Raw genomic sequence first — 61,611 nt, forward strand, 5'->3', positions numbered from 1 at the left:
CAGAACGCAAACCTCCTGAATGATTCCCATAAGGATTCATTTAAGAGGCTTTATTATATGGAAAGGGTATAAAAGCAACCCAAGACCTAAAATGGCTGCTCGGCATCATGTTGTTCGGTGGCTGCCGGCGTGATTTACAGCTGCCCGTTTTCTGCTCTTCTTTCTTTAGCTTCATGCTGAATTATAAATGAACGACTGGATCCTGGGGTTCTTCTCCTACCTCGAAAATAAAATTAACCTGATTGAGGGACAGTTTTCTAACACAGGGAGTCAATGAATTCTTTATAAGGAAATACATTATTTGGAGAAAAAGACCCACAACCCCCCAAAACCTTCCAGTTTTCCTCTGAAATGAAGAGTAAAGAAAGCTAGATACAAAACCAGACCAGACAATTAAATGTAAGCTAATTTGAGGCAGTTGTGTGGATAAGCAATTCACAATGCTTTGGGTGAACAAATATTTAAGCAGCTAAAAGGTGACTCGTAGGCTTTGGCTGGGTTTGAACGTTCACATGCAGTGAATATTTCTGCTGATGGAGGTATTGGACAACACGTGCAATCTGCAAAATCACCTTCACTCTTCCTGACAGCATGGATCCTTCCTGTCTGCTTAGCGGTTGTGGTCCATATCTGTTATTAAATAATGTACGCAAATGCTGCAATCCCATCCCGCAAACGAATCGTAAATAATTACTGAGCTTGGTTTTTTTAACAGATGACGCAAGCCCCTGCCTTAGGGGCATGCAGCCTACCTCAACAACAGGCTAAAAAGATGGAAAATAATACACAACACCAGAAATCTGGGGGGGGGGTCTGGCCCCATTCAGTACTAAAGGCTTGAGAGAAGACATTCACAGGAAGAAAGAGGAGACAGAACCATGAAGTTCAAAGTCAAGAGGACATTTAACACTCAAAGGCCATCTAAGTTTTACTTTCATGCTGGATGCGGCCCCCAGACCTGCTGGAGGGAGAATCACTTCCATGGGGCAGTCCCAGGAGCAAGGACAGACCCAGGGGAGGCATCTCTACAGGCCCTTTGCACCCTCTGACCACAGCCACCAACACAGCTCTTGGGGCCGTCAACCGCGAAGGTTACTCAGCTCTCTCCTTGGATTATAGGCCAGGGTTAGGCTGATTTAGCCTTATTTCTTTTCTGTAAATAAGGCACCAGGATCTGCCAGCAACATTCCTCTCATTTTATCTGATCTCATAAGAATTATTTTTAGTAAGAGCTGGTTTGCCCTGAAAGAAAGCTATTCTCTAAAAAAAGCTTTGTACACTTAAGACATATGGGACAGAAGGAAGCCTGCATCTAGCCTTACTGTTTTTTTTCCAGTCACCAGAAAAACCTCGAAATTGCCCTTTTTAGCAAACAGAAAAGATAAATGGGTTGGTTCTGAATTGAAAATAATAGATATGTCTTGTGCCATTCTTGACAATCTTTTCTGAAGTCTCATTAGCTCACAGAACATGTGCATGACTCCTACCTCTTTTTATAAGTTACACAGGTATAATTCCACCAAAATCACAGCTGAATAGCTGTAGTAGAATGGGAGCTATTTCTGTTGCTTCTCTCACAAAAATTAATTGAAATAAATACTTTACAGCAGCAGCAACATCAGCCAGCCCCCCTTTCTGCCAAGCTTACAAGCCCTGGAGACGTTGCTGAGGGTCATCATGCTCTGTATTTTGGTACACAGACTTAGTGAATGGCACGCATGATATGCTTACTAAGCTACTTTGGATAAACATGGAAAAAATCTAGTGGTGTAGTTGTCACAGACCAGAACGGTTTCATGCGCTGTGTGATTTGAAGGGAGATGCCTTTGCCATGTGTCGTTTACCTTTTATACATTGCTGCTGCTCAGGATTTCATAACCATTAATTCTTTGGATGCCCCCACTGAGATCGTTATATACATATATGCATAAAGAAAATTAGAACTGTGCATTCTTACGTGATGTCACATTATAGTCCACCGACAGCTTTATTGCTCTTTACCATGTTTGGGAACAAAGGGAAAGGGATGCCAATGACGTATGTCTCACGTTAGAACAATTTCCTTTTCACACTTGGAAAGCAGAGCTCCTCTCTTTTACATACGCTTTATGTACACACACAAAGCCTTGGGACGTCAGGATCCTGATGAAAAAAATCTCACCTTCTCTTATGTTTCCTATGTAAATCAGTGACAGCCATGATCATGTGCTAAATGGTAAATGAGCTGGTGAGGTGAAGTCAGCAAAAACTGTCACGAGTTAATTTTTAACTTCATTTCTTAAGCCACAATCCTGCAAGTCATAAGGATCCTGGAGTAGGTTGGGCTTTGTCAGGCGTGGATTAATTGTTGGCGTAACTGATACAACAGCAAACAGCATCCTAGACTATCCAAAGACTGTCTTTGGGAGAAGAACGGCATGTGTCTGTCCAGCGTATTACAGAAGAAGACCTCGCTGATGACCACCTTTCCTGGCACACCTGTAACACACCCACTACACCTCAGTTGCTGCTAATTTGATAAATCAGCTGACACCACAGGGAGAGAACGATGATATTTAATGTATGACGGGAATTCAGTTCCTCCCTCCTGTCCCCCCTGTGGTACTCCGAAATCACCACCAATCCTTCTGTGCCTCCATTCCTGGTTGCGTGGTAATTATTTCCCCCTCCTTGGAAGTCTGAGAGACTGTACACGTGTTTAAGCTGAACTGAGGTCTTTGGTTGGAATTTGCAAAGCCAAACTGGCTATTTCATACAGTACATTGTGACATTATAGCTAATGAAGACAAGGCTTCCTGTAGCTGAGGTTTTTACAATCTCCATTTATTCACTGTTTTCAGCTACTTACAATATTAGGAAGTACAAACTACAATGGCTGAAAATTACCACGTTGGGTATCCACCTCACCTGAATACTTTTGGATAATTCGAGCAAAAGTAACCCAGGCAAGAGAGAAGGATATAATTTTGCCTTAAAAACGTACATATCCTTTTTCTTTTTCGAAATCCTAGCCCATCCTCATTCTAAAGGAGGAAAGGATCACGAATGCAGTTATCAAGGAGGCACCTTTTGCTGTTATGGAATCATACAATGGTTTAGGTTGGAAGGGACCTTAAAGACCATTGAGTTCCAACCCCCCTGCCATGGGCAGGGACACCTCCCACTAGACCAGGTTGCTCAAAGCCCCATCCAGCCTGGCCTTGAACACCTCCAGGGATGGGGCAGGCACAGCTTCTCTGGGCAACCTGTTCCAGTGTCTCACCACCCTCACAGGAAAGAATTTCTTCCTAACTTTAACCTTTTATTATTAGCATTGGTAAGTATTCATAGGGTGGTAGTCCTTTGGTCGGTGCATGTTGGGTAAGCACAGGAGAAAAGCCTGTCTCTTCACAGACAACTCTGCAATCTGAAGAATCTGACCTGTAATTCAATAGCTGGAACTTTTCACTGTAGCGTTCAAATTGAATTCAACCGACCCCCATCTTATCTTGCTAGTCTTCCTTCTCTTCCTCCTTTTACTTCTTCTTCACCCCTTAGGCTTCTATTTCTTCTTTGTTTGTTTGTTTCATGCTTTTTCAATAAAAATGAGACCATTCTGCATTTCTCCGTCCCTGTTTTCCTTTCCATCTCCTCTGTTTCTGTGCTTTTTTTCCCACAATTAGCTCACTTTTTTTACTTCTTCATTTTTATTTCCCTCTTCTGTCACAAGAAATGAAACGTCAGCCTGATCTTGCGTTATCTTTGTCATTATTCGAACCTGTATTACGTCTTCAGACCACCTCTATAGCCACAAGAGCTAAAACTTTATTATTATTATTATTATTATTATTATTTTAATTTTTTTCTGGAATAAAAACTCCTTCTGGGCACCCTCCCAACTATGATATCAGTCTTATGACATTTTCCTGAGTTTGCTGACATCCTGAAAGAATGATCTCAGGTGGTGTATTCTCCTGGCTGCGAGGGCCAGCAACGGCACATCACAGTCAGTAATTAGCCTGCCCACAGCTATTATTTTGGGGATTGGAATGGTGCAAGGGGAGAGAATGAAGTCCGCCCCGAGAGGCAAGATCTGGAAACGGCTGAAATATGGATGTGCGGGGGGGGATGATGGATAAGCAGAAGAAAATCTGAGGAGGAAAAGGAGGAACTGAAGAGCCCAGAGGCAGAAGCAGCAGTAGCCCAGAGGAGAGATTTTCTTAGTGTGATGAAGAAGAGGAAAATAAGCAGTGATTAAATTTTAGTTACAGCATATTTTTAATCTGTGAACAAACCTCCTGGTGATATCAGCATGAGATCCACTGATAACTGGAGAGATTATAACAAAACAGGAGAGCCTGCCTTATTTTCTCCTCTGCTCGGCTCTATTATCTTCCTTATCCATCCCCATTTTCCCTGCCTGGGCCTGCCCAGCTCCTATAGAATTTAGCGGGAGCTTTGCCATGGGCTCCAGGAGGAGCTCAGCTGGGTCCTGTTTGCAGATGACTGGCCACTGAGGCCAGCCCTGGCAACAAGCTCACAGAAGGGCCAGTTCCACCTCAGGAGGCAGGAGATGTCTCACCAACAGCGTTAACAAACTTCGGAACAATAAAACTACTGGGTTCTGGCATATTATGGAGCAACATGACAAAAATTGCAGAATCCACAATATTATCCTACCCGCAGTTTTCCATCGACCCTAATTATAGTTCTGTTGCTAAAAGCCATATAATTTGATTTTCAACAGCGCACCAAAAAGGCGGGAGCTCAGCAGTTCCCAGAACGATTGCACACAGTTTGCTGGACAAATGCATTTTGCTTGTAGTCAGAGTTAAGGTGAATAATGAATTAAGAAATTAGGTGTCTAAACATTGGATCTCCAGTTAGACTAAAGGAGGAGAACCAATATCAGTTAGTTAGGACTGGCCTGCCTGTGTCTTCAAACTCCAAACTTTGAAGCTGGTGATCGCTTTTTACTCTAATGGCAGGTGGTGGATCCAGTGGAGGCCACAGTGTCCTTCCACTTTTATTGTGAGTGTAATTCTCGTGTCTTTAGAGATAACGACAGGCCGAAGCACCACTGGGGTTGTGGCACTTGGGAGTAACATGGAGTAACGCTCTTGGCATGAGCGGGAATTGGGCATCCTCTGACTAAAGTGAAAAGTGGCAAGGGACATGATTTCAGATTGCGACTGATTTTGTTTTGCTTTCAAAGGCAGCATGATTAAAATTTGGATTCTAATTATCTGCCTTTTTTTAAAAGTAGCAGTGCCTAACTAATTCCCATCAGTGCTTTCCCTAAGATCAGAAGCAAAGCTGTCTCTAAAATAATTTTTTTTTCAATTCCAAGCCGGTCATATAAGAACAGTGACCAAGATGAATCAGTTCTATGATGCTCTCATTCCGCGTTTAATAATAAAATAAAACCGAAAAATACTAATGGAATGCCAAATCCTGCAGGGTGCTGAAAATTGCAGACTGTTGTCTGAGCTTGCACTTTGACCCCGGCTCACATTTGTCTGCTAAAGCACAGTAAGCACACAGGATATTACAGAAACAAATAAAACACAATTAAACCAATACATTCAGGCAGATAAAACCAACAGAAGTTTTACCACCTCTCAGAAATAATGTGCTCAGTAGAAGAAAATCTCTTAAGTGTGGTATGTGTTACCATAATACATTTCCATGCTTAGATTTTCAAAACTGCAAAATACAGACGTTTATAGGTACGTGTTTCAAATTTAAAATAATCTCTTCGGAAGGAGCAGATGATTTCTTTTTCTGACATGCTGAAGGGGAATAATGTTCATTGTTTATGCATTTGCTCAAGCAGTGGAATTTTACATGGCTAAACTTCACTTCATCAGATGTATATCAGTTTAAATTAGCTCAAAATCCATCCCAACATTCATTTTTAGATCAGAGTCTTCAGAGGAACTGATTTATCAGGATGCCTAAATTCAGATGCACTACAAATAAGCCAGGAGAGACAAATAAGCCTCTTGGCATAAACCAAATGAGCTGGGGGAAAAGGAATGTGAAAAAAAAGAAAGAGCTAAGGGAAAGTAAGAGAAAACCTGTCAGTGGGAAGAATGCAGTTTCAAATCCCGGATGCTACCCTACTTGGATTTCCTCACGTTCCACCTCTCTTCCAGTCCCTCCTTCTTTTATTTTTTTCTTTTTTTATTTTTTTAGAATCACCTTCTGGACCACCTCCTCTGCCCTCACCATCAGCTCTCCGCTTTTTCATTTGCATTCCTTTTTAAACCACTTCTCTTTGACAAACCTTATAAAACCATTTAGAGTGCCTGCATGAGAGCAGTTGGGAAGCACTGAAAAGCTTTGTGCATGGTCTGATCTACAGTCGCTGCCTGAGAATGCTTTTAGCTCCCAGCAAATACAAAGAAAAACAGACTAGGACCTTAAAATGAAAAGTAGTCGATAGCAGGCCCCTTATTATCCTTCCATTGGGTATATCGGTTTGCTGATTTTGGAGTCGTGAAGACTTTGTAAAAGAGTATGAGTGAAGGGAAATTGAAATGCTTGTTTGACACTACTGCTGGCAAGAAACAGCAGCCAAGTGCTAAAATATCTACCCTTTAAAGGAATTCGGGATTAAAGGTAAAATCCTTCCAGGCTGAGACCAGGTCTCCTTAGCCAGAGAGCAGCCCAACAGAGAGAAATCCTTCTTCCTGCACAAGCTTTCCTTTTACGGAGGCTAATTAACCTGCTGTTACGTTAAAGATTTACCACATTTATCAGGTCTGACTCAGTTCTTATTCATCTCTATCTAAGCACAACAGAGAGAACTTGTCTTATTTTCATCCTTGTTCATGTAGTTTATCTCGGGTAGAGGGTTAAATGAACTCAGAGAAGTTACTTCTCTTAGATCATGTACAAGACACAGTTTTACCAGGTAGCACCAACTGAGTATAAGACAGTCGGTGCCCCATATATTACCATTATATTCCTCTGGTCTTGATTTTGCTCCTTTTGTTTCCTATCAGACTCCCTAGAGGCCTTAGTTTGTCTTCATTCACTCTCTCAAACGTCTTCCCAGATGCTCAAATCCCACTTCTGTTATTGCAGTTCCTTTTAAATTTGTCTGGATCCCTTGTGCAGAGTCAGGACTTTACCGTTCCTGAGCTCAGCATTCTCCTGGCCGGACTCCAGCTCAGGTAATTATATCCAGGGCTCTCTCCAACTTCTCTCTCTCTGGCTGCATTTGGAGAAGTTATTCTGCCCTTTCTTTTCCCAACTGCTTTATAACGTTGCGTTGCGGATTCTAAGAACTGATGGGATGCGTATTTTGGAGAGGCCGTGCATTATGCATTAGGAGTGAACCAATACCTTCCGCGGGGGGACTCAAAGTCCCATCACAGCTTCCTTTCTTGCTATTTTAAGTGGACAGTTGTCACACAAAGCAGAAGCTGAAGGACAAAAATTTGGCCCAGATTAATCTGTTGTTGCTATTTGACTGCGGAGACTTCTCCCCCTAATTTACTATTCTGAATTTAGCCTAGATTTGTTCAATAGCTGCTCAGTGGCTTATGTCGCTTGAGCCGGTTGTCACAAGATGCTCACAAAAATAGATTTCTCACTTATTGGGAGAAATATCAATACAGAGGCTAAAGAGAGGATGAGCATCACTAGAGGTAATGCCGCTATATCAACCGTGCAGCAAACTACGAAGCAAAAGCGATAGAAAACTTAATTTTGCAATGCTCATGTTCAATCTGCTCGTTAACCAGCAGTTTTCTGATTCTGGTACTTAACTGGTGCTAGGCCAAGGCTCAGAGTATCCTTTCCAAGGAAAAAGGATTCAAACATCGTCAAAATCACAATTTGTAATTCAAACAGAATCACAAGGACTCTGAAACATTTAAGAGAGAGAAAAAATATTTTCCTCCTGAACTAAGAAGTATGAACCATAAATTCAGGTAAATTACAGAAAGAAAAAAAAAATATATATAGTAAAAACCAAGATAGAGAACAGCAATTAATCCACTTACTAGATGCTGCTCATTTCCCACAGGATATGGGCATGAGAACTGGCTGCAAGTATTTACGCAAGCTCATCTAACAGCTCACTGCAGTGCAGCTCTTCCCAGGCAAAGAAATGGTTCTTCACACTTCAAACGAGTAAATGATAATCAATTCTCACTCCCTCACCTTGGAGGAATTTGAGCTGTTGCTATCAGTCAGCAGAAGGTAGCTGTTCCCCACTCTGGGCAGAAGTGCTGCACCCAGGAAAATTTCAGGAAGGCAAATGATTCAGCAGAGTTCTACGCTCACAAAAAGTTTAAGAAATGCTTTTCTAATCTAAAATTGAAGGCTTTGCTTTTGCCATAGATCATCTATCAGAGGAGGATTATCAGGGACCAGTCTCATCCACTTGGCCCTGCTTGGAACAGAGGTTGGACCAAATTACCTCCGGAGGTCCATTTGAGCCTAAAATATTCTATGGTTATTCTCCAGCCCCAATGATGACGGCCTGTAATATCTGGAAAGAAGGCGGTGGTGCCTGCTGTGCACCCACAGGGGAATCCATCAGGCCAGAGAAACTCCTACTAAGGAAAAACAATAAAAGAAACATCTACCTGATGCAAAAGTAATACAGACTATATTCAATATTTTTTGGTTTTTTTTTTCCCCTCAAATCTTCAGGTTTTAAAAGCTGCCAGGTCCAGCTCGGCTTTCATGTTAAAAAAAATAATTTATACCCAGTTAGGCCATGACTGAAGTTGGATCACTTGCTGAATTAGGTTCTCCAGAGCAGTCACAACCCTCACAGACTTCACCTGATGATGTCCACCTGGCTGAGATGGTTTCTGCACTTGTCCCAGAAGGGACTCCGGGGAAAAAAGCAAAGAGAGAGGAAAGGAAGGACCAGGGGTGTGTGGAAATGTACATCTGGAAGCTTGAGTTAACCTTGCCCTGCTGGAGAGTCAAGTTAGCGCAGCCCCCGCGCAGGTTTGATGACAGGACTTGGCCGGTGCAAAAATAGCTGGCACCAGGTTCAGCTTCTTCCCCTTCTGCTAAACAGCCCTTTCAGGCAAAAAAGAAATCGACCCCACTGTACTCGGTAACATTTTTATCCTCCCTCCCCTGCAGTTCAGTGGTACGTTAGCAGTAATAAATCCGTATTTAAAGTGCTGTTGACTGCTTTAGAACTTCAGCAGCAAAGGAAATAAAGCAAGCACAGAAGCATGTAGCCCTTGCACAGTTAAACATGGGTATAACTAAAAGCACAGTTGACTAAGGAACTAAATAAAACCGTAACGTGCTGCTGTATGGTTTTTATCACGTGGATTTTTTTGTAATCTATGTAAGTGGAAACCAGGAACGGGTGCGCATGTTTGCACAAGACAAACGACAGGAACCAACTTATTTTAGGATTCTTACTGCAACAAAGCACCGGGGACAAGGAGAGAGTCAAAGTGTACAAACATGCCTGAGAGTTGGAATTTCTATGAAGAAAATTTTTATGATATCCATGTAGAATGGATGCAGTTGGCTTACATTATACCAGCAGAGATGAGTGTGATGATGATGATGATGCTACGGCATAAATAGCTTATAAGAAATGTAACTTGTATTATTTCATGCTTGCATATTTTCATAAGAGGTGATACAATGAAGCCAATTCTACAGCTTCATAATCTTTAGCATGTTTCTTTTCTCTGTGTGGAAACTTCAAACTTCAAACAGGTTTGGAGGCCAGCCAGCAGGCAAGTAAAAATTGCTTTATCAGATCCAACTCAGGATTTTCATAATTATTATGGTTAAAGGTGTCTAATGTAAGAATAGCAACAGTCTAAACTTCCACAGTACCCATCACCCAAATATTTCAAGTACTTTACACATATTACTAGGTGAATTTGCATTGCACAGTGTTATGCATCTTACTAAAGAGAAGCAAAGGCACTGCTATTACGGATCACATTTTTGACAGCGTTGGTTGCCAGTATTATTCTCTGCAGCGTCTTTGCACGTGGGGCAAGCTCACCATGGTACAATCCTTACCTTACTTTCGTCACTTGGTAAAAGAGCCTCAGACTGCTCACAGACATTTCTGCAAATGCTGTAACAACATCCTGTTCTCAAAATACATCAAGACAGCTACCTATTTTCTTTTTTAAAATGTTGTCAGAGAAACAAAGTGAATGATTGAACTGCTGCTTTACCAGGAAGCCCCTTCTGGCTGCATGATTGTGAACGTTTGTAGATGAGCGAAAATCTTTCCAGTCAAACTTTAAAAAGACTGTGGAAATAACCATTAGCAAGCCAGAGGTGTCTGTGAAGATCATAGAGGATATAGAGAGGGTTATTAAGAGAGTGCTGCGATTCAGCTGGGAGAGATCAAAGAGAGCCAGATAACAGCCAGGGGACATCAGAGTACCATGAAAGTTGCTGAGGATGTAGGAAAAGCCTGTGTGGTGCTGTGGGACATAAGGGAAGCTGAATAAGATATGTGTGTCAAAAAAGGTCCCAGGGTGATACAGAAAACTTGAGGAGACATCATCCTGACAGAGCTGTCTGAGAAAGCCTCAGGATGACAATGAAAACCAGAGAAGGCCAAGAATTTCTGGGGACACAAAAGACAGGCAGCTAACACAAGGGAATGTTACTGAATGCGATCGCATCAAGAAGGGCTACAGCTGCTAGGTAGAGCTGCAATGATGTTTGAAATAATAAAGTCACAGAGTGTCCAGATTATGGAGAATAACACATGCTGCTGGAGGTCAGGGACCGATAAAAAGTAAATGAAGAAGCAACTAGAAATATGCCACAGAAAGCCAGATATTATCACAAAATAGAAAAGAAAGGCATTGCTACAAAGCATGAGGGGGAATATGAAAAATGTTTTCACAAAAAAACTCCGCAGCCTTAGGAACCTTCTTGGAGCAGCTGCTGAGGCTGAAGAAGGCTACAGCATGCTAGGGAATGAGAGAGCAATCATGAGATGCCAGAAGCAGTGAAGCAGATTGTGAGCTGAATGACAAATGTGTAAACTGCTGGTTGCTATAAAGGGCCACGGTGTCAGGAAAAGTTGGAGCCTGCTGTTCTGGCTTCTGGAGGCATCCAGGAAGAATGCAAGTTGAAAGAACACCGCATAGGTTGAGCAGCGTCAAGAAACATTGGAGAAGGCCATGAATACCTTCAAGCCTGTTCAGTGGAGGGATCCAGAGGAAGGCAGTGAATTACTGGAGCAGTTATCTATGCAGCCACATAGAAACCAAGGCGAGGCTGCGATCTCCCAAGGGCCTGAGATACCAGGAGAAAGCTAGAGAAAGAATGCAGATTGCCAGGGGGACTAAAGAATCCTGCATATAAACTAGGGACAACTGAAAAGCTGCGAGATCTGTCAGGAAGCACAGGGTAAGGTCACAGACTGAAACAACTCAGATGTCTGGTTTCACCATTTGACTAACAGAAGAAGGATGTGACCCAAGATAATCCTGCCTGATTCTCTTTTGGAGCGCAGAACAGAATCCCTTTCAGTACTGTCTTAAAGGAATGAATGCTTCCTGCCCAACGACCAATGCCATGTATGGAAAATAGCTATCTATCCTATGTCATTGTATGTGTTTAAACTGGGCCTTGGAAACCACATGAGACTAGGAGAGGAAAATAATCTCTTTGGGACGAGGGAAACTTTTTAAGGGCTGAGTTACGCTCAGCTCTGTCTGCTGGCACATAGAGCCCTGTCGCCCCTCACAGCACAGTTACACAGCAGGCAGGTATCACTGAGCTCCCATCCTGAGCTTATAAAAATACTGATAGAGAAAAACAGTATGGAAAATATGTTTTATTCATGCAACATCTATCTCCAGAGCACCGGTCCTAAATAGAGTAACACAGCCAATGTATTTATAATTCATGGTGCCGACTGGCTCTGGAGCGATGCCTTGCTGGAGCCTGGGCAAAGCGAGGACCTCAGCCCCCATCTGGCAGCCTGGTTTTGCTGAAGAGACACTTACCCTATTTGAAACGTGCTCCTTGCTGCGTGTCTTCCCAGGGGAATGACGATCGGCACTGGCACCAGCACTTCAGCAGCACATCTCCTCCCTCCCTCTAGCACAGCTCAGCCTCAGGAGAGCCATTCTGCAGCCTGCATTTGGATGGGGGGGGGGGGGGAGGAAAGAAGACAAAGAGTTATTTTTTGTAAGATTTGCTGCAGAAGGCAGCAAACAAGGTTTCCAGCCTCTTCCCTTTGTTTGCCTTAGGTCTCTCAATTTCTATATCAGGCTGTGGTACAGCTTCCATTAGCGCTTCCTCATCAACATGGTTAACAATGGTTTCCTCACTGAGGGTATCACTAGGATTATACTCACTGCCAGAATCCTCTGGCACAAAATCACTGTCTGAGTCAGAGCAGAGAAATAATTAACCCTCATGATACTTCTCTGAGGAACGAACAGAATACCTAATAAGATTTATGGGGCATCAAATTGATCCTGCTCCTAAGGAGAAAAGCATCCACAGGCTGAAGTTGACATCGCCACCAAGAAATGAGGAGGTTCCTGTGTCAACACAGGAGACATCTTCACCTCACCTGTAAGCGGCCTGCATTACCTTAATTGCGTTAGTTACCTTGCATGTCTAAACAGCAAACCACTTGTTTACTGCTCTGGCCCTGGATTAGATCATGGTTTCACCACCCAAAAAAACTATCAGTGTCAACGGATTCTCACCTTCTGTGAAACTGGAGTCAGGCAGGGTAAGACTATCTTACTCTAAATTACCAGCATCTGGTTAGCAAACAGCCTTCAATCACTCCTGATCGTATTCTCGATCTATAAGATTTTATCTACAGATTTATGATTCAAGCTACAACTCCAGAAACTGAAAGAGAACTACTGGAAAATTTGCCCCACGTATGGAGAAGAGCGTTGCCCCACAGAAGAGAAATAACCATCAAGATTTAAAAAAATTTGCATGTTCTTGCTGTTTTCAACTCTAGAGACAAGATTCGTTCCTTCCCTCCAAAAAGCAATCAGTCACTTCAGTGGCAGACATTCACAAGCAAAGCTAATTAACTTTCTAGGTCCAGAAGGATCCCCTCCCAAAAGCTGATAATATGTCTCAGTGGGATTGGAGAAGGATAGTGCAGTCCTAGCTGGCTGGGAAGGACCTCTGGAGAAGTATACATCATGCAGATTTCTGTCTGCAAAAAAAACCCAGTAGTCTGCTCAGATCTGGAAGCTTCAAAATCCTTTCACTTCTGCTGGGAATTTAGTTCAAAGCAGCTGCATGTAAATTTTTCATAGCAAATGCTACACTGGCAAATCTTTCTCATGATTCTTGTTTTTAAATCAACAAGAGTAAACTATATAGAAGAGGAGCTAGCTTTAGGGCAGCCAGATTTACCCTAACTGCTTTAAAATAAAAGTGAAAACAACCAATCCTAAGGAAAAAAAAAAAGGGATCTGAAATATGTATGAGCAGCCACTGCCCTGCCTCATCTCTTTGTGCTGCGTAAGGGGGACACAGATTGGCTGAATCCTTATAAACAGAAATCTGGTACAGAGATTCCTCAGAAAACAAGCATCCACAGTTCCCAGTTCCTCTCACTCCAGCCAGGAGCAGGCAAGAGGCAGGGAGACATGGAAGGAGGGTCAGAGCATCAGGCTGGGAATCGCCTGAGGGCTCCTCATCTTTTTCCAGGCTCCAAAACGATGAGAGGTGAATATTTCCTCCTTCGTTCCCATCCCTTGCGTATGTGTTTCTGCTATCTGTGTGACCTCAAAACTTCTCCCTCATCTGAAAGAAGGCAGAACTTTGTCATTTATTCCCGAGTTGCCAAGATCACTTCAACCTTTGACTTACTTCATATGCATTAAAAAAAAATAAATAATGAGATCGGTAAAAGTTGCTAATGGAGAGAGAAAACCACCTCAGCAAGAATGCAATTGTTAGGACACATTTCAAATCTTGTTAGTAGGTATTCCTTTAACATACAGTCACAGCCCTGGCATGTAATGTATATAGATATTCCCCCTGCCCCCACTCCTACACACTACCCACACCTCCTTTCATATTTTTAATGTACTCCGAATCTTATGAAAACGCTGAGCTTACAGATTTGAGGTCAAAATTTCCCTGCAGACTCAAGCCGACCAAAGGGCTGGGTAAATTCTTTGCAACCCCAGTGACAAGTATGGTAAGGGAGTAAGGAAGCCCTTCCCAGCACAGATCCCAGCTCTTACGTCTGCGTTACGTGGGCCTGTGAGCCCCATAGCCACCCAAGCTCTACATCAGGCATCTTTTATATAAAGCTGCTGTACTGTAGACATCAAAGGAACGTATGCGCTTGCAGTTGTTTCAGGAATTGGCCACGCAAATGCCAAGAATCCACTTTGACACTGATTTGACCATAATTTGGGCCTTCTCGGCCCGACAGCTGCTCTGCACAAAGTTTTTCTACTGTTGTAACTACAGGAAAACAGCTGCACCACTGTGGTTTCCCATGTTCTGCCTGCCCAAGGCCGGTGTGTGTGTGTCTGCAGCAGCCGGTGTCCTCCTCTGCCTGCTGAGGAGGGGATGGGAGAAGTTTGCTGATTCAGATCCTCTCCCCCTCTGCCCAGCCCCTCCTGCTTCTTCTTGTGGAAATCGTCACCTCTTCGGATCTGCCTGTGGAGCAGCTTGTGTGGACACCCCGTAACCTACTTTGGCCAACCTGAGCCAGACTTAAGCTTAAATGGATTAAGCGGGAGGTTTTTTGCTAACCTGGTTTGATTGAAGTGGGTTAAGGGGCACTCACACAAGCATCTCTGCAAACACATCATGAGAGGGCATTAATTGGGGGCTACAGGAGAGTTGGGGAGGGACTCGTTATCAGGGACTGGAGTGATAGGATGAGGGGCAATCATTTTAGAATGAAAGAGGGGAGATTTAGATGAGATCTCAGGAAGAAATTCTTTCCTGTGAGGGTGGTGAGACACTGGAACAGGTTGCCCAGAGAAGCTGTGGATGCCCCATCCCTGGAGATGTTCAAGGCCAGGCTGGATGGGGCTTTGAGCAACCTGGTTTGGTGGGAGGTGTCCCTGCCCAGGGTAGGGGGGTGGAATTGGATGATCTTTAAGGTCCCTTCCAACTCAAACCATTCCATGATTCTATGATTCTATGAAGTTACTTTGCAAACAGCAGAAGTTACTGTTTCCCACCAGCTGCACGTTGCTGCTCTCACAGCACCACTGGGAGCAGGGGTTGGGGGGGAAGCACATTTCTCTCTTATTTGAGCAAGAAGTTGGCAAGGTTCACCTGCCAGGAAGGTTCAAGCTTTAGCATTGCAGCAGACTAGGAACTGCTCGTGTCTTCCTTTCTGGAGGCTGAACTGAGGAGGTAAATTTCCATCCAATCTGGGCTGAGACACGTAGTTTAGAATTAGAAGTCAACTTAGTTACAAGTACCCAAAGCCCTTCTGTCGCAGATGCGGTTACTCTGCTCCAGAGGACCTGGGAAGGTATCACCATAAGCATCTAATCTCACTTGCCCATTCTGGTGGCTTTTACTCTGCATTTATGTCAGCCATGGCAGCACGAATAGCACAGGTAAACCAGCCTTAGGTCATGCCCATCAAATAAAAAGCTCTTCTATTTAAAGTTTAATGTAAGAAATCAATGTGCTTCCAGTGTGTGCCAGCAGATGATCTAACCCCGTCTTAAGCATGCTCAGAAACTCCACGTCATGGTGATACAAAATCTATCAGCAGTTAATGCTAAGAGTGTCTGGCTGTCTGCTCCCAGAGCACTTCAAATGCCGGTTCCTGAGCTGGCTACCAGATGTGGTCTTCTTTTCCCTGAAGGCCATCACAAGGGCTGCTATTTCATTCTCAAATCTCAGCAGTCAACACTGTGACAGCACCGAGTTCTGCTCTCTAACATATGTCTCTTGCATGACAGCACATTAATTTGAGTACGTTATTGTGCTGAAGGGGCTAAACTGACCACTTAATGGGAAGGGATGCATCTTTCCAGCTATCAAAAGCAAGCAGCTTAAGAAGAACACTGTCAGAACACCATTAAAAAATGAAAGGACAGTTTCTATTAAGGCCAGGCTGGCAACACGGCCATAGGTAGGGACAGCTCTCTGGCTAGTGGAATGGCTACTGACATGCGCATATATAAACCCCTGAACATAAAGTAAGATCAGATGAGACCGTATTAAATGATAAGGGTTTTTTTCTAATGGTTAAAGCAAACTAGGGAACAACGCTGCCTGGGGGAAGGTTTTACGGCTGAAACATATAGCAAGCATGCATCACGGTGAGCCCACGGCCACAGGCTCCCCGGTGGCCCTGACCAGGGATGTGTTTGGAGAGTATTTCCTTTCACAGGAGCAAGGGCGCTGGCGAGAAGGAATGGGGACAGTGACAGGCACCCAGGTCTCATCCTGACTTCAAGTTGTGACTTGGCTGGGACAGGTCACCAGGACAGGTCCCCAGAATCCTGCTGTCCACATGCAGCCTTAATTAGTAATAAAATACAGTCATGAACTGTATTTTAACAACCAAGTCACACCAATATTTAATTACCCTTTTAGGACAGTATGAGTCCGAGTCACTCGGTAAGATGCTTGTGTGCAAAAGAAATAGAAAATTAGCACTGATGTAATCAACTACGTATGGCTCAACCTGGCAAAATCATTAGCCAAGCTGTTTAAAACATAAAGCTCACAGCAAGGAGCAGCCTGTTTTGTGCTCCTTCATGAGCTATGGAGTGAAAACCTGTGGCTTGGTTTGGCAAGTTATAACCCATCCAGGAGCAGGAACTGCTTCTGACTGCAGACTCGGTTCTCATGGGTCCTGAGACCAAGAAGGCAGTGAGATGTCAGAGACCTTAAATCCTACTGTACTCAAGATCTAGCTGCATCCTCATGTGCCCAAATACCCTTTGAAAGAAAAATGTAACCCCATGTGATTGAAGTTTGCATCTGTACAAATCACAAGCTGGTTTAGACCATACACACACAAGAATGGAATGTATCATCACCGTGCCCATGCCTTCTTCTCTTCACTGAGGGCTGGGTTGAAGGTATTTTGAAAGAAGTGACTGTATCTCCCTCATTAAGCATTAAGCATTCCTGGCAGTAATAACTGCCTTGTAACTAACTCCTCATTAGCACTCTCTTAGACCTGTGTAACCGCACTGACTTTATGTTGCTCCTGGTCCAAGAACAGGATTATCATCTCAGCACCAAAGCCTGCTCTTAATTAAACTGTTACAGATACCAAAAAAAAGAATCCACTGAAATAAATGGAATGACTCTGGATTTACAACAGCATAACTGAGATCAGAGTTTGTCCTATTGTTCCCCATAAAATCCATAACTTAGCATGATAATGCACAATGTTCTACCCAAAGCTTCTTTTAGCTGGGAAGACCAGCTTGTTTTACCCACCAGTAGTATGTCATGGTGACAGATAACAATTTTAATGAATTCAATACTCTTATCTGAATTCCTTATCCATGAAAGAAAAATACATTTGCAAATAAGAATATGGCACCTGCTTTAGATTGAATAAAAGCATTAATGTGAAGAACAGGAAACCAAATATCTAACCCTGAGTGATGCTGAGCAGCTGCAACTTCCATGAGCTTTGCAGGAGTTGCAAGAAGCCAAGATCTCCGTGGATGATATTTTAAGATAGAATGCAAGGACTTTTTGTACTGTTCTCATTCAGTTTGTCGTTTATGCAAAGGGAGACACTAGATAAAAAACTAAAGAAATGAACATGTGGAATCCAGATGCCTGAACACAACTATACAAAGCAGAACTTGCAGTGGCGATGCATGTAGAAGCTTGATCAAAGAGAGATCATTAATCATGTACATACAGGTTGGATGAGGGGGAAAAGCCTGAGGAAAAACCGCACAAAAAAAGTCTTCATCACACAAGTACTTACACTATTGCTTCATAGCTTTTTACAGCCTTAAATCCAAGCGAAAAAAGACATTATCTAAGGGGGTCTAGGGGATATAGCAAGGATATACAAGGAGAGATTGAGGAAAGGGTAAATGAGGTTTTATAGCATTCCAGATTTCACTTATGAGTGATGGAATGGCCGTTAAGACCACTGGAATGATTTCTTGCATGGAAGAAAGCAAGATAAGTATGTATGTTTTAGCAGAATTCTTACCAACTACTAAATTATTATTGGCTGCATACCAAACGCTCCACACAGTGATAAACAACTGCTCATTTTATTTCACTAAACAAAAAGCCCATTGAAAGATTTCTACTATTACTGCATTCACTGGAAACTCACTTGAAAAATATAGTTTTGGACGTACATCAAATACAACTTACAGCTGAATAACTGCAGTGGTCTAAGTTACTTTTCAAACATGTCAAGAAAATGTTCTGTTCTCCGAGCAAGAGGAGAACAACAGAACGAAGCAGCACACTAACTATAGGTATCAGACATTCCCTGAGGCTCAGAAATAGCTTCTCTTTTTAATTGCCAAGATTTCAGCAACTGGCCTTGCTTTCAGGGGAGTTGGGGGGAGGTGGTTTTACATACAGGCCCCCATTTTTGGTGGCAAGCCAGCAAAAACAGTAGGAATTCCCATATCCTGTCTTGCCACCAAAAAAAAAGGTACATTTTCAACAGCTGTGTCAGCACAACAGTACCTAAGGCCGCACAGTAAACTGGAAAAACGAATGGATCCTGTTTGAAAAAAATGTGTTACTAAAAACGGTGCTGCTTTTAATCCAGCACAGGTTTACAAACAGCTGTGGCAGCACAACCATGGGGCCATAAGTAGTGGTCATAGCAGGGAAGGTGAAATCCTCAAGATCTGCAGCCAGGAACAGGTTCTGCAGAACTATGCATCAGGCTATATGGAGCTGTCATGGTGACATAACACATTTTCTTCAGAGGTAAGGCCAATTATGAAATCCCTCTCTCTGTTCTTTGCCCTGGCTGCTGCAGTTTGTCACCTCCACAGTTGTGCATATATAATATTTTCAGAAGCTGCTTCCTAAACTGGATCACAGAAATCATCTGGGTTAAGGAAAAAGAAATCCCACAATGGGTTTGTTTTCTAATCTTGCTGTGTCGCATTAGCTCAACTGCAGAAACTGTGAATTACAGGGCTGACTAGCCACTGACAAGCTCCTAAGACAGCTCTTGTGTCAAAAAACACATAAAAGATCCTGAACATTTGAGTCAAAATTAAAATCCTCTGAAAAGCAACCCTAAGGTGCTTCTGACTGGACAGCCCAAAACTGGGACTCCTTCAGAAAGAAAATACCTGTGTCCCACTTGAAAACCTGAATCCAAATTTGGTGAGCAATGGTTCTGTGAAATGTCATGCGTGTTACAGGGTCTGCGCTCCCCACACCTTTTCATGTATTTACATCCCCTGTGTGCCTGTAAAACGCTACCAAAAGCAATCCCTACTCTGCAGTTACAAACAGCTACCCAAAACCTGAGAAGCCCTCCCTCCAGGTTAGGTTCTGTGTTTGGGGTAAGTGCTCTGTCAAAACATCTATCACCTTTAATCAGAGCTGTTGATTATCAGCCTCTCTGAAAGACAACTCTTACATTTCTGAAGCTGGATTCTCAGACACGGCAGCATCTAAACTCTGTGAGCAGTTCTGGAAAGAAAAAGTAAAAAATATCTTCAGTCTTTCCACTATTCATACCCTCCACTCATTGGTGCAAAGCCCTTTAACAGAATTGTTTAGACCACATAACACCCACAAGTTGCAATTTATTAAAGTTTGGCAGACTAATCACTTCAGACTCTCTCAGAGTTGATCCCCACAGTAGCAATTATTTTCTGCTTTACTGACTCAGGGAAACTCATTCTAGTTTTTCTCCCCTTACCTCCCATCCACCCGTTTATTTCTATGCCGTGTTTCTTCATTCTCCCTTGCACCTATTGTGCCTTTTGTGGTCAAAAAAACCCTAGAGCTAGTTATTTCCCCATGTTTCTAGTGGAGACTGGAAGAGCCTCCATAATTTGTCCCCTTACATGCAGATCTGCCCTAAACTTTCCAGTTTATTTGTTTGGCCACAATGTTGAGGTTTGCTCAGTTCAGTAAAACGAGCTTAAAGTCGTGAGTCATTACCAGGAGCTTCTGGCTTTTCAGCGCGTCCCCACGAAACAGAGAACGGAGGACTGCAATTTTTATGTATTTATTGTAATCACAGCAGTTACACAAGCCGTGTGGCACAGTCAGAGTTTAGCACTGTGGATGGCTACACGCTTTGTGCAATTAAGGAACAAAAATCACAGGTCACTACAGGAAATGGGATTTTTAAATGTAACTGGAGAAATTGTGGATTATTTTTTTCCTCTCTCATTTCTCTTTTGAAATGAATTCTAGTCAGTTTTATGCAAATGCTTCACACACACATAGATAGATAGAGAGATAGATAGATAGATAGATAGATAGATAGATAGATAGATAGATGTATTTGAGATGCAGGGTTCCCCAAGATCTTTATAATTTCCTAACTTTCACTCTCTTCCTGCAACCAGCAGCTTCACTGCCAGCGCCAGGCCCAGGGCGGCCAGGCCCAGCGAAGCCAACCAGCTGCTCCTGAACATCCCTTTTGTTCAGCACGGAGCCACCCTCCAGCTTAACAAAGGACCTTCCAGCCAGGGAAAACCTGGACTAGATTCAGCTGTAAAAGCCAGCCGAGCTAACACCACACTCGCCACTTACTCGCCCGCCTGGCCGGGCCTGGCCCAGGGCCCAGGCCTCACTTCTCCCCGGGCCCTCCTGGCCTGGCCAGGCAAGGCCAGGACGGGCCCCTCGCCCCCACCCTGGCCCACCCGCACCCTCAAACCCCCTCCGTGGGCCTCAGATCGGGACACTGAGGCGGAGACGGCCCGCACCTGGCCTGGCGGAGCGCCGCTGCTGCCGCCCCCGCGGAGCGCCCAGCCGCAGGCGGGCCGGCCACCTGCCCCCCCCTCCGCTGGTGGCGGGGCTCGAACCCGCGACACCCGCCCGGCGCCGGCCAGCCCGCGCCGCTCCGATGCGGCGGCGCGGCCACCAATGGGAGCCCTCCCCTCCGCCGTGGGCGGGGCCCTGCCTGCCGGCATCCCGCCGCGCCGGGCGGGGTCGCTGTGGCAACGGCGCCACCAGCGTGGTTGGGATCTCCGAGTCATCTTCTTCGCGATTGGCCAACGGTTTCCCGCCGGCCAATGGGAGGTGCCGGCTTGCGGTGACGGGGAGTCCGCCTTCGGCGCCATCTTGCTGCCGGCGGTGGGAGCGGAGGGGAGCGGAGCGGAGGACCGGGCAGGCCTGGCTCCGCCATGCCGCACTACCAGGCCTGGGAGGAGTTCACGCGTGCCGCCGAGAAGCTCTACCTCGCAGACCCCATGAAGGTGAGGGGGGGGGCGGGCCGAGAGGCCTCGCGAGCTGGAGGGATGGACGGCCGGATGGACCGGCTGCGGTAGGCCCCGGGGAGGTGCGGCTCTGGGGTGAGGCGGTGGGCGCCGCCGGGGGCGGCTTGGTGGCTCTGTTGCTTTAGCATTGGTTTATTTTATGAGCTTGCAACCTCTAAGACCGTACTACTTGAACTAATCTTCCTGAAAAATTAAAATAGAGCATTGGTTAGCTCTTACGTTGCGTTGTTGCCTGCAGTGTCGCTTCGGACTGGAAAGTAATAGCTTCCTAAAGAGTAACTGCTTTAGGAGTTAACTCCTTTGTATATGACTGTGTTTTGTTTCTGGTAAATTTTTCAGGAGTGTAGTTTGTGGAAACCTTAAAAGCTATTTCAGTCTTCAGAATCAGGGTTGTATTTTAGCTGAAAAGTGGCACAAAAGGTAACGTTAGGACTTGTATGCCTGAGAAGACTTCTGTAAGAAAGGCCTAGTTTTCCTCGCCCAAAATAGAGGATGCAGAGAAACCTTCAGAAGCTGCATTTGATGTCTGTCTTTAACTAGCATGGTTGACCACTTTCTGTGCAATTGCCACCTGTCTACTGATAATAAATTGTTCTGGTTTACTTTCTTATGGTCTGTAATATCCAATTAAATTAAAGAGTTTGGGAGGGATGTCACTGCAGCTGGGAGTTGCTCTTCCCCTTTTCTTAAGGGGCCTCCAAAGGCAATCTCTTCCCATCAGTGACAATACATTTTCTGTTTATGAAAGAGTTTATATAGGCCCCAGGGTCACAACACGAGTACCCTCCTTTTATTTGCCAGAGAACTAGTCTGAGAATCTTCTGTCAGGGAATTTGGGCTTGTCGGGAAACTGAAGGAAGAAGAGTTGTGGGATGTTAAAGGAGATGGGTCTGCGCTCTTTGTGGGCTGGTAAGGCCAGGCAGTGAGTGGTCTGGCCTTTTGTGTGAGCAAGTTGGCTACCAAGTCCATGCCCGCTGCCTGTGGCAGCCTCTCTGTGCTTCTGGGCCTGCTCGGTTGAGAAATGTACTGCTCCGCAGCTGTTCTTGTTTGAAGGCAACAGTTTCTTAAACAAGATAGATAAAACTGTGGTGAGATCCATCTCTGAGCAGGAATTTCAAAATATGTTTTGTAGTCAAGAAGGTTTTTCACCATTAGCAGGGGTCACTGTGTAAAACAGAGACCTGTTTATAGTGTGAGTTCAGAATGTTCTCAAAAGGACACTTTGTTTCCAGTTACTGATGCTGGCTGAAGCTGGAAACAATAGATAAAATGTCTCCGTGGCCACCTCCCCATTCAGGTGGAAGCATTTAATGCTCAGTCAGTTGTTTTTTTGTCACTGTGGTTTTGAGAACTTTGGTCTGGGAATCCAGAAGGACTGTGGACGAGTTAAAACTCAGGTCAGAACAGTATTAACTGTTCTACTGAGAGGTTGAATGTTTGCTTTCAGACTTCAAACTTTATCCTTACTGAGTCTTGAAAGTAATTTTCATTTGCAGGAGGTCTCTTCAGTCTTCTGATTGTAGCTACTTTTAAAGTGTTATTCTTGTACAGTCCCTTTCTCCTTGCAAAACATCAGAACACTTGAAAATTTGTCTGGAGGCTTCAGTGCAGCTATTGAATTAACTGTAGCGACTGGAAATACAACTTTTTAAGATAACAGCTTAAGTACCACAGAAGAAAAAGCAGTAATGTTGAGCTTACCCCAATCAGTTAATCCCTTTCAAGTCTTCATGTAGAACTTTTTTAAAGTGTTTCAAGTCTATAAACACAAGTTTCCATTTAGTTTTCCCGAAGTGTGATATATGGCGAGGGATTGTCTAATATTGACGTGGCTCTTGTAGTTTATCTTACTTGTTACTGAGGTCCCTGCGACTGTCATGGGGCACGTTCAAACCCACTGTAACTACAGCAATGTTAAGCTTCCTGATGCTATTGTAATAGCAGTTCAGTCTGCTAGGCAGGGAACTGTGATGATTCAACTTCCAAACCATCCTGGCTGTAGGATATGAGGCCAGCAGAGCTGAAGACCACCACAGAGGTGGCAAAAATGTGAAGCAGTACAGAATTATAACAAAATGTAGTCTGAATTTGGGCAGATTTTCTTCAGGTAGGTTCTGAGAATTGTTAGTAGATGTTAATTCTTAAAATGTTTGTCATTTCAGGTGCGGGTTGTTCTCAAGTATCGACACTGTGATGGGAACCTCTGTATCAAGGTGACGGACGATGTAGCTGTAAGTACGGAACATGTTTCCCTTTCAGGGCTTATTGTACCTCACAGGGACTTGCTGCCAGTCAGCTTGTGAGCTCTTAGCCATTGCCTTGAGAGTGTCTGACAGTTTCCTAAAAACTTCTTGTGCTCAGCCTTCCCTGGTTGCTGTGTCTGTGACTGACGCTGACCCATGGTTTGACTCTGCACGGTCCAGGAAAAGTTCTAACACTTTGGTGGTTTTTGTGGGTCTCAACATAATTATTTTAGGATTCTATGAAAACAAGCACTGCTAAAATCTTGGATCTTCTCTCTGTCTGATAGGATAATAGGGCTCAGAGTGCGTGAGATGTTGAGTATGGAGCACTAATAAAAGAGGGAAGAGAAGGACAATTAAATTGGAATCTTCTGTAGGGGAAGGCTGGAGTCAGGTGATTCATGAACTTAGACTGTTCTCAGCTACAGGCCTCCTTACCTGCTTCCAGCCATGGAAAGCTGTTATGCCAGTCGGGGGGCAGGGGTTGGTTTGTTTTTCTATTTCTATGGGTTTTTTTCTGAAGGTGGAAAGGGAAGTTTCTCTTTGCTGCTAACTCTGTAGAGCTAACATAGCCAAAGGGAAAAATAAACTGGTTTTCTACTGTTTGTCTCTGAATTAAAATAGGAATTTAATGCTGTCAAAAAGTTGCTGTGTTGACAGCACTGAAGAATGGAGCATTCTGGGGTTTTTCTATTGTTAACTCAGCCTGGGCAGTCGTACTCTTGCTGTACAGGTGTAAGGAATTGCTTAGTCTGCAAAAAACCTAAGCGGTCTTTCTGCGATAGATCAGTGGTGTATTACTCGTGTTCCTTTTGCATTTACAGGCTTGTCACATGAAGGAGTTCCTTTTGATCTTAATCAGATGTTATGTTCCTTATTTAGGGCTGTCTTAGAAACAGATTTTGCTTGGGGGAGGGGATCTTCTTCAGTGGGAAACACGGAACTGATTTCATGTCACTGGCAGTGTAACTTTAAGGACTGTGAAAGGCAAAATAAACTTGCTTTCAGAATATAGAGAATAGAGAAGTAATTTCAGGTTTAAAATCTGCTTCTATTTTTAGACAGCACAAACAAAGGTGTCTTTTAAAGGCAGCTTTAAAAGCCAAGTTTTACAACCTCTTTTGAGAGAGAAGAAACAATCATGAGCTTCCCTACTTTGAAAATGGAAGGTATGAGCCTTTCAGAGAAACTTAAGTGTATTAACACAGATGTGTGTGTATTTTAAACCAGGGTAGATGTGTGTTGGTGCTGCCTCATGGTAACAACACGCCACAAATGAACATTTAAGTACTTACCTTGTTTTGTGTGTTCCAAGAACAAATTTGTTGCAACTACCAAGAGAATAAAATTGTGAAAACTGATATTAAGCAACTTTCTCTTCCAGTGTTTGCTGTATAGAACAGACCAGGCGCAAGACGTAAAGAAGATCGAGAAATTCCACAGTCAGCTAATGCGACTCATGGTGGCTAAGGAATCCCGCAGTGCTGCCATGGAAACGGACTGAAGTGCTGAAAATAAAATGAGTGCTCCGGTCATATTTCACTGGAAGAAAATTATCTCTTGGATTTGAATGAATACTGGGAGAGGAGATGCTTTTATGTACCGAAGTGAACTGATGACAAAGGTGAAGCATTTCCCCCCCCTCCCCCCCGCAAGACTCTGCTTTGGAAAACTAGGGAAATAAATGCTTTCAATTGAAAGCTTATATTTATTTTTGGGAATCAAACAAGAAACTATTCTTATGCATTAGGTATAGTAAGAAGACAAATATTTTAAATTTACAGTACTTTAGTCTGAATTTGATGGGCTGCAAGCATATTTCTGGCAAGTTACTATAAAATTTCATGTAGATTTCTTTGTGTTCATGCCTTATGCTGGTGTATTCTCCCATGAGAAGGGTTATTAACCTGACTAACACTGTAGCGTGATGACTGGATCGAAGAACTATTTATGTAAGTGATAGCCATCAGTAGGGTTTAGAAGAACGGATGTTTTCTGAACTGAAATGTTAAAATTGCCAATTTGTATTAGCACTGTCATTAGCAAGACTTTAGCTTTTGGTATTGATCTTTTCGGTATTAAGCTGTGCAACACTATCGGATGCAGTTTGTAGAACTGTTCTGCTGGCTAAATAATCAAACTTCTGTATTTTAGAACTTCAAGTAAAACTTTGCTTGAATATTGCTGCAGATCAGTGAGAAACGGGGAGTTTCTTTTCTGCTTATGCAAATACTGTTATTAAAAAATAGCCAGTGGCTTTTTTCCAGTACTTGAACTATTTTATACTAGCAGGGAGGGAATTTTTCCTCTCCTTGCTCCAGGCAGAGTTGAAGTGTATCAGCAAGACAAATTCTAGAAGCTGTTGCCTATTATGTTAATAGAAAAAATGCAAGCAAACACTATCCAGATTCCTTATTTTAGCAGCTTGCTAACTGTGCGTTTTCAAATGTTACATGTGGCAGATGGATGTCAGCCAACTAAATAAATGGATGAAAACCAGCTTAATAAATACTTAAATACCACTGTCAAAAATAGCCCAATGCTCCTGTGGCTTAGACTCGTTTCTCGTTGTTACCTCTGGTAAGGTGATGGAAGCCTTAATTGTCTTTTGCAAAGGCTTTTTGCTTCAGAGCTGCAATTGATACTTGCTTTGACTAGACCTTGCATACTTAGAACCAGATAAGTATTTTAATGTAATTATGCTATTGGTATAGCTAGGCTTTTCCAGCACTAATGTTTTCTGTTAAAACCAAGCCACAGAAGTAAAGCAGAGCCATACAAAGACTTGTCTGTAGTGGCATTTATGTATAACAAAACAATCTACTTCAATAGCTACCTGCTGTCACTTACATAAAAATAATTGAGCTCTTCGGAAGCAGTGGAGTTCCCACATTTGCCAAGAGCTCAGAAAAAAAATCCCAGGCTTGAATATTGCATTAGAGCACCCTTTCAGCTGAGCATAGAATGTTGCGTGTTGTTGGAAGATACTGCAGTGCTGAATTCCCAGTGGCTACTCAAATTCTAGTCTGCAGGAGTGACCGGTACACATGGAACATTTTTCTTTTTGTATTGCCTTTTGAAATACAAATAAATCCAGAGAGAAGGCTAACCTTTATTCATAGTTAATCTTAAATAAGATACTGTAATGCTGAAAATTTTTCTTGATGCTCCAAATCATTATCTTAATATTTACAGTATAGTATATTAAGTATTTAAACCATTTTTGTCTAAAACACTGTTCTGCAGTATGGACGGTTGCTAAACTAAGTCATGCAAGCAAAGATTTAAGCTGTTAAATTGGCAGGTGAAAAGGCGGCAGCTACTTTAGTGTAATTTTTGGCCATCTCGTATATTGGTTTGGCATGGAGAGGTCTTCTGTGAGCTGAGGTACAGAAAGGCTGGAGGGGCAGGAAGGATAAAAGGAGAGAGAGAGAAGACTTTAGTGAACCAAGTGGCTGAAAGGCTTAAGCTATGGACTTGAGCAGGTTTTGGAGGGGGGCAATTACAGCACCACCTGTATATTAGAGTAGCAGTTGTCAAGCAAAAGAGATGGGGAAATGGATTTCTAGTTTTCTAACTTCAGAAATTATTTCTCTAAAACTATATGGAAATATTAATGCTACTTTTGTAAGATCATGTGTTGTTCAGCTTGTTCTTCCTACGCTCACAATAAAAACAGGGCAGTTCTGTGCAGACATAATACACAAGAATACTGATAAAGCTACTGCTTAAAAAAAAAAACCCACAAAAGCTTTTGGAAACTTCTTTAGAAAAAGACGGGTGCTTCTTGACTTTCTCCTGGAATTTTCAGCAGCTTCAATCCTGTGTTCATGGGGTGGCAGGAAAGCTGTGAACCCAAAGCTCTGCTTTTTTGTGCTTCTACTCTTGTTGAGAGTTTGCGTGTGTGCGTATGTACACCGAGCGCTTCCCAAATAAACTTCCAATGAGTTAGTCCATCATATTGCCGACTACTTGAATGCATCCCCTGGCATGTGACGAAAAAAAAAAATCGGCTTACTGTGGCTGCTGCACCAAAGGGGTGGTTGAATGCGTGGCATGAGAAACACTGAATTTGGCAGCCCAGCGCGTCGGCAAATGCTTCTCATCACCAGCTGGGAGTTGGTGCCAATTACAGGCAGCAGTGGAGCAGATGGGCAGCCTGTCCAGCTATAGACAGGCGGCCTTCTTTGCAGAAGATTGCAGATTAAAAAAAATAAAAGGATATTTTCCATTGCTATAGCTAATTTTGTCAGCGCATGTGACTTATCTTCAGTAATTGTTCTGTTTTGTGAGAATGGTTTAATAAAGAGTATGGTTCTTGTTAGTGCACAAGGAGATTGGATTAGTTTACCCATGGAATTTATTCTGGTTTTCTGATGTTTTCACTTCTTGGATTCTTGGAGTGTCTCCATTTCAGTTCTGCCGTTGAGCAGAGCACTTCAGCTGACTTTGTGTCTGAGCTCTTACGCGCAACTACATCACTTCTGTTTTCCTTCAGGGGTTTTAACCTTGAGCTTCTCCGTGTGTAGTCCTTTCTGTAAGTGGATTCTGGATTACAGGAAGATCCTGAAATTATCTGTACAAGTGAGGCTTTTGGTCACAGGTCTCTGTTTTAGAGATCCTTATGAAAGAGGCCTTTGTTTCCACTGAAGTCCTGACCTAACACTCTTAAAAGGGACGGATTTATTCTGGAAAATGGGATGCTTTGGTGCCTGGGGCTGTCAAAATGAGAAATGGAACTGAAACCAAGCAGGTGCTTTTCAAAATGTTTTAACTTGTCAAAATAATCATATTTCATCTCAGTAAGTTCCTTCCTGCAGTATAAAAGCGGGTAATACTCAATGTTTTGCTGTAATAAATGAGAAGAAACCCTGGTTTCTGCCCGATGCAGTCAGTAAGCCATAGATGATCACTTATTACCTACCATAGATTGATTTTTAAAGGATGCTGTCGTCTGGCAGGTGTGTCAGTCCTCTTGCGAGAGCTGGAACAAATCCTCTCACTTCATTCATCGTAAGCAAGGATGTTAACACCCTGCTGTCCCCCTGGGCTCTTTTCGCTTCTCTCCCTGGCTTCTTAGGGGGACATGAAATTCTAACACAGAAATGATACTGTAACCACATCTAAAATTAAGTTTGAGATCTAAAGTGGAAAAATAAATATATAGCAAGTAGGTGTGGGGTTTTTGTAAAGCTTATTCTCATCTAGGCTGCAGATTTCGCACAGGTCCAGTTCCCTTCAAGAATCTGTGAGCGTTAGTGGGGGACTTCAGGGAGCAGGAGTGGAGCTGAAAACAGTGTTGTTCTTTGTACAATGCTCTGGGCTGGTGTAACTTAAACCTAATTGACTGAAACAAAACTGGTTTGGTCAAGCATATCTAAGGAGTCATCTTGTGAAGATCCTTTAAAAAAGGTACCTGCTAACTCTGGTTTTGTTGTGTGGTGTTTTTTTTAAAGTAAACATCTATGAAGAACTACGTCTAGTTTTTGCTTAAGTTAATAATTTGCTTTTCAAGGCACAGGGGTGTCTGGTCTGAAAAGCTGGTAGATGCGTGACTCAAGATAACACAACTGTTTGTTTATAAAGATGTTATCTCTTACAAAGGCGTTGAGAGTTCAAGGACTGGTATTTAAATACAGGCAAGAGTTGAATTGTTTTTGTTGCTGGGGTTGACATAAAAACATGGCTTTAATCTCTTGCTGCTTTTACAGTAAGTAGACTCTAGACTGACGTCCAGATAAACCTAGGTCCTGTAACTGTTCTAACAGACTGAATGCTCTCAGGAGAATGTGGGCTGAACCTGGACCACATAAAGCTGAAGTCTGTGGGAACTGGGCCACTAAAACCATGGTCAAGGTGCAATGGCAGAGTTAACGGCCCTCGTGCAAGTACAGGCCCCATTGTTGAACGGAGTCTTTGTTTCTGGTGAAGGTGCCTGCTTATTTTCTTACACTTTGCCAAAGTTAGTTACAGGTGTGTGTTCTCCGAGTCCTGTAATGGGAACATCTGAAGTCATGAGTGACGGTGATGGGTCGACCCTGGCTGAACGTCTGGTGCCCACCAAAGCTGTTTTATCAGCCCCCCTCCTCAGCTGGACAGGAGAGAGAAAATACAACGAAGGGCTCGTGGGTTGAGATAAGGACAGGGAGATCACTTGGCAATTACCATCACAGTGAAAATCGACTTGACTCGGGGAAAATTAATTTCTTGCCAATCAAATCAGAGTAGGGTAATGAGAAAATAAAACCAAATCATAAAACACCTTCCTCCCACCCCTGCATTCTTTCCAGGCTCAACTTCACTCCCAATTTTCTCTGCTTCCTCCCTCTGAGCGGTGCGGGAGAATGGGGAATGGGCATTGTGGTCAGTTCATCACGTGTTGTCTCTGCCGCTCCTTCCTCCTCAGGGGGAGGACTCCTCACACTCTTCCTCTGCTTCAGCGGGGGGTCCCTTCCGTGGCAGACAGCCCTCCATGAATCTCTTCGATGTGAGTCCTTCCCTCAGGCTGGCTGTCTTGGAGCTGGCTGGCATTGGCTCTATTGGACATGGGGGGAAGCTTCTGGCTGTTTCTTGCAGAGGGCACCCCTGTAGCCCCCTCTCCCCCCCCCCCGCTACCAAAACCTTGCCAGGCAAACCCAATGCAGTGCCATCTCTGAGCGCTGTTGAAAACGCCCTGTCTTCTAGCAAGAACCAGTGCTCAACCCACGAGTACTCCCCACACAGTTCCTAGGTGTCATGAATGTTGATAGTCTAATATTAAGGGTACAGTGTCTCTCTTAAACTGTAATGTTGGAGTTTATGAAACTGTTTTCTATTTAAATCAAGACCAGCTCTGAGGATATTTTTCTTTGTTATTGTAGCAAGTTTTGATTTTGTGCTCACATTTTTCTATCCCCTTTTTTGTGGTGATTCTTAGTCATTTTGTTAGAACTTAAAGCATCAGTCATACTGAGAGGTCTGGGAAAAATTGGGGTTTTTTTTATTTCCTTTGAAGTTGTGTTTTCATGTTGGGTTCGTTTTTTGTCTAGAAGTGGTATCTGTTCATAAAAGGACTAATCTGCGTTGTTCAGCTTATATGGAGCAGAATCTTCCTGAGTATAGGCACATGTTTACAGCAAGATTTCAAAGACTGGGTTCTTGGAGAGGGGGTTGAGTTTTCCGGACACCTACTGAACGGCTTTGCTGGCTGGTAGTGAGCAAATGAGAATTTGCTGCTCACATTGGCTAGCAAAAATATATATATTTAACTGGATTGCTCATGCATGTAAATGCAGCCATCTATAATAGAGTTCTGCTGGCATTATGTGGCTAAAAGATGAAAGGCTCGCCTCGGGGCACTGACAAATGAGCTCTGGCAAACTGTGTGTGTGGCTTAAAGATGTTACCTCCCAAAGGCATCCGATCCTCTAAGGAGCTGGCAGGAGGATGAACTAATGCCTCAGACCCATCCGTGTGACAGTCAATGTCGGTCTTTAAATTGCCATGAAAGATACCTTTTAAATGTGGGGGCATTAAATGCTCTCTGAGGTACATGCCGTACGATGCCATACAACAAAAAAACCTAGCTATGTCTGAATTTGTGTCTGTATTGTTCTAGTTCGTATGGACGGAACAGAAAGCGTGGAACCGAAGATGGTAGATGATACTCTCTCTAAAGGCCTCTAAAACACTGGTAGTGGGAGATTCTGCTTTGTCACACTTGCAAAGAGTACATATGTAGGTGTCACAGCACCATCAATAACAAACTGTGTGACCAACTTCCTTATCCAATAATAGGATAAGAAAGCATTTTTTCTCGATATCAAAAAGAGCACTTAGGCTTTAGCAAACGAGAAGATCCTTCAGCTCAGACTCTGTGTTGAAGGACCTACCTGGATTGTAGCAACTAATTTACTTTCCTGTACTGCAAATTGCGTACTATTTGACATTGTTTTACCTGGCTGAGGACTGCCTACCAGTCTACAACTTGTAATCATTACATATCAGCAAGTCTCCATAATAATTTGTAATCAATATCTGTCTTTTAAAAAATCATTCCTTATATTGTAACATAAAAACTGTTTTCCAACCCCATCTGTTGTTCTCAGTTTCTCTGTGCTGATAAGAATCTCTGTCAGAGTTCTCTGCAGTTCCCCTTGCACCAGTAGTCCCATCAGTTTCTATGGTGGCCATCTCCCTTAATTTCTGTTTGCTTAATGAACTCCAGCGGCTTTAAAGGTGGAGATAATGCTATGTCATGTTCAAGACTCTAAAGCAAAACTAACTTCAAGGAATGCCAGACCATGGAGTCACTCATGTTTTCCATTTCTCTTACTTAGAACCATAGAATTTCTCAAGTTGGAAGGGACTCGTAAGGATCATCAAGTCCAACTCCCGCCTCCTCACAGGACTATCTAAACTAACTCATATGACTAAAAGCATCATCCAGATTCTCCTTAAACTCTGACAGGCTTGGGGCTGGGACCACTTCCATGGGGAGCCTGTTCCAGTGCACACTCTTGGTGAAGAATCTTTTCCTGATGTCCAATCTGAACTTCCCCTGAGGCAGCTTCATTCTATTTCTTCGTGTCCTGTCGCTGGTCACCGGAGAGGAGATCAGCTGTCCCCTTTTGCTGTCCCCTGTGAGTAAGCTGTGATCTGTGATGCGGTCACCCTTCAGCCTTCCCTTCTCCAAGCTGAACAAACCAAGTGACCTCAGCTGCTTTTCTTATCTCTTGCCCTTGAGACCTTTTAACCATCTTGGTTACCTTCCTCTGGACACACTAATATTTGATCTCCTTATATTGAGGTGCCCAAAAGCCATGGGGCCTAAGAGACCTGCTCATCAACCAGAAGCATCGTATGCCAAGTACTGTCAGAACACAGAGAAAAACTAGTTAATGAATTGGCAATTTAAGAGAGTTAACAACCACAGGAAGTCGTATACGTAAGAGTGATATCTCCACAGTAGGAACTTTGAACTACCCTGTCAGCTTCGTGAAAGGGAGAAGTGGAAGGCATTAAGGAGGTAACAGGGTGCCTTCCTGGATGACTGAAGACACCTGATTTGGAGCATGGGACAGCCTGGATAAAGTATGAAACTACATCTTTAACAAGTTATAGAGGCTGAAGTTACTGGCTAAGTAGAGATTGGAGCTTGTTATTTTTATAACAAATAGGGGACAGAAGAAATTAAATTTTTCATTAAAATAGTCAAATATAGTATCTGTACGGTAGCTGTAATAAAGTGTTATGACGGTGGGACATAATACAGTTGCATTTTTATCTACCATCCTATAAAAGTTGTTACGTTTTACTATGAAATTCAACACTGTCTTACTTGCATGCTTGTGAAACGCCTGTTGTCTCGCAGAAGAAAGATGGGTTGCTACTAATTCTTTTGGCATCTCAAGAAAAGTAGTGTGGAGCTGTTGGTGAAGACAGATGCCCCACAAGGAGCGGAACTCTCTGCCAGCATGTTTGCTGTGGAAGAAGAAAACGACAAAAAAAGACAAGCCTTACTTATAGAATAGTTTAAGCACCCGTTGCTTCAGAACAGATCACTTTTTTTAATTGAACCGCTATTGCTGCTCAGCAAAAGAGCAGGAGAACTGCACCAAATACTCCTCGGGCAAAGGAGTGCCCCAGCAGACTGGGGTGGCTGGGTAGAAGAGAGTGAGAGACGTGAAGGGAATTGTTATCTGCGACCACAAGTCTGTTTGTTAAGGCTTCTCTTCAACAATCAAAACAAGAGAATGGAGATGGTGGGGAGGTGACAACGCAATATTGGAACCTGCGAGTGAAGTGATAGATGAAAACCGAGACTGAATGGGAAAAACCTCGAAGAGCCAATAAAGAATTCAAGTTGCTTGTTATGTTCTTACCGATGGGATTAGTTGTTACAGCTTGACCTTCTGAGGCTCGCTCTGCTCTCTCCGACCAAGTTTGGAAGACAGGCTTTGGAGAAGAGGGGTTTGGGGGAAAAGCACCCCTGTTACCTGCGTTCTCGGTGTGTTTTTTTCTGTGAGGCACGTTTTTGTGCTGTACAGGACAGTGCTGTACAGGACCTGCTCCACAGGGCAGGTGGAGCAGCCTGAATGTGTTTCTCTTGGAGAAAGGGCGAGTGCTGGTGAGGTTGGCTGAGAAGCCACTTAGGAGGATCACACCTGGTGCCACCCGTTCGTTAGTTGCTGCCTGGCCGTGCCCCAGTTCTGGCCTTACAGCAGGGAATTAGTTTGCTGGGCTGAAGCATGTAACCCTGTGCTGGGGAGCCCAGGTAGCCCCCAGGTTTGGGGGGCGTTGGGCGGGCAGGGAGCCACCAGCTCTGCCAGCGGGTGCTAACGCCGGCTAATAATTCCCCAGAGAGGGCTCGGTGGCCGGGACAAGAAGGTAAAGACTTCGCGGCCCGTCTGCTCCTTCATCCTCGCCAGGGGAGGCCGCGGCCGGCCCGCACCGCCCAGCCTGGGCCGAGCCGGGGAGGGCCTCGGGGGCGGCCCGGCGGCTCCCCGCCCCCGCGGCAGGAACTACATCTCCCAGCGGGCTGCGGGCAGAGGGGCCCGGCCAACACCCTGCCCCTCTCCCGGCGGGGCAGTGAGGAGAGGAGAAGCGAGGCGTGCGCGGGGACGGTCCCCGCTCCGGCCGCGACAGGTAACGGCGGGCGGCGGCCGGGCCGGGGGGTGTGAGGGGAGTCCCGCGGCCCGAGCTCCTTTCTCCTCAGGGGAGGCGGCGCTAAGCCCCTCGGCGGCGGGGTTCTGCCTCACCTCAGCCGCCCGGTGGGACAGCCCCCGGGGAGGGAAGTTTCCTCGCCTCGCCGGGCGAGGTCCTGCCCGCGGCGGCCGTTGCCCGGCGGCCGTTGGTGAAGTTCCCTGCCTCGGGGCGGGGGGGTGCCTGTGAAATGGTGCCGCTGCCCCCCTTGGCAGATGAGGGAGCGAAGCCCGAGCGAAATTTCCATCCAGTAACTGAAATTACTCTCACGGGTTATTCCCTGGGTGCTCAGACCTTGAACACCGGGAGGAGAGCGAACGGGGGGGGGAAGAGGCTGTTTAAAGCGGCCTCTGCGCCTACGTGCCTTAAATACCATTGTTTTAAAGAGCGTGTGCCCCTCTGCCAGCATCGAAATACTATTAACAATGGGTATTATTGAAGCCTGGATAACAGCGGTGGGGCGGGTGGGGATTTTTTGGGTTAATTTCCTGAAAGGGAAGGTCCTGATCGGCTTTTCTTGGGGGGAGGGAGTAGATGGGACATACCCTGGATTGAGCCTTTCTGCTGACAATACTGATGGAAACAAGTTTATTTAGCGTTCATTGGGAATCTGGCCAGGCTTTCTGGTTTAGGGAGAGTAAGTGGCTTTAACTGTTGGCATATAAACGGTTTTAGCCCGTTCTTGGTTTGTTTTTTTTTGGTGGTTTTTTTTGTTTGTTTGTTTGTTTGTTTTTTTTTACTCATATCTAAACCAGGGATATGAAATTTAACTTTTTCTTTTTTCTTTTTTTCTTTTCTTTTCTCTAATGGGCCATTTGCCAAACCTGAAAATTGGTTGAATGAGCACCGTATACACAGTTACGTAGTTCCCTTTGCTGAACAAGCATTTTAGGAGTGAGAAGAAAACATTTTAAGTTTAACGACCGTATTTTGTTGCATAACTGAGCAATCTGCAAAGATGAAGCAAATGACATGCTCACTCCTCCAGCTTGGCCAGTTTGTCAGAATTCAGCTGGGATTTTGACTTGGTTGCCCTGCAGTTAAAACATGTCCTAATCAAGTGTATTGCTTCATTTTCCAATTCTGTTGAGGTGGTCTGTTTTGTCATCTTTTCATAGCAGAGCTTTACCTAAAATAGGAAAACTCGCCTAGTTATTGTAGGTGAACCTGGGAAATGGGATGAGTCTTAAAAGCCACTTGCCTGAAATTTACTTCTCCAGCCACAAACGTGGGGTTAACGTTTTGATTGGCGCTATTCCTTTTGAGATGCTGTGCATCTCTCCTGAAACGGATATTACCCCTGTCTGAAGTAAGCTAAAACTGAGACTTGAGTGCACAAATTGCTAATGCTTACTGAAAATCGATGGGAGAGAGGCACCAAAAGCAATTAGGCAGCTTTTGAAAAATCAATCCGCAGCTGAAGTTGTCCAAGGACAAGGATTAGATCTTTGTCAGAGCTGAAGTCTTTGTGGGGAAGGTCCTGGCAGGGTGTCAGGTTCGTGACTTTGTTCTACATCTTTTCCAGTCTGAATTTATATCTAAAACTTGTGTGTGATTTGCTTGAACTCCATTTGTTTGTTATTTCTTTTGAATTGTTATGTTTTTCATAGAGGGAATCATGATGTTGAAGTAAACAACTAGAAATGGAGCACAGTTGGTAATAACCAGTGCAGCCTAAATCCACATGCAATTTGTCTGCATGAATTGCCCATAATAGGTTTTGAATTACTAAGTGTTTTCAAAAGTCCTTTTTTCCCCCCATCTCGGATCTCCTATACTTCTTGTGTTTGGTCATTGCATAGGATAATTCCGTGTTTATCTCAGGTTTCAGCAAAGCTTTCAGACGTACCTAGTATTTTTAGCCATAGAACTGCAATGTTTTGGTATGGTAAACACTGTGAAACAAGTTCAGGCTTCTTAGTAGAATATACATGGCCAATTTGTTCGAAGTAATTACAGCAGGTACATAAAAAGGTTTGGGGTAATAATTCCTGAATGGTAATAGTCCCAGAAGTTCTTGTTTCTTCAATAATAGTTTATCAAGTAATTTGTCAGTGGAGAAGCAGCAAAGCAGGGATGGGGGTGGTAGGTGAAGTATAGCTTATAGCTCTAGGCAAAATGAATTGATTATCTTACATATTCCTATGCATAATTTCTTGTATTATAGTCGGATTATTCAAATTTTGTGGCCAGACAAGCAGAGGTAAAGCCTTACCTCTGTGGTAGAGTGTGCACTGCTTCCTTGAGCCTGCAAGAGTATTTTCTTCATGCCATGCACAGTCCTAGAACTGGCGCAGTCATCTTTAACGTGCAAGTTCCACACGTGGCAAAGAGATCTCTAATTACTGCGTAGGTCCCTTAAGAAAAGTCACTTGGAAGTAGAGTGTCTTGCCTCTCTCTCTGGAGAGCTTTGGTCTGCTCGTAATTAATGCTGAAAATACTTTTTTCCCTTCTGAATACTGCTACTGGAAGAAGTCCTGGATTCTCCTTCTGAACACGTATTTTTAATTAAAAGCATCATTGTATATGCAAATGGATATTTACGTAAATAGTAAAGCACAAAAATCTACTTGTAACATGGCATTTGCTTTAATATCTTGGTCACACTAGACATAGCAGGATGGTGAACACAATGATTTGAATATATGCTGGATTTTATGGGTTGGTTTGGTTGGTTTGTTGTTTTGGGGTTTGATTTTTTTGGGGATTTTGTGTTTGTGTTTGGTTTGTTGTTTTTTTTTTTTTTTTTTTTTATGCTGCATTATCAGCTTTGATATATATTCAAGCATATTGTTATTGATCAAATACTTTCTGATTGGCAGGGCTGGGAATATTTTGGTGGGAATCGTGGTAGCCATGCTTTGTTAGTCGCTTTTTCCAATAGCATATGATACTGACTTCTGGTGCAGTTGCCAGAATGAGGAAATCGTGTGTGATCATGTTTGTGGAGGGATCCTCTGGGAGTAAAGAACAGGAGCTGTTTTCTAGGTTTCTTCTCTGAAAAGTGAGCTGTTGTCCAACATTCCTCCACTTGGGTTTTTTTTGAAACATCTCTGTTGGATATGATTAAGTGTAGTCCACGAGAAAAATAAAGCCTCAGCAAACTTTTTTTCCCTCTCTTCATTCTTCCTCTACCTCAAGCAATTCTTCTTATTTCTTGTGCCCAGCAGTAGATTTTTTTTCTATTATTTGTTTTATTTTGAACTCTGCAATGAAGACACACAACTATTGCTCTGTCCATTTGTTCCGCATGTCCCGGCTGCCCTCCACGTCTGTACCCTGAGTATGCTTTACTGCCTAATGCAAGATGTTAGTTAGTTGCATGTTATGAATCAAAAATAAAGCTCTAGTTCTCTTGGCTGCTCCATCATGAGAGTTAATTGTTCTAATCTGGTGGTTACCGGTAGTGCACTTTTCTAGGTGAAGCCCTTAAATCCAAAGAGAACTTAAATATTTAGTTGTTATTAAGAGAGAGATGAAGTAGCAAGAATTGTTCCTGTTACATGTTTACTCTGGCACATCCTTTTGGTGTTGCAGTTATTTGACAGAAAATGATGACTACCATCTGTTCCCCTCCTCTCTCATCATTTAAAGTTCCTTTTCTCTTTGAGACTGAAGTCCTCATAGAGAGATAACAAGTTTCTATCTCTTCCTGTTTCCATAGTCACAATTTAAAACAAATAATATTTTTTTTTCTTTTACACTCTTGTACACGTTTTTGTTTATGATGCCCTTACTACTTGGAGTCATGATCCTAATTTAAATTTACAGAGTGCACCTTGTCTTGCTGTCTTGCAGATTGCCAGAGATTTCCTCTGGCAGTCTTTATATTCATCATTTCCATCTCTACACCATCTTTTAATGGAAAGATTGTCATATACTTTGTTCTTACGTAGTTTGAAGTGCAAGATTCCAAACTGTTTGCGCTCTTTTCCTTTTGTCCCCTCTAAGGCACCCGTATGTGTCAATTCTGCATGTGTTAATAATTACAGGTTCTAGTAACACAGTTTTCTAACAGCGCTAATACAAAGAGCTTATATAGCTGCTAGTTAAAGAAGATCTTTCCCTCTCTGATTTCATGGAAGGCAACCTTTTACTCTTTACTACTGGAGGATTTGGCAAAATTAATAATAGAGCTTGAATTGCCCTTAAGGCCTGAGGAACAATTACCTCAATCTCATTTTCTTATCTGTAATATCGAACTCTTCTGGTTCATCTGCACTTTTTTTCCACCCCCTTCGTAAAACACAGATGCTGGCATAGGATGAGGAGGTTAATCTCGTTATTGCTAGAAACTCTGGTGAAAGGCAAACCAGAACAATGTGCTATTCATAACTCCTTTTCAGACATTGGACACTAAATGTTGAAGTTCGAACGAGATGTTCTTGGGAGTCTGTTTTACTGGACTGTGTCATTTAGTGGCTAAGAACTGTTTTAAAAACTTTTTACAGGCATGATATCCTTCCCTTTTTTTAACTCTAACGTGATTTGAGGGAGTTCTGTCTAGGAGACCCAGCTTTCACCCCCAGGTTGTGTGCCAGGCTTCTGTCGCTTCTCTGCCTGCATGCAAAAAAGTTCTGCTGTTGTTGGAACTTGAGGGTCATTTAATAGGGTAAAGGCTGGAGAGGATAAATAGAATAAAATCTTTGCATGATCTAACCTTAGTGTTTTAGCTAGAAAATGCGTTATTATGAAAGTTTAAACAGTTCTTTCACCCTTAATTAATTGTGGCTGAGCAGTGCTGATTTCAGAATCCTTTAGCAGCTTTTCTGTCTGTAGAGTCCTAACCAGAAATTACTGCAGATGGAGAGTAGACCTCCTTTCCCCTGAATAGTGTGCATTGTCATTGGGTCACGATAATGGACATCACACAGATCCTGGGTCGGATTCTGCCAGTTTGTGTTTATGTAGCCCACAGGCTTTTTTTTAGACTCTGAAGGAAGTGGGTTTGTTCAAGAATAACAGAAGCAAAATAAGGAAAATTGAGATGAGCAAGACATGTACCAGTTGCCCTAAGTACGAGTTCTGGGTGATGCGTACGAACCTTACGCTGGCTCTCTGTTGCTCGTTACTGTTGTGCAAGGGAGCAGTGCCAGCAGTGTGGGGTGTCCCTCAGCAGTGATGGAGGTGTACCCCCCAGCCTGTCCTGGCAGAGGCCTCGCTGTCCCCCCAGGAGAGAAACCCCCTGGGTTTCTCCTTCTTTGGGGAGGTGACCCCTTCCCTTGGTGGTAGTCTTCTAATTAGGTTCCTGCCGTACTGGCTAATTCCTGATTGCCAACAGTCTAGAAAAAGATTGCGGAACAGAATGATATCATCTCTTCCTGCTGTTTTGGAGATAGCATTGTGTGCCACCTCCCTATGGCAATAAAAAAATGTAAATGCTAAATTTCTTATCGAGACAAGCCAGAAACTCTGGATTTGTATTTCCTGTCTTTGATTTGCTTCCCTGCATAGGAGGCTTTGTTTCATCCAATGCCTACCTCTCCTCCTTTCCTACAACCTTAACGGATCGCTTTATGGTCACCTGGGAGATGTTATCAGTTGTATGCAAAGCAATTCCTACATTGCTAAGCTATTTTGAAGCTTGTCATAATGCTCCATAAACTACATAAATAGGCAGCTTTTCTTATACAAATGTCTTCGTGGTTTTCTTCTGTTTCTGGTGTGTTATAATGACAAAAATGTGATGCCTGGAGATGGTAGGAGGTAGAGTGAGGGTGAAGCTTCTGGGGCTGTGCCACATCTTAGTCCCTTTTAGACTCTCAGTGCTAGGGGACCCTGCTACAGGTGCCACGAGTTTTTGAAGTCCTTCAGTGGGTTGTTTTTCCTTCAGATCTGTTGGGAAGAGAAACCTGCAATCGCTGTTCTTCAGGCGAACCGATCTGTAACCAAAGAGGCTGCAGCAGAGCGGTGTCTTTTCAGTAAAAGCTAATGGGGGAGTTTATGTAACACAACAAAAATAAATAGAAACATCACTTCTAAATTGAGCTGTTATCCCTCCTGCAGAGTAATTATTAATCAATAAACCTTGTATCTGACAGCATCAGAGTGTGCTGAGCTACCTTGCAGCGTGCTAATAAACCAACCTTGGGTTTCCAGATGTTAGGTTGAAAGTCTTTCCAGTTGCTTATTTCTCCAATGATGTGTTTCTGACGGATTCTAAAGCAAAGACCAGTAGAACAAGATGGGGGTTTTAGCATTAAGCTATTTCATAGATGACCTCTCTAAAAAATTATTAGCACTGTTCTCCGGGGCATCTGTTACTTGATACTGATGAAAACAGGGCATAGCTTTCATATAAATAATTGTTCTCTTCTTGTGGAGCTATTTGCTCTGCTGTTAATGCATGAACAGAGGACAACGCAACTTAAAATGCAAACAATGCTGAAAAACAAATGTTTTCCACAAGAGTAGTAAGATGCTCTAAGAAAGTTTTGGGGTTTTGTTGCAAACAACGTATTTCTTGAGGTGCACTTGGCCTTCAAGAGGAGCTAGTTTTTGGGCTATTTACTGGATCCATCACACTACAACATTTTTCTTTCAAAACATGTTTTTAAAGTAGCAAAATGAAAATATTCTTCCTTGGACTCTTTAGGATAAAAGTACTGTCTGAGGTATTTAGGTGCTGTCCACAGTGTCCACCCTGGAGTACAGCAAAGCCTTGGAGCCTAAATATTTGACGGTGGAATAAATGGAAATAGTTCCTTCTGAGGTCTTGCCTTTGGTTGCATAAAAAGAGGAAAAAGCCAAACAAAAACATGAACTCCCTTTGAAGTAGCCCTTTTTAAAGGCAATGTGCCAGCATGGTTGCATCAAGAGACTTTAGAGAATAAAAACACCAGCACTTTGTTGTTTACATCTCTGAAAACTGCAAGGGTAGAGAGGTTTTATTGTACCTGCTCTCCTTCCACGTTCCTGGTGCGGTGTTAGGGAAGAAGTGTAAGGGACTAATAACTTCCATCTCACAACAGCTCAGTAGTGATTAGCAGAGGAAATTCTGGTGCAGATGCGTCACGACTGAGGCTGCTTTATGCTGTTGAAATAACACACAGGAGTTTTAGAGAACTGACTTGAATAGCAAACTTGGGAAATCATTGAGCACGTTTGCTCTAAGGGGTCTCCTCTCAGCACGGGCTGAAGGGGTTAGTGGGAGCGTGCTGCATTCCAGTAACTCATAGCTGGCAAAACAATCCCTTGGAGTGTGCTATGAACTGGTGTGAGTTAAAATACTGCTGACGCACTTTGCCCTTTCTCTTCCTCCTGTGCACTCAGAAAAGAAAAATAAATGTAGTGTAGTTGGAGCTCTAGGCCCTAGTGTTCGTCGTAATTAGGAATTTTGCAGGCACTTTCAAAGGAACGGAGAGAGAATGAATATAGAGAGCAGCTTGGGATCTCTCTCTTTTAGCAAAAAGTAATCCTACCAGTATCAGAGGCAGCTTCTTCCAAGTCAAAATGACATCTCATGCAAATCAATTTGTCACTGGCCCCAATTCGCTGCAATAGAAGACAGAACTTCTGTGAAATCTGAAATTGATTTTGGCAATTATTGTTGGATTGTAAACAAGCTCATCCTAAAGTCTGTCTGGAATTAATTGCAAAAAATGGCTATCTTTTCACATAGTGAGTTCTTTGTACACTCACTCCAGCGCAAATGCAAAATACACAGGTTTGTACATACACCCGCACCCACACATACCCACACCCTGTGTCTTCTGCTGCAAAAATTCTGATTTCTCAAGTCCCCTTGAGAACAATTGGGAAAAGCGGAAATATTTTTATAGCTCTGGGTACTCCAGTGACTTAGGACATAGAAGTTTCTTGCGTGAGAATGGGCTGGGATTCTGTTCCTGGGTAATGCAATTCCCTGTTAGGTGCTATGCCTCTGTCACCACGTTGGCAGAGCCCACGGTGCTGATGCACCATAATTCAGGAGAGAAATTCCTGTTTTTCTAGGTGCCCCCAGCCATCCCGCCTGAACAACGGGGCTAGCACCCACAGCAGCTCTACTCTTGGCTGTTTGTCATGGGGCTTTGTGAACATACTGAAAGTTGGCCAAGAGTGTGAATTTTTCCTACACGGTGTTTACATGGTTGTGCTGGTGAACCTTTGTAGTCTAGTCATGGCCTGAGCTGTGCTGTCATTTCAGGGAAGTTGCTGTTTTCTCTGTGAAGATTTAGTAGTAGAAATGCTATTAAATACTGTGGTAGGTATTATTTCTATGTCAAGAGCTTTGAGGTTTCTAAAAGTCCCTCCAGTTCTGCTTTTCAGTGAAATTTCATTGTGCTCTAGAGGTTCCTAGACTGCATGGGTTTATGTGTTGGGGCAAGCTGATATTGGACAAACTTTTTAATTTTGGGCTAAGTTATGGCCTGAGTGTGCTGGAGGTGGGAAAAGATTGTTGTCTTGTGCTCCAGAGAACATGGTGAAGAAGAACTAGCACCTCCTCACACAACAGAAATTATGGAAGGACAAGTGAAATGAAGGAACAGATCGAGTTCTTTCAGTGCCTATCATTTCTGTTTTCCAGCCTCTGAGGATTAAGGAATTTCAGGTCACTTTCCAAGGCTGTAGCACTTTCATGTGTAAGCAATATATTTTTGTAGCTCGCTGTCCTATCTGCATAGGGCCTTACTTCTCTACAAGTGTTTCACTGCCTGCTTATTTTGACAGTTTTGTTTATTTATTTATTATCAGCCACCAGAAAATTAAACTCAAGAGGTTGACTAAAATGTGTCCTGTCACATAAAGGCACTTAAAGACAGGTCAGTTTTACGCCTGTTATATTCACGTGAGCTCCCATTACCTTGTGTTACAATTCCTGGTTTTGATCCAGAAAGAAATTTGGTCCATTCTGTTGACTCTTTGAGCAATTTCAGAGCATCAAATTACTCTGCAGCAGTAAAACCAACAAAACCTTCTAGCTCTGGAGAGAATGGAGACTGTTCTGTGTCATAAACAATGCTTGCCCTACAGAAGTTTTGAAATACTTAATGTCTTATCAATTCCCCAGCAAATTAGTGTTTGAAATACTACATTCTTTAAAATTATGCATTAAAATGCTGACACTACTGTTCCCCAAACCACCTTGCAAATATTTCGCATACCTTAAGGGATGCTTGAAACCATTATTAGAGTCTGAGTATCTTTTTTTTTCTACTTACAGCATGAAACAGTTCAAATATATTCAAAATGGATTTTTTTTTTTGTTTATTTTTCTCTTAAGGTGTTCTGTTTGACTAAGCGCAACAGCCCTGCAGTTCGGTTGTGCAGATCTGCTGTGAAATCAGGTTGTTCTTCACTTTGATGGAATTTTATCACTTGGGGAAGGGTGTTTTAGAGCCAGGAGAGCATGCATTTGGTCTTCTGTTTTCTCTTTAAGAGAGTTCAGAGGGAGAAAGAAAGGGTGAGGTAAATGTAAGCTGTTCAAGGGTTCTGTAAATATATCCCTGCCCCACTCCCCCAGGCTGACGGGGAGGCTCATGCTCTTAATTTTTTATTCTCTATATGTCTTGTTGGTTTTTTCCTTTCCACATTTATAACAATAGATATGTGGGCCTTACTGAAGAGATGCTCTGCTTTGGAATTTGGGGGGAAATCTAGAGCTTCCGAGGAAGAGAAAGCTTTAAACTTGAATTATACCTACAGTCACCTCCTTTACTTTTGAAGTTTAGCAGCAGTCAGCTGCCACTGAAGTGTTTAATCAGAGGACTATTTAACTACCAAGCCATGTGATCTCTTGACTTGGTTTGAGTACTGTTTTAACTAAATGCTTTTATGTAAAACACTTAATTCTTCCCTACTTGGGTTGCGCAGGTTAAAACATCCTATTTCTGAAATTTTACATAAGCGTTGATGTCCTGTGAGTGACAGAACGTTATGTAGATCAATCTTATCTTAAGAAGCAAGTAAACTTCTATATTATCTATAAAGTAAGTTGTATGTCTCTGAATTATATGATTTGGCTTATGAGTGTTTTGTTCTCTCACAGGCATTATGCTGCTGGAAGTGTTCCTGGCTCTGGGGGCAGTCATCATCTACTTCTTGCTTTCTAAGAAGAAAGAAGAGACATTACCCTTCAAAGAGGGATGGTGGGGCAAGGGACAAAAGCCTGATGCTGAAGAAGATACAACTATTTGGCCATTTAAGGTGGAAACTACAGAAGAAGAGCTGAGTGTAAGCAAATCCCTGTACTGGGGAGAGGGAAGTACAAAATGGCTAAATAAATGCAGAACTTGCTTGGAAGTAATTTTTAAATTGAACCCATAGTTACATTTATGAGACTGAGCAATGATGTCCAGGGCTTGGGGGATGGGATTTTTCAGTACTTCAGAAGACAGGGATGGGTAGGCAGATTTCACATCCTGCTGTACAATTTAGTTCTTAGCTGGCTGTTGCAAGATTGCTAGTAAATAAACCTACTCTGCAAAGCCTAATAAAGATAAAAATCATATTACAGATTACTCAACTCTGTGTTCCTGTTTGTGCATGTTCCTCAGTTTGATTGTATAGGCCAGAATATGAACAATGCCGTCTTTTTTTTCTTTTTCTTTCAAAAGCAATTATGAATATCTCATTTTCTTGACTGCTTTGTATTTGCAGCTGTGTTGGATGCTGATTCTTCTGTAATTAATGATCTACTTCGATCAATACTAATACCACAGCGGTAATTACAGTGAACACATACATTGCAGAATTTGTTAGATAGCAAGATTTTGACTGTTTACGTTTTAAGTCAGGGATTGCACAACTTCATAGATCTGTGTGGAGCAGTGGGATTCATGGGATTGCTTGTATTATTCATTTACAATGGATTCCGTTTTTTCAGTAAGGCCTGGGTTTTTTAACACTGTTTGCCCTCCTTAGTAATATCAATGGACGTTGATGTCCAATATGTTTCCCTCTTACACTGCAAACACAAAGCAAGATAATTTCCGATTTACAGATATTTTTGAAACATGCAGCTCTGTATTATGACAGCTATTGCAACATAATCCATCAGGAAAAAACTGCTTCTAAATAACTGTTTATGTAAACTAGGAATTAGAAGTTATGCTAGCAGGCATTACTAACGTATTTTTTTAAAAGATGTTGAGCATAGACAGAAAGCATTTATGTAAAGACAAAATCCCTCAGAGTGTTTCCCAGTGAAGAAACCAGCCCCTCGGTTTGAGAAGGAGAGTGAAAGGTTTGGGCCAGACCCACGCATTGATTGTGAGGTTGGGCTTGCAGGTAACCTGGGGAGCAAAGTACCCTGGAAAGGTGACACGACTTACCCTGTGAAGCCACAGTGGTGTCAGAGCGTGTTGTCCTGTGGCTATCAGCCTGGCAACGGGGTTTGCCAGCCCTGCAAAACAAAGAGAGAGAGAGAGAGAGACTGTTAAGAACAGCTGTAAATGGAAGAGGAAGGAGGCCATCTGGAGGAGAAAAAGAATTCAAACAGCTGACGGAGCATCAGGAAAATGCACAGGTGTCATTAGAAATGTTATTTTAATTGTTCTCCTTTCACTTCTGAGTAACTAGAAACCAGACACAGAAGAGCCAAGGTGGCAGACACAAGCGCTTGTAATGTCCCTCTTTCTTTTTTCGCTGTAGGACTTATTTAGGAGACTCGACCAGGCTCGATTCACTGAGCCACTGGAGAGCAGTTGCTTCCATTATGGGACTAACTCGGTGTATCTCAGGAAGGTTGTCTCCTACTGGAAAAACCAGTTCAATTGGAAGAAACAAGTTGAAGTCCTTAACAAGTACCCACAATTCAAAACTAAGATTCAAGGTGTGTGGCTTTTTCCCTTAAAAGAATAAACAAGCGGTAATACATAATCTTGTCTCCAAGGGCTCTTGGTGGTAAGAATACTATGGTTGTGTCGCGTGGGCTTTCCCTGGATCATTGCCTCTGCTGCTGAAGCAGCGAGAAACTCCCTTCGTAACTGAAGCCTTTAGGACAAGGAATGACAAATGGAATTCTCTTGTGCGTGGATGGGTTGTCAGCTGGTGTTAACAGGAGCCAAGCATGGGTATTTGAAACAGAACTGGATCTTCAGATGTACGCATGTTGCCTGACTCGCATGCAGTCACGCAGAAATACCTCTTGCTGATGCCTCCGGATGCCTTCTCTTGCTCCATGGAGTTCCCCAGCTGCTGTTGTCGTGGTGATGCCGTCAGTCTGGCAGCTCTCCTCGGCTTGGGTTGCCCCTGCTTGGCAGGGCAGACGCCTCTGCTGCACCGTTTCAAGCGTTTGTAGGTTGAGAAACACAGAACCCCTTTCCTTTGGGGTTGACGTGCTGCCAGGTGCCAGTGAATGGTTTGTCTTTCCATTCCAAGCACAGAGGCCCCTCAGCCAAGGTCTGCTGGTGCGGGAGCTTGCTCAAACTGTACATTTTAAACGCTTGAATTAGGTTGTGCTTGGGTCATTTGGGGGTACAGCTGTAGATTTACAGCACAGCAGGTATTCGTCTCACACGGTGGCAAAATTCAAGTTTGAGATTATACTATTACATTTTTACTTGCACCCTTAATTGTATGTTATTTTAAAGGGGGCAGTTCACCATAATATTTAAAATGGAGTTGGGACAATAAACGGTTGTTACATAGTGGTTAGAACATAAAGATTTTATTTAAGTATATAAAACATGGTTAGTGCTGAAAAAGATAAAAGCAAAAAGTCTTCCCTTGGGGAAAAAAAAAGTACCATCTGAAATAAGAAAGGGAAAAGAAGCTACGGACAATGCACTGTGTATAGCAATGGGAAGAGAAATTTCAACATTAGGACTGATTACAGAGATGAGCTATGAAAAGGTGAGGTCGAGCATGCTGTGTATCAGATTCCGGATTCATCACCTGGCAGTTTTTCAGAGAATACAGAAACCCACAGAATTGTCAAGGATGTGGAAATCTCAGTCAGTGAGAGAGGTGGTGAGCTGAAGTCGATGTGAGCAAAATGTGCTTACGTACCGCAAGAATTGAGGCATTCAGGCTTGAGTAAGAGCAAATACTGTTTCCTGGAAACCAGAGCCTTGAATGGGTTTGAGGAGAGGCAGTTCACCTGGAGCAACTGGTGCAACGCTGTGTGAAGCTACTGCTTACGTATTGTGAGAATCACAAAGGAAACAGGACTGCAATTTTTATCTTTTTACTTAGTGAGGAGACTGGTACTAGAACACTGTTTCCTGTTTTGGTTCACTTACTGAAAGAGATACTGAAAGCTTTGGACAAAAGTTAGGAAAGAATACAAAATTGAGCACTAGCTCTGTTTTGGCAAGGTGTGTTTTCAAATCTTTGATTCAGCATGAGTGGTTTATCAGCAGTTAAGATGTGTGATGACTACAGGAGGGCTCCACAGACAGAGTACACTGAGGGCTTTTTCAGTTCCTTTTGCCATGACATTGGGATCAATGGCTGGAGACAGCAGCTAGATGTGTTCAAATGGAAAGCAAGGCATGCACAGAACAAGAAAAGTGATTAATGCCGCCAAACAAACAGGATTCCGTATTTCTTGATGCCTTCAAGTTGCGATTGCCTGCCTTTCAGGACAGAAAGGTTGGCAAAAGCCTATCTAGTAGCATATAGGGACATATGGGTAAAATTTAAGGGCACTTGGACTGAATGATGTCATCGTCTCTTCTGCCTTCAAGCTGTGTGAGTCACTGTGTTACCGTTAGTAGATTGCTTCACTTCTACATCTTAATATGCCAATTTATTTTAAAACAGAAATACGACGACCTCATTTGGCTACTGTGCGGCTTAATTGCCCATTATAAAGTACTTTAAGGTCCTTGGATAAATGGGTCCAGAAAAGTGCAGTGTGTTTGTATGCTCACCAAAAAAGGACTTCAGAAAAGATTTATTTGTAATCTGTTCTGTGATTAGTTTCAGTTTCATGGTAAATTGGGACATGTTAATTAATTATTTTATTTTTGCAGGCATCGATATCCATTTTGTTCACGTAAAGCCTCCCCGTTTGCCTGAAGGCCGTTCTGCAAAGCCATTGTTAATGGTTCATGGTTGGCCCGGCTCATTTTATGAGTTTTACAAGATCATCCCTCTCCTGACAGATCCTGCAAGCCACGGCCTCAGTGATGAACACATTTTTGAAGTCATTTGCCCGTCTATCCCTGGTTATGGTTTCTCAGAAGCACCCCACAAAAAAGGTATGATGTATGAGAAGCAAGTGAGATAACACAAGCCTAGTCTCACGGAGAGGTAGTATCTCCTGCCTCTTCTTTTCCCAGTGTAGAAACGTGGGAAGAGGGAGATGACAGGTGACACCTTTGATCAGCTTCAGGAGCAATGTATAGATAATTTACAAAAGGCTATAAAAAGTTATGAAGTGACAACTCATGAATTGTAATGGAGTTAACGAATTGTGTGTGGGTGAGCAAGAAGGGTAAAGTTAATTTGTTTCTGGTCCTTTTGGATGTGTTGAATCCATATTCAACAGTGTTATACAGGTAGGTAAGAAGCAACAGTTGAAACAAATCAATTAATGCAACGATTTTTTTTGGTTTGTTTGTGTTGTTTTTTTAATGCAGACTTTGATTCTGTAAGTGCCGCTTCTGTGTTTTATGAATTGATGCTCAGACTGGGATTCAACGAATTCTATGCGCAAGGTGGTGACTGGGGCTGGCTCATCTGCACCAACCTGGCCCAGATGGCTCCCAAGTGAGTATCCTTTTGGTGGAGCTGCTTTATTCTTTGAATAGTTATTTCTTGTGCATGTGACAGTTCCTGTCCAAGGCCTCATATGTGTAATTTCTCTCACCAGTGCTTGGTGTTAAGCAGTGATCTGGAATTACGCACCTTAGTTTATACTATATACCTATTCTTTCAAACAGTCATGCAGTAGTTTTGTCTTGGCCCCACTGGGGTCTGGAGCGGGATGATGCTGGTAAAAAAAAAAAAAAAAAAAAAAAGGGAGGATTTGTGGCTTAGTGTCGGGGAGTATGTGGTGATATACTGACAGTTGTCCCTTTGACTTGTTTTTTCATGTGAAAACCCACACTACAAAGTACAGTGAAGGTCACGATGCAATTAGCATGTCAGAATTTAAGTATGTCCATTTTTGTTCATAACATTTTAAATATAACAACTTTAAATCACGTTTTATTTGTTGTTAATTAATGGGGGCTTTTCTGTTTTTATTTTTAGCCATTTGAAAGGTCTCCATTTAAACCTAGCTGCGGTTACAAACATGGGATTCACTCACCTGCTCTCCATTCTGCTGGGCCGCTACTTCCCAGGGCTCTTTGGTTTCCAGGAGGAAGATGTCAGGCGGATGTTTCCCTTCTGGGAAAAAGGGATCTACAGGATCCTGTTGGAGTCTGGCTACGCTCACATACAGGCTACAAAACCTGATACTGTTGGTAAAAAAACCAAACAAAACCCCTTTTGAGCTCAGAATACTCAGTCTGTTCATTTTAATTGTGCTTTAATAGAAATGAAACATACTGCTTAAAATATGCAGAAAAATCGGGGGTTTTTTCAGCGAAATTGAAGAAGTTTTAAAAGGTGGGCTCCTTTTCTATATCCAAGTCAGAAAAGGTTACATATGGGTATGTAGTATCACACTCGCTTTTGCATGCAGAAGCGGTAAATCTGCACATCAAAACTGAGCGTGCTCCGAGTGCCACTGACCTCATTTCCAGTTTTCATAAATAGTTTATTTAACACTTTTTCACTTCCGCTCTCACTGAGGACTGGAATTCTATTCCAAATGCGGTTATGCTGAGAGCAAAAGATAGTTTCATCACAGAGAATGGATCACATTCAAATGATGTAAACTACAAAAAGCTTTTAGCTATCTCAGCGCGCAATGGAGGTTATTTATAGGGGTAAGTAATACCTGAAAAGTAAAATCAAATTTAGTTCTTACTCATTGTTCTGAATCACTTGCAGACTTTCAAGGAAAAAAGAAAAGTGTACCTAGGAACATTCCTTCTAGATGAGCTAGTCACTCAGAATCTTTAACTGCTTGAAGTATCCGAGTATTAAGTGTTTCTATTTTAAAAACATCTTTTGCAACTGAATTGAACAACTGAGTCAAGAAAACTGACTATATTTTAGTTTAGCGCAGCAGCAATTTACTTGTGGATTTTATTAAGAACATAGCTGAGAAAACTATTTCTTAATGGTTTTCCATAAGCTTAGCTACAGAAGCAAGTGGATTTTACAAGGTCCTGTAGACTTGTGTACCTTCAGGTTCCTTAGATGGTCTCGAACCTGATCTTCTCCTATAGTGGGTGGTTCTTCATTCTAATAACCCCTGGGTTTGCCTTCTGCAGCTTAGGTGGTGTGGTTAGAGCCCCTGCTGGTGAAGACCAAGGCAAAAAAGTCATTCAGTACCTCAGCCTTCTCCATATCGTGGGTGACCGGGTCTCCTGTTTCCTTCCAGAGGTGGCCTACCTCATCCCTAGTCTTGCCTTTATCTCTGACGTACTTATAGAAGTTTTTCTTGTTATCCTTGATGTCCCCCGCCAGATTTAATTCTATCTGGGCTTTAGCTTGCCTAATCTGGTTCCTGGCCACTTGGACAGTTTCTGTGTCTTCCTCTCAGTCTACCTGTCCTTGCTTCCACCCTCTGTAGGCTTCCTTTTTGCTTTTGAGCTTGTCCAGGAGCTCCTTGTTCATCCACGCAGGCCTCCTGGCTTTTTTGCCTACTTCTTTCTTGGGATACATTACTCCTGAGCTTGGAGGAGATGATCCTTGAATACTAACCAGCTTTCTTGGGCCCCTCTCCCCTCCAGTGCTTTTTCCCACATTACCCTGCTAAGCAGGTCCCTCAAGAGGCCAAAGTCTGCTCTCCTGAAGTCCAGGGTGGTGATCTTGCTGCACACTCTCCTCGCTACCCTAAGGATCTTGAATTCTACAATTTCACGATCACTGCAGCCAAGGCTACCATTGAGCTTTACATTCCCCACTAGCCCTTCCTTGTTGGTTAGGACAAGGTCCAGCATGGCTCCTCTCCTTGTTGGCTCCTCTCTGAGCACTGCACTCCTCGTTGGCTCCTCTTTGAAGAAGAAAGTTGTCGTTGACGCATTCCAAGAACTTGCTGGATTTCTTGTGCCCCGCTGTGTTGTCCTTCCAACAGATATCGCAGTGGTTGAAGTCCCCCATGAGGACCAGGGTCCCGCTTGGGTGGCTTGTAGCAGACCCCCACTGTAACATCACCTGTCCCTGCCCTCCCTTTAACCCTAATTCAGGAAGTTTTGCATTCAATGATAATAATAAATTTCTTTCCTGTGTCAAAAGTTTCTGCTGTTTTCTGAGTGATAGAAACTAAGCTTTATCTCTTTGAATTTTGAGGGAAACCAGAATTCCCAATTGCCTATTATTCTACAACCAAAATTGTATTTTTTCCCATGTCCAAGCAAAACAAACTATAAAAAGTATATTCAGCCTTGTTCTACCTGAAGGCAGTTGGCTATTGCTAATTCAGAAGACAGACCTTTTATTAAAGCCTTGCTCTTCTTTAATGACTTCCTAATAATTCTTAAAATGTTTTTGCTGTTAGATAATGGTGCAGATTCTCCTGGTCATGTGTAGGCATGTGGGGTTTGGCCCTGTAATGCTCTTTAATACATGACAATTTCCAGATTAATGGAAGCAAACCCTACTTGGCACATAGAGCTTAATCTTATTAGTTTACAAAAAAAAAAAAGCCAGCAGAAATCCAATACTGTTACATCAGTTCAAAAAACATACAGTGTGAGCTAATGCAGAGCCTGTTGGTTTGCAGATAGTACCAGTTTATGATTCAACAATAAATGGCTCCAACCTGTTCTACTATTTTACTTATTTAAGAACACAGCTGCTGGAATAGCTTTGTAACATTATCTACCCTGTATTATAATGGGCTGCTTCTATAGCAGAGTTCAGTAGTGGGATATTGCCATTTTAGTTACATTTTCCTCCTCCTTTTCAGGCTGTGGTTTGAATGATTCTCCTGTAGGACTAGCCGCGTATATCTTGGAGAAGTTTTCTACCTGGACTGATCTGACATTCCACAATTTAGAGGATGGAGGACTAGAGAGGTAAGTGTTTCCTCTTACACCATTCTGGACGAGGTGACTAAGCCCAGAGCTAAAGAAGTTTTTCTGAACTGGTGGCCTCCCCTCTTGGAGGGAGCCTGTGGTGGCCACAAATGGTGCAGTGCTGTACTGCAAAGCGGCAAACAGGCAATGAAGGCTGATGTGCTCCCTTCCCACTTTGATCTCCTAGAAAAGAGATACACCCTGCAGGTCCTGGGGATTAAAAACCAACTTTGGTGGAAGAATCTCATTAGGACAGAAAAACAAACATTTAACCTACATTACTGACAGGCAGAAGGAGAGTAACACATTTCACTTCTCAATTCTTCTTAACCAAGTTAACTATTTTTTCCTTGTAACTTTTTTTTTTTTCTTGCAACCAAAGTCAAGTCCCTGCTAAAGTAATGCAAAATGGTGTTCAGTTCTAACTAAGCAATCTCTGGCTTTACCTATTCAGGAAGTTTAATCTGGATGATCTGCTGACCAATATCATGATCTACTGGGTGTCAGGCTGTATAGTCTCCTCAATGCGTTTTTACAAAGAAAATCTGCAGAAGGGGATAGGCAATCAGAAACACGAAAGGTAAGCAGGTTTTTTCCTTAAATATTTTGCCCTGAACTTACAGTTGCAGATAGGTTGCTTACGTTTTATAGCTGCTGCAAGTTTCTGAATGCTGAGGAAAAGCAATGCTGTATCGCACTGTTCCTATGCAGGACAGGGCTGTTAATTATGTACTGTGTTGTGCATGGAAAACAGGGTAATTAGGTAAGAATCCTAACCCATCAGTAAGGATGCTCTAACTGGAGGTACTGCTTAAGGACCTCCCATTCATGGTGTATCCAACAGGGGGAAAGCATGTGCAAGTTCTTCCAGATCTTACTTCAGTTACTAAATTAGCCTCTGACTGAGCCATGCAGTCAGTTTTGTTTATCGTTTATTTGGTTTGTAGTTCTAGTGCTTTTCTGGACACAGTTTGCCAATTTCTGCAGAAGATGTAAATCCTACCTTTGGAAGCAACTTCAGCATACTGACAAACTACGTAATTTCAAAGTCATTAAGACTGATATTCCTGCTGCACAGACACTTAAGACAGCAGCTTGGTTGTATATATTTGTGTCAGCTTGAGTATTAGCAAAGGCTTAAAGGTGCCCTGAGGTATTCGCAACCACAGCTCAGCACTACAGTATTTATTTAGCTGTGAAATGATGCTCCCAGGAAGCTGACTCAGTTCTTGAAGCTGTTGTGGCTATGCCGTGGGCAGCATCCTGCTCCAGTTCTGCCTACATGAGATGAGCTCTAGGAGCCTGGAGGAAAGAGTCTCAAAGTCCTACATAAAATTAGGCGCCCTGTTTTCAGGCTTCCAGTGGTGGTGTGCCCAAGAATTTTTCTATCTAAATTTTAAAGTCTATTTTCTGGCAGCACAGCCCTATGTGTATGGGATATTTAAACCTAGAAAATGTTGCTCTGTTAATAGTAAGTGCAGATCGTTCCACTTTCTAAGCTACTTTTCCCCTCAAATCCAGTTGCTTCCCTACACTTTCTAGTATGTAGAATGTTCTGTAGAGTACATTTGTGCCAGTTAAAAGCAAGAGCCATTTTACAGGGTAGTCTCACGTTCAGAAGTGTTTCCTCTGAACTAGTCTAGATTTACTCTCGTATTACTCCTCTCCTCCCCCTTTGCAGCAGTTCAAGATACTTCTTCCCCTGCCTAACCTCCAGTTGTCCTGACAGGCTCAACATGTTCCAGTTGTAATCTTCATTGGAAATCTCTCTCCAGCCCTTGTCAAATCATGTGCTTTCCCCTCAGTACGTGACTCTTGTGCCCTGAATGCAGCATAAGTAAAGAAACTTGATGCAAAAATTAGAAACTTTATTTATTTCCCCTCCCCCCCCAAGGAATGGGAGTGTTGTTGAATGTTCAAATTTAGGATCTGGAAGTAAAATTTTAATTGCCTAACAGTGTTCCCAACTCTTTAAGAACAGTATTTCCACGGGACTTCCCCTTTCTTGCCGAGTTAAGTGTTTGAAAGATTAAAGTTATTCTGTCTCCTCTCAGGCTGACAGTACAAGTACCTACTGGCATCGCCTCCTTCCCTAATGAACTCCTCCACACCCCCCAGGCCTGGGCCCAGAAGAAATACACCAACATAGTTTCCTTCCGTTTCATGCCTCGAGGTGGCCACTTTGCAGCTTTGGAGGAACCTGAACTTCTTGCTGAAGACATTCTACAATTCGTTGGGAAAGTAGAGAAAGAGCAGCTTTGGAGAAAGAAAGGAGAATAACTGCCCTAACAAACAGCAGAATATTTTCTTATAGCTTAGCACAGGTACAGGCCTTACTATGTCTACTGTAATCCAGGTAATAGGATCTTATTCTTGACCAGATGTGAGAGAAGACAGGAAGAAAAATGCAGTAAATATCAACAAGATACTGCGGTGGAGACCTGCGGGTTTTGGGGTGGTTTATGTTGTTCAGCCAGGCTAAGAAGGCAGGATGAAGATTACTGGATTACTTTTTCCCCCAAGCACAGATTTCTAAAATCTGTTCTGTAGTATTCCTGACTCTTGCTTTGAAATCGAAAAATAGACCTTACAACTAGTAATGTAACTAATAAGAGTTTAATTGTTAGGAAAGGCTTTTTTTTTTTTTTTTTCCACAGCAGCAGTAAAACTTGAGCTGGTGTAGGTGTGAGGTTCCTCGTGTAAAGGATGGGGAACAGCCCAGCAAGACTTAACTTGCATGAATGCATTGGTTAATCGGCATCAATGATCTACATTACCTTTAAACTAGCCAGCTGGCTACTGCTGGCTGCCTTTCTCTTTGAGCCTGGGCTTGTTAAGCAGCTTCCTGGCTGCGAGAAAGCTCAGCTCCTCTGGGCCAAGCTCCTGGGACAGTAAGATGTGAGGAGCAGCTGAACACAATGGTAGCTGTAGCTGGGACCAGAGGGAGGGGTTGGGTGGGAGTAATTCTAGCCCAAGCTACTCTGAACCAAAATCACAGCCCTGGATTGGCTCAAAACACAGTGGCTTTGCACCGCTTCTGCACAGTATTGTGAATACTTCTTAAGTATAAAGATGTCATTAATTCAAAATTGAAAGAAAGTTGCATTAAAATTTTGAATAATACCTGTATGTTTCTTTTGAATTTTTAATAATGGAGGTATTGCTTGGTAACAACAAAGAGAAGCATCAATTCAGAACCTGTTGCTTCTGTGCTGGATCTGTTACAAAGGTCGGATGGAAGGCAAACTGGTCGAGAAAAATTGCATTTGAAGGGCTAGATGCTTTTACCAGCAACAGTCCCTAGTGTGTTCAGTTGAGTTTCAAACTCACTCTTAAACTGTGTCCAGATGACCGATTTCAGTATGGTTTTGTTCTTCCAGTCACTTCTGATATATTTCCCTACCCTTGCGAACAGAGGGAAATATAATCCACCAATAACACTTGCATGAATTAGTATTATTTCACACTATTAATTGAAATGGAAGCTGTTAAATAACAGTCACTCCAGCAGAGCCCAGCTCCAGCCCACAGGGCTTTAGAGTCAAGAATAAATACCAACAAGTTTGTTTCACAGAAGGAAAGTCAAGGCTCCTGCTGGGCACATTTGAATCTCAGTGCTCGAAGGCGCCTGATCTGCCATGACAGAAAATCATTAGGGCAGATGGGTTGTAGAAGAGCTGGACCTCTTACTGCCCTTCCTCCACCTTCTGTGCTTCTCATGGGTCTCCCTCCAGGATCTGACTGCAGAGCTGCCTCACACCTTCAAGCTGTCCATGAATTACAACAGCTGACTGCTTCCAGATCAGTAGTGAGTACTTGTAAATGCTTTCATTAGTTAGAATTTATGTTTGCAAAATACCATGTAGTTCAGGCCTGTCTGTTTTGAACAGACAGGAAGAAAATACAGAATCATTCGCTTTGTCTAAAATAGATTCTTCTCAGAGAAGACCATCCCCAAACTCGTTTCAGGTTCAGTAAACTAAAAAAAGGTTGCATATTGAGGAGGAATCAGCTCACCTCTGACAATGACAGCTGTTTACATGGACCACTGTGCTCCCTCTTGCACAAGTCTCAATCTCTGGCTGTTTGGTTTTGCCTTCTGTCCCCTGTGTGGCCTTGTATTTCAGAGATCATCCTCTCTCATCTTTAATGCATGTGCAGACATCGGCCATGGTGCTGCCGTACACTGATACAATGGAATACTTCCCCGGGGACTGCAGATAAAGTAAGCGGGAAGGAAGTTTGCTATAGGATATCCGCCAAACCAATTTTCAGACACGAGTAGAAGGCTCAAAGCATTTTCTCTCTCCCTTCTGGAGCACCAAGGGCGCTGGCCTTGGTGAAAGGAGGCACATCAGGACTCTGGTTTGTGATCTTGTGTTACAGTGGCTTATCCAGGCTCAGTCACCAGTGAGACTTGGACAAAAAAAAAAAAAACCTCCTGTAGAATCTTTCTAATTTCAAATGTGCCTCAGCAATCTGAGATGATGATAATGAGCAGACACAGTGATCAAGCACATCCTTGCCCCTCTCTGTAGGCCAGGTAAGTACCCCTCAGCCTGCTGCAAACATGAGCCGTCCCCACCACTAGTTTTACTTGGTATAGAAGGGAGACACCCAGACACTAAATCCAGCATGGAAATGGGTTTGATTAGCAGCTCTCTGAAAAAGTATAAAACTATAATATATATAAAAATATATTTTTTTATTTTTATTTTTTATTATATATATAAATATATAAAATATAAAAGTATAAAATCCAGCTATGTGACCAATTCCCTTCCCCTTTTTCAAAATTATCATCTGTTTTTAGCCAAACACAGCCAATCCCACTGCCTGTGGTGCAAGGTTCAACACTGCTGAAATGTTTGTGGGCTCATGATAGCATCCGCATCTCTTCCTGCAGGGAGGGACTCTCTCACAAACCTGAGATTTGGATTTGAAACCCACCCTGAGTGAATCCAGACTCTGATATACAGTACAGTACATCCTGGTACAGTCACATAATCAGAAATAGGTGTAACATTCCTGTTAGCAAGTAACTGCACATCAGATCATTGCAATAGTAATAAGCAGTAAGAAAGGATTCCCTGCCCTGTTATAATTGTTCTTATTTAAGTACCTGCTGCTCAGACAATAAGTTTCCTCTAACAAGGCCAGACATGCTGCTTTTGGGCTGGCTGAGCTACTTCCTTCACAACCCAGAATCCAATGACATTTTGATGCTCCAGAGCCATTTCTTGGTGAAGCTTCCATTTCTGGACCAAAGTTGCCCCAAAGCCTCTGCTCAAAGAAACTGTGGTCCTAAAAATAAAAAAAATTAAAAAAAGGTGCCATTCCTCCTTAAGTTTCTCCAAAACATGCATTTATCCCACACTGAAACCAGAATTACCTAAACCCTGCTTTTTAGTTAGCCAGTTACAGCCCATGAAGGGTCTGGATAGAGGTTCACAACCATGGAGATGCCACTGAAAATAAACAGAACTTACACTCTGCCCTCCCTTTGGAAAGTATCTGCTTCTGGTATGGAAAAGCCACTAATAAGGTCATCATCGTCTCATCCAGCTCCAGCGGAACTAACTCCCACTACAACCAAATTTGACTTCTGACTTTTAAACCACAAACAATGCATTAAGTCCTGAAAAATCCCAGCTGCTATTTGCAGCCTTTGGACATCTTATACAACTAAACAAGACAAGACTTCATGTATATTAAACATGTAAAAAAGTCAGGCATTACTCAGATTATGAATGAAAAAAAATATGGATAGAAATCACACTTTCATGTGAAAAAGGAAGTTAAACCATCATTTAGCAAAAAACAGAATCTGTTAAGTCTGGCTTCCCAGATCTAGATCTGTAAGGGGCACTATTCATCACCACTGAGTCAGCTGGGATTGCTTGGGGGCAAGCATTGATCGTTTCGAGACAGTCAATCAAACGTATGTTCTGTTTTACAGCAGGTGCAATACATAATATGCATTAAATGAAGACACATTTTTGTCTGAAAGAGGGATGGAAAGATCCTTCTGGATACTGTGGGAAGAGACAAGGAATAAATCCATATTGATTTAAGGGTAGCTTATTTTAAAACACTGAGAAATGATGCCACTTGTTTTACTCGCTGTAATAGCACTTCAAGGAACATAACTCACACTAAAACCATCTTGCTTAAGATTAGTTTTCTTTCATGGAAGAAATATCCTGCACAGTGCCAGACAGCCCTGATGGTGTTATGCCAATGCTGCTAGAAGAATTAGCCCCATTACAATTGTCAGTTGTCTTCTGGAGAGCAGTATTTATAAACAGATCTGCGCTGAGTGACAGCTCTTTCCCCTGGCTAGATGCAGTCCAAACTCCAGTCTTCAAAATACTTTCCTGATTGGATTTTAAGATGTTAAGAATGATGCTCGTGCTCTCCCTGTGATTAATAACTGAATGTCTGCAGTTTTGAGGATAGGACAAACAATAAATGAGATTTAAGTGATGAATTTCCATCTTTTTAAATGAAAGGTAATCCCCCTTTGCAGCTGCAAGGGGCACAGCATCCCACTTACAAGGCCCCCTGTCCCTAGGGCTGAGCCAAGGTCTATAGCTGTGTTCACAGCCTGGCTCTCTGCTCCCTCTGCAGCAGCTGCAGCCCCCCAGTGGGCAGGGGAAAGGGGGAACTGCACCCTCAGCTACCAAATTTCTCCCCATCCCCTGACTCGCCCCACACTGGTATCCAATGCAAAAGCAGCTTTTACCTGTCCTGCTGATCCTGGCTCCCTGGTAAATAGAATCATAGAATGGTTTGGGTTGTAAGGGACCTTAAAGATCATCCAGTTCCACCCCCCTGCCATGGGCAGGGACACCTCCCACTAGACCAGGTTGCTCAAAGCCCCATCCAGCCTGGCCCTGAACACCTCCAGGGATGGGGCAGCCACAGCTTCTCTGGGCAACCTGTTCCAGTGTCTCACCACCCTCACTGGAAAGAATTTCTTCCTGAGATCTCATCTAAATCTCCCCTCTTTCAGTGTAAAACTGTTACCCCTCATCCTATGGCTCCCCTCCCTGATCAAGAGTCCCTCCCCACCTCTCCTGTAGCCCCTTTAGGAGCTGGAAGGGGCTCTAAGGTCTCCCCAGAGCCTTCTCTTCTCTAGGCTGAGCACCCCCAACTCTCTCAGCCTGTCTTCATAGGAGAGGTGCTCCAGCCCTCGGATCATCTTTGTGGCCTCCTCTGGACCCGCTCCAACAGGTCCATGTCCTTCCTGTGCTGAGGACTCCAGAGCTGGACACAGTACTCCAGGTGGTGTCTCACCAGAATAGAGCAGAGGGGAAGAATCCCCCCACTCAACCCCATCCTTCCTTCTTACCACATCCGCCTACCGTCACTTCATTCCTCCATGTCCATCGCATGGGAGTACATGGATGTGTCCCTTCTCAAGGTATTCAGATAAGCCATGTCAATGTCTTCTTCTGCAGCAGGGAAAGGCCTAACTCAGGTTCGTTCATGTCGTCTGTACGGCCTCCCTGGCTCAGGGCGATTTCATGGGCTGGGGGGAGGGAGCAGTTCTTAAGCTCTTTTGCGAGCAAGCCTGTGTTGTTGTGGGGAGTTTGTATGTAAATACACTTGTATCTCTTGAGTTCTAGGAATTCTTGTACAGTCTCAAGGGAACTAAGGTCCACCCCTACATTTTTGTCTCAATGGAATTAAGCCACAGTCTTTTGTGGCTGATAAAGCTTTTTGCAGCCATCAGAAGGCATTCCTCATCTTTCAGAGAAACCAGAGACAAAGCAAGATTAAGTAACTTCTCAAAAACTGAGCAACATAACCCATTGCAGAACACAGATATAATTAATTCTCCTAACTTCACCACTATACTATTATGTCTTTTCCCTTTTGAAGCTAAATAACAGAAATAATTGCTTAAGTGATTCCTCTCCAAGCTGCATAAGCAATTTATTTCTCAATTTTTGCTCTTTTCTTCACAGCAGATTCTGATTTCTGGTCTTAGAAGGGAATGAATTCTTCCTATTTTAGTAACAATTTTGAAGTTACAGACATCAAATATAAAAGAATAAGGAAAGCCTACTCCATTTACTGAGGGAGCTGGGATTGTTTAGCCTAGAGAAAAGGAGACTGAGGGGAGACCTTATTGCTCTCTACAACTACCTGAAAGGAGGTTGTAGAGAAGAGGGGATTGGTCTCTTCTCCCAAGTCATAGGACAAGGCAATAGGACAAGAGGAAATGGCCTCAACTTGCACCAGGGGAGGTTCAGATTGAATATTAGGAAAAATTTTTACACTGAAAGGGTTATTAAGCACTGGAATGGGCTGCCCAGGGAAGTGGTTGAGGCACCATCCCACGAGGTTTTGAAAAGACGGGTTGACATAGTGCTTAGAGACACAGTTTAGTAATGTGGGATTTTTTTTTTGTATGTTGTTTTTTTTTTTTAAATCAGAGTTAGGTTGATGGTTGGACTAGGTGATCTTAAAGGTCCCTTCCAATCTAGATGATTCTATGATTCTGTAAAGCTAGAACCCTGTCATAAGAAAAAAATAATAATCAATGCCTGCATCCAAATTATGGTACTTAGCAAATTATTTAAATCACTTCTTTTTCCATTTTCCTTTGTGGAGATAGCTGCTTGTTTTATTTCTCTATGTCTATAGATGGAGGGGGGAAAAAAACCACTGATAATTTGCCATAGGAAAAAAAATAAAATTCAAAATAAATTTTCATGTGGAACATCTTCACTTGAAAGAAACAACTTTGTGCTTTCAAGAGAGCAGGCTGTAATAAAGCTACTCAATCTGAAAAGCCAAGTATAAACCACTACATGCAGGAGGGAAGGGGAGCTGCGTCCAAAAATACATCTATCTTACATTCCCTTTGCTCTCAGTCTTCAGAAGGGAAATGATAAGATGGAATAAAGCTCCAGACCGCTGATGACCACAAACTTCAAAATTGTATTGGCAACATCTACTGATATAGAGAGATGACAACTGAGAATCAGAGAATTTGGGTTATTTTAGATGCTTCTACAAACAAATACAATGTATTGAACCTTCTGAACATCCATCCAGCAGCAGATAAATCAAGGTCCAAGGGGGTTTTCAGCAGAATGAATATAATTTCTCCCTGACAGGCAATACCATCTCCACCTACTCACAGGGGGGATGAATGAATGACCTACTCACCTAATGAATGAAAGAGAAGCAGGAAGCCAAATACAGTAGTATAAAGCGGTGTTTTTTAAAATACATAAACTCTTCATCTAACCAGACTTGAGGAAATCTAATCATGTCTGTTACAGACAGTTC

The 61,611-nt window shown here is 42.9% G+C and overlaps 2 protein-coding genes across 4 annotated transcripts; both read left to right on the plus strand.

The window, feature by feature from the left end:
* Window positions 1-21,189: 21,189 nt before the first annotated feature.
* SRP9 (signal recognition particle 9) lies at window positions 21,190-27,926 on the plus strand. The gene is made up of 3 exons (XM_074168156.1): window positions 21,190-21,332; window positions 23,516-23,584; window positions 24,981-27,926. The coding sequence occupies exons 1-3, from the start codon at window positions 21,261-21,263 to the stop codon at window positions 25,098-25,100; spliced, it is 261 nt and encodes an 86-aa protein (XP_074024257.1). The 5' UTR covers window positions 21,190-21,260; the 3' UTR covers window positions 25,101-27,926.
* Window positions 27,927-34,165: 6,239 nt separating this feature from the next.
* EPHX1 (epoxide hydrolase 1) lies at window positions 34,166-55,428 on the plus strand. Of its 3 annotated transcripts, XM_074162413.1 has the most exons (10): window positions 34,171-34,222; window positions 43,503-43,566; window positions 44,268-44,452; window positions 45,872-46,052; window positions 48,199-48,426; window positions 48,808-48,937; window positions 49,424-49,638; window positions 52,197-52,305; window positions 52,760-52,885; window positions 54,360-55,428. In XM_074162413.1, exons 3-10 carry the CDS (start codon window positions 44,273-44,275, stop codon window positions 54,583-54,585), a joined length of 1,395 nt encoding a protein of 464 aa, XP_074018514.1. In that variant the 5' UTR covers window positions 34,171-34,222; window positions 43,503-43,566; window positions 44,268-44,272; the 3' UTR covers window positions 54,586-55,428. The 3 variants fall into 3 exon arrangements, with proteins under 3 accessions (XP_074018522.1, XP_074018514.1, XP_074018530.1); XM_074162421.1 differs by lacking the exon at window positions 43,503-43,566 and having other exon boundaries at window positions 34,166-34,222; XM_074162429.1 differs by lacking the exons at window positions 34,171-34,222; window positions 43,503-43,566 and having other exon boundaries at window positions 44,273-44,425.
* Window positions 55,429-61,611: the final 6,183 nt, after the last annotated feature.

This window comes from Numenius arquata, chromosome 2 (genome assembly GCF_964106895.1).
Source record: "Numenius arquata chromosome 2, bNumArq3.hap1.1, whole genome shotgun sequence".
NCBI classification, from domain to species: Eukaryota; Metazoa; Chordata; class Aves; order Charadriiformes; family Scolopacidae; genus Numenius; species Numenius arquata.

What these genes read in the sequence shown, in the direction of transcription:
- SRP9 (XM_074168156.1), top strand. Translation starts at nt 21,261, where the DNA reads ATGCCGCACTACCAGGCCTGGGAGGAGTTCACGCGTGCCGCCGAGAAG. An exon ending in ACCTCGCAGACCCCATGAAG is followed by an intron (nt 21,333 to 23,515) that starts GTGAGGGGGGGG and finishes TTGTCATTTCAG; the next exon opens with GTGCGGGTTGTTCTCAAGTA. An exon ending in AGGTGACGGACGATGTAGCT is followed by an intron (nt 23,585 to 24,980) that starts GTAAGTACGGAA and finishes TTTCTCTTCCAG; the next exon opens with TGTTTGCTGTATAGAACAGA.
- EPHX1 (XM_074162421.1), top strand. Translation starts at nt 44,273, where the DNA reads ATGCTGCTGGAAGTGTTCCTGGCTCTGGGGGCAGTCATCATCTACTTC. An exon ending in CTGGCCCAGATGGCTCCCAA is followed by an intron (nt 48,938 to 49,423) that starts GTGAGTATCCTT and finishes TTTTATTTTTAG; the next exon opens with CCATTTGAAAGGTCTCCATT. An exon ending in TACAAAACCTGATACTGTTG is followed by an intron (nt 49,639 to 52,196) that starts GTAAAAAAACCA and finishes CCTCCTTTTCAG; the next exon opens with GCTGTGGTTTGAATGATTCT.